Source organism: Nannobrachium achirus (assembly GCF_963921795.1).
Source record: "Nannobrachium achirus genome assembly, chromosome: 10".
NCBI lineage: Eukaryota > Metazoa > Chordata > Actinopteri > Myctophiformes > Myctophidae > Nannobrachium > Nannobrachium achirus.
The window spans coordinates 17552617-17624705 of record NC_137819.1 but is presented as its reverse complement, the minus strand read 5'-3'; the positions used below and the strand labels follow the sequence as shown (position 1 = coordinate 17624705).

General features: G+C 42.8%; 5 protein-coding genes and 1 pseudogene across 7 annotated transcripts in view; 5 read left to right on the top strand and 1 right to left on the bottom strand.

Annotated features, from left to right (window-relative positions):
- The window catches only part of phactr4a (phosphatase and actin regulator 4a), an 83376-nt gene extending 58957 nt beyond the window's left edge, over positions 1 to 24419 (top strand). For both annotated transcript variants that reach the window (XM_080735910.1, XM_080735909.1), the window contains 9 exons: positions 9958 to 10313; positions 10760 to 10998; positions 11951 to 12237; positions 14074 to 14236; positions 15082 to 15137; positions 17221 to 17282; positions 18798 to 18935; positions 21307 to 21383; positions 22215 to 24419. In XM_080735910.1, the coding sequence (XP_080592036.1) occupies positions 9958 to 10313; positions 10760 to 10998; positions 11951 to 12237; positions 14074 to 14236; positions 15082 to 15137; positions 17221 to 17282; positions 18798 to 18935; positions 21307 to 21383; positions 22215 to 22230 (1394 nt within the window). In that variant the 3' untranslated portion in view covers positions 22231 to 24419. The remainder of the gene's footprint in view (positions 1 to 9957; positions 10314 to 10759; positions 10999 to 11950; positions 12238 to 14073; positions 14237 to 15081; positions 15138 to 17220; positions 17283 to 18797; positions 18936 to 21306; positions 21384 to 22214) is intronic.
- Positions 24420 to 32240: 7821 nt separating this feature from the next.
- Positions 32241 to 33875, bottom strand: LOC308292875 (beta-1,4 N-acetylgalactosaminyltransferase 1-like; the record flags this gene model as incomplete). Its single annotated transcript, XM_080735298.1, has 1 exon — positions 32241 to 33875. The coding sequence occupies one exon, from the start codon at positions 33873 to 33875 to the stop codon at positions 32241 to 32243; it is 1635 nt and encodes a 544-aa protein (XP_080591424.1).
- A 9250-nt stretch (positions 33876 to 43125) lies between these two features.
- Positions 43126 to 44107, top strand: LOC308292874 (chemerin-like receptor 1; annotated as a pseudogene). The gene has a single exon. The product of its transcript is annotated as a chemerin-like receptor 1 (transcript).
- A 12960-nt stretch (positions 44108 to 57067) lies between these two features.
- LOC308292873 (chemerin-like receptor 1) lies at positions 57068 to 58168 on the top strand (the record flags this gene model as incomplete). The annotated part of the gene is made up of 1 exon (XM_080735297.1): positions 57068 to 58168. One exon carries the CDS (start codon positions 57068 to 57070, stop codon positions 58166 to 58168), a length of 1101 nt encoding a protein of 366 aa, XP_080591423.1.
- A 4588-nt stretch (positions 58169 to 62756) lies between these two features.
- LOC308292872 (chemerin-like receptor 1) lies at positions 62757 to 63764 on the top strand (the record flags this gene model as incomplete). Its single annotated transcript, XM_080735296.1, has 1 exon — positions 62757 to 63764. The coding sequence occupies one exon, from the start codon at positions 62757 to 62759 to the stop codon at positions 63762 to 63764; it is 1008 nt and encodes a 335-aa protein (XP_080591422.1).
- A 4759-nt stretch (positions 63765 to 68523) lies between these two features.
- LOC308292871 (chemerin-like receptor 1) lies at positions 68524 to 69633 on the top strand (the record flags this gene model as incomplete). The annotated part of the gene is made up of 1 exon (XM_080735295.1): positions 68524 to 69633. One exon carries the CDS (start codon positions 68524 to 68526, stop codon positions 69631 to 69633), a length of 1110 nt encoding a protein of 369 aa, XP_080591421.1.
- Between the last annotated feature and the right edge of the window lie 2456 nt (positions 69634 to 72089).

The window sequence follows — 72089 nt, the reverse complement described above, 5'->3', positions numbered from 1 at the left end:
CATTAACAGCCAATGAGTGACCAGTATTCCTGGTGATGTTATTGGCATCGCCAGTGGTAATGCCAGTGGTGTGCGCACCTCATGACGTCTCTACTTCAATCCCAAAGAGGACTAGCAGTTGTGCCAGGTAGTCTCAGCATTTAGAACAGCAGTTGTACTAGACAGTAGTCATAATGTTTTTTTTTTCTTTTTGGAAACGGTAGATAGCGGTAGATAGCCTACTTGTGCTCTAGGAGTAAGTTGGCACCTCGACAGAGTGCATTTCTAGTTACAGCTGTAGTCCCGTTGAGATATGAGACCTGACAAGCAGACTTGTTTGGGCTTGCAACTGTCCAAAACATAAACAAACATTTACATAAAATAGAAATGTAAAAAAAAAATAAAGAGCTGTCCATACTCCTTTCCGAACCGCCGAAAACTTTCTTTGGAAAAAGGGAGGCGACCTAACCACGAATTGACGTCATTCTGATCTTCGGGAATGGGCAGTCCCAGAGCTTTTACTTGGAACTCCGTGCACCTCCATGATGTCCTGACTCGCCCACCAGCTACAGTTCGGAAAGCCTTTTTCCCAAACCCAGGGGAGAATACCAGCATCCATATTCTGAGGGGAACTTTATAACCAAAAGTAGCTGATCTACAAGCTACCCGTTTGTACTGTACATCATCTATTTTAGGTGTACAGGGGAAAAAGTACAAAGCAAACGGTGTCCAGTTTGCTAAGTCTCGTGGGTGCTAGTGGTTAAGAGTGTCAAAAGTCATAAAGCAAGAGCAACAATGGCATTCAGTACGCTTTTCCATTTCGTTTCGCTTACCCCCACCTGGCTGCAAACAATGATTTCGGTTTAGATATCACTCAGACAACTTCTATCTCATCAATGTACCTTTCATGTTGTTTCATAAATCACAGCGCTCTTATCCTTTTAATTAGCTGTGTCACACAAAAGTAGCAATAATAGCCTGTCTACTGGCTCACATTTTGACCAGGCTGAAAGCGATTACCCCCTGTGGGGGTTCACTAGTTTATTGAACCGATAAAAAGCATTAACAAGAGCTTGTGACTAAATAATAAGATGCATTTGGAACACAGCTTCTTTTTGTTCTATTCCCTGAACAGTTAGGGTTTTGGACCGACAAGGTTTCCAGTTTCCCCGCCAGCGCAGACATGTTATTTAGTACAGCATTGTTTAATGATAAACAAGGCCTTCGCTTTAATGAAAGTCTGACATAATAATGCTCCGGGTTGTATATAAATAGAATTAGGCCTTCGGTCAGGACCGGCATATGTTGGGATTATGAATGAAGCTCCAGTAGAAATATGTACTTAACAGAAGGCAGACATGTGTTCAGCAGCATGGCTTGGTTTGTTGGAGGGGACGACAGCTGGCTGGCACACAGAAATGTCTGTTGCCAAACATTGTTAATATCCTAGACTAAATCTTTGATGAAAAATGTTCAACGACTACCTATCTTCATTGGCGAAAAGTAAAAACAAACTAAGCTATGCTGACTATTGATGTCAGTACCATAGGAGAGATAACGGCAAATGTAGAAGAATTGTTATTTTGATCCATGTTTGCCTAATTGTGTAGACTTCTTGTAAATTAATTAATTCAGTTTAACAACTCCAAATGGACCTATAAGGGTAGCCATACACACATACAGTATAAAATGGTAAATGGTGCATTTATATAGCGCTTTTATCCGAAGCGCTTTACAATGTGCATTACATTCACCCATTCACACACACATTCATACACCGGTGGCGGTGGAAACCATGCAAGGCACCAACCAGCTCACCGGAGGCAACTTGGGGTTCAGTGTCTTGCCCAAGGACACTTCGACATGTAGACAGGAGAAGCTGGGATTTGAACCGCTGACCCATGGAGCATTGACCAACCCACTCTACCTCCTGAGCTACAGCCGCCCATCAGGGTCCATAAGGGTCCATTTGGTTTAATTTGACACTTTCAAGAGTTAAAGATCTACGATATTAAGGGTCCATATGGTTTAGCCGGGGACTTTAACCTGGGGACCACCTGGAACCCACTCAAGGACCACTGGTGGTCCCCGGACCACTGGTTGAGAAGTGGTTATAATAAGCGAACATGGCAGCACTTGGCTGCTGGCACGGAGAAATGAAGCCAGGGAAATGTGTGCACACACCCGTATGCTAGTAAGCATAAGCAACGCTATAATTTCAGCCTACTTAAGAAACGTCTGTCAACAAGCCTTCCCCAACACACGGCACGGAGGATGACAATTACACCTCAGCCCCTCCGAGGAAGGAAAACAACATGCTTTATGGTGATAAATCTGCGCAATTATACCTTACACTCACCAAACTGTAGTTATTCACAAACATGCAAGCACAGTCAGCAACACCAAGTCAAGTTCCGAACCCAAATATTGTAATTTTAGTCACACACAGAAAAAGGAAGTATAAACACTGATTTTGAGGTTGTTTTGTTATAATTTGCTATGTTTTCAGCCTTCGTGAAATGGTAAATAGGTTTATGGTTGGCTGATACATTTGGTTCTGAATCAACTTGATTGTTAAAAGAATTGTGTGGAATAATTTTTCGTACCATCTCGTTCAGGAAATGAAAGAAAGAAGGAAAGAAAGAAGAAGAAAAAAGTAAAGGATAATGACTAATTACATCATATGTATACAAGCCATATATTCTGGATATTCATAATTGTTTATAGATTTGGCACCTTCGATTTATATACAGACAATGAGAAGCCTACATTTGTGTACAGCAACTATGTGCATATGTTACTTGAAGTATTTTATTTTACCCTCATTTTGGGCCAGCCTTCATTCTAAATCCTTTACAGTTCCCACTGTAAACCGTGCGTCAGCGGGTGGCTCATAGTCATTGCGTCTTGCAGCCTGTTTTTATATGCATTATTTAGTTTCAGTATCACTTCAGAACAAATTTAAACAAGAGCAATTAAAACATTTAAAACATTCTCTCTGAACTTGAATCATCAGTAGAGCTCAGCCGTGATACCTCTCTGAGAGATTTATCACAGTGCTGTTTTGAAGTCTATTATTTTATATAGTTTTGTATTGTTATTGTACCTGCAGCGGACACAGCACATATTGAATGATTGGCTCCTGAATGTAACAAAAACTAAATGAATCTCCATGAATTCAATGCTTCCTGGGGGGTGGAATATTCCTTAAAGAGAGCGATAGAGATACAGAAAGCGAGGGAGACAGCAGTGGTGTAAAGTAACTAAGTACTGTACTTAAGTACACTTTTGAGGTATTTGTACTTTACAGTCTGTACTTTAGTATTTCTAATGTACTTCTACTCCACTACATCTGGGATCCAGATATTGTACTTTTACTCCGCTAATTTGTTTTGAAAACTTTAGCTACCAGTTACCACTTTAGCCCTATTTTATACCTTGGCTATTTGAAAATAGCCTATCTACAAGCTCACAACGCGTCGCATCGCGACGCGTTGTGAGCTTGTAGATCAGCTATTTTCAAACATTTTGTACTTTTACCTTTAATACTTTAAGTACATTTTGATGCTAATACCTTTGTACTTTAACTCAAGTACATTTTGAATTCTGGACTTCTTCTTGTAATGGAGTATTTCTTACTGCAGTATTGATACCTTTTACTTAAGTAGAAAATGTGAGTACTTTTTCCACCACTGGGAGACGGACAGACAGACAGACAGACAGACAGACAGACAGACAGACAGAGAGAGGGCGCAAAACAAGAGATGGAAAGACAGACAGGCACAGAGAGAGAGAGAAGGCAGACATGCTCTGTCTTGTCTCAAACAGTGTTTTGTGCAGCCCTGGCACCCTCTCCTCACCCCAGTTCATGAGTCACTTCACAGTGTTTGAAATGGACCGTGATTGGCTGAAACAGTGGTGTGTGTGTGTGTGTGTGTGTGTGTGTGTGTGTGTGTGTGTGTGTGTGTGTGTGTGTGTGTGTGTGTGTGTGTGTGTGTGTGTGTGTGTGTGTGTGTGTGTGTGTGTGTGTGTGTGTGTGTGTGTGTGTGTGTGTGTGTGTGTGTGTGTGTGTGTGTGTGTGTGTGTGTGTGTGTGTCCTTTAACCCCCCCCTCCCTAGTGTCCTTGTTTACATCCTCGTGCGCTCTCAGTGAAACCAGACCCGACACACACACTCGCACACACACACACATAGTTCCTAGTCACCACGCACACATTTCCATAGCATTTGTCATCAGCCGTGCTTCCCATAGGTACAGGTCTGCAGTCCCATGTGAGCACGAAGGCCGCGATACGCTTTGTTGCGTGGGGTGTGGTGGCGAAAAATAGCTGATCTACAAGCACGTGGATCAGCTTATTCTCAGTGTGGCCACGCCGGCCTCGCAACTTGCTGTGAATCTCAGGGTTTGAGAGATCAGCTCGATGACTGCCTCGGAGATGCTGGCTAAATGCCGCAGGGAAGGACCTGTGTTTTTCTGCATTGTGTAATGGTCTCCTAGGACTACACACACACACACACACACACACACACACACACACACACACACACACACACACTCTCTGTGCCGGTACACTGCAATCTCATAGGCGTGGGACGATTCACATACCTCCCGATTCGATACAAGCTCGATAGCAACCTAGTGTGCCGATTCGATTTATATTGTGATTCTTAAGTACATTGCCATTCTGCAATTCAACAATTTGATGTATTGTGTGTTTTTCTTTTATATAAAACCAATTCTGAGCTTAAAAAAATATTAAAATTGCATTATTTGCGTGAATCCCTACAATCACAGCAGCAAGCTGTGGATCATACACCGTTGCCTCAGTCTCTTACTATCGAGCGAGACTGATGTGTCAGTGTTTTAACATGTATTGACTTTGCGGGGAAGTATTTTATTACGCTTAAGTGTTTTCCAATCGTCTTCAATTGGTTGTGTTTACAGCACAGCAGAATGTAAAGGCCAGGTTAAGGTTCTGCAGCCCAAGGGCTTTTATTTTTTTTAACCCATTTAGAACGGGTACACATTTTGTGTATCATTATTTTATGCTTTAACTATTGAAAAATAGCAGATATACAAGCTCACAGCGCGGCACCGAGTGCCGCGCTGCGAGCTCGTAGATCTGCTATTTTTGAAAAGTCGTGAACATTAGAATTTTTACCCGATTCTATAAGAGTCTTTTGAATCCTTCTAATTCTAGGCCTAAATGGGTTAAGTAGAACCTAGAGTTCTGAGGTTTAAAAGTTGCATCTATTGCTCTGCAACTTGCTTACTGCTTCAGGGGAACACACGTGGTTCTGGAAGTGGGGTCCAGGGACCCTCATAGTCTCTTGAGGGGGTTCCTTATTATGAGAGTGTGCAAATTGTTTCCTTTGCTGTCAATGTGTGTGTGTGTGAATGTAAATGCGCATTGTGAAGCAGTTTGGAGAAAGGGTGATACAGTTCGTGCACATACAGTAAATGCACCATTCACGTTTACCATTAGTACTGTCTTTTTTTTTTTTAACAACGCACACATTCTAGTCTGAGAGTAGCCTGGGATCCCTTCACTTTTCGGGGTTTGATCCGGTCGGGAGCCGAAACCACTCTACGTCATGTTGTAGTCCTAGAGACGGACAACACTTTGGCCGGAACTATCAAACCGGAAACAGTTTAACCCAAAATAATGTCCCTGCGCTCAAGGACATACATACTTTTAGGGCCCACCTACAGTAATAAACACCTTGATGCGGCGTAGTTTTGCTTTTGGAAAATGTGTTTGGTATATGCATCTTTTAGTCCAACTCGTAGTGACTAGCAAGACTACACTAAACTACTCGAGCATTTTAATAGGGATTGGGGAAACAAACGTGGGGGAACTAAAACAAAGCGACGCCACTTCTTCCGCTTATTTCCGCCTAGACCGGATCAAACGGCCCGTCGTAAACGAATACCAGGCTTTCCCCAGAGAAAGTCTGGTGATGCGAGGTTAAGTCTGAGAGTATCTTGTGAAAAAATAGCTATGCATTGTCTTTGGTTATTGATTTTGTTAATACCTCTGAAATGACAAATTAAACATTGGCCAAATTGTCAAATATTAGAGGCAGAAATTGTGAAAATAGCAGATCTACATGCATGTAGATCTGCTATTTTCACAATAGAAATGTGTTATACAAAATTCCTCAACTCTTAGTGCTCGTCAGGGTGCCAGGTCCCCAGTTAAAATATGATTATTTTGGGGGTCACAGCCTGAAAAGGTTGAGAACCACTGGCATACACTGCCTGTCTTTGGGCATTGTGCATAGGAGTAAGCGACTTGTTATTGAGCTGAATTATTGTTGTATAGTCCTGGGAATTGGGTTAAATACTCTGGAAAAGTTTTGGAAAAGTTTTGGAAATTAATTGGTAAAAATGTGTGGGAACCCTGGTCCTAGCTGGTACGTCCCAGCCACACCAGTATATCTCCCCTCTCCCCCAGTTACCACCCCACCCCCCCATCCCCTCCCCTCCCACCCTGACCACAGTGTGAACTCATCTCTGGCAGCTTCCACACTGAACAGGGCCCGTAGGGGCAGACAGCCCGGCCACTGGACCAGCTGGCGCCGCCAGGGCGAGCTGGGCCTCTACCTGTCCCTGCCCGTCTACCTGCGCCACAGGGCCACCACCACGCCGCCCTGCCCAGGAGGTACCACCCAGAGAGAGAGAGAGAGACGGCATGGTGCCTGCCACCGCTGTGCCACCCGCACCCAAACCTAACAACCTCAAAACAACAGTCATCAAGGGGCTTCCATTTGCATTGCATGTCATAGTAGGGTAGTGATTCTCAAACTGAAATTTGAAGGTCTCCCCTTAACTTTGATAGTGTACAAATGGAACCAAATGCATTTGGTTATCAAAGTTACAGACTTGTAAGGTTCAATTTAGGAACCTAGAGAGTCCCTGAAATCCACTTTGAGAACCACTGTCATAAGGAGTATGACAACAGAACGTGATGCAACCCCACTAACATCGCAAAACGTTTGCATGGGAATTAACATTCATTTTGACAGAACCCTGTCCATCTGGTTTGGTTTGTCGGTTGCTGTTGCTGTCGCCCTCTCCGGATGGCAGCGAAAGGCTGAATAGACAAATTATCATTTCAAAATGGCACGTAGCAGCTTTTGTGTAATTTTGTAAATGACTAATACTCCTATGTTGCATGACGGCTTAGAGCGAGCACAGCGATGCAGTGGCATGTCCTGTCACTTACAGTACGAGAACTAATGGAAGATTGTTCAGTTGCTCAATAATACAAGGTCTGCCACACTCTAATGTCTTTAGCTGTCGACATTGAGCGATAAGAGGTGTTTGCTTGTTGACAGTGTGTTGTGAATATTGTGTATGTTTGAAGCTTGTTTTCGTTTTTGTTCCAACCCTTAACCTCCATCTCATTCACACACTGAAAAACCACCGCTTCTCGGGGAAAACCTTGTCTCTCTCTATTTCAATTTATTGTGTTTTTTGTTTGTTGTACAAGATGGGCATAAGTAAAGCAGTTGTGCAAGCTGTTGTGAGCAAAAATTGCTTCTATCTTTTGCTCTTTTTGATAGCATTATCTTAAAGATCGACTTCACCGCTTTTCAACCTATCTTCATATAATTGGTCCTCACCAATGTTCATGAGAAAATAGCTAAAAAAGAAATGACTCCGTCTGTCTCTCATAGGAGGGCTGTGGGCAGTTCACAAACCTGCCAGTCTGCCACTGACATCATCGATGGGGAATCCAAGCTAAAAGAAACTGTTGGCTTTTAATTCCTGAAAGATTGCAATGTTATAATGGAAGCCATTGTTCTTGCGATAATACTAATTACTAATAATCTAAATATATATATTTTTGTAATCTTGTTTCAATTTTTTTATATACAAACAATGATGTCACTGGCAAACTCCCCAGAGCCCTCCTATGAGACAGAGTAGATTATTTTTTAATAAAAAAAATAAAATAAAAAAAATAAATATATATATATATATATATATATATATATATATATATATATATTAGTGCTGTTCGAGTTAACTAAATTAATCGCAATTAACTCACCGTTATGTTAATCGCGATTAATTATTTTAATCGCAATTAATCGCATATTTATATATTATAGCCATTTGGCCTTTGGACACTGTTTCTCAACATTATTATCTCAACTATTACTTGGGGAGGTCTCCAGATGATTAGCTTAATGTGCAATATTGTTGTCTCACTCAACAGCTAACAATCCAACATACATATACAGGGTATCTGCACTTTTATAAAGTGACAATTTAATTATTTTATTAATATCTCTAATTGTCTCAAAAGTAATTAACTAAAATGGTCAAACATTGGCTACAATATTGGCTATTTTGTCTACAAGGTCCATCCCTCTTGATATAAAATATAATTAAAGCATAAAGGTGGACACAACAGTAATCAGATTAAGTAAATTAAGCAGATCCTTATACCCATCAGCTGCAGTCTGTTTAATGCAATACCATTATGATTTATTTGCGTTTTTAATTGATTTTGAATAAAAGATTAACATACTTTCGCATAAAACCAGCATATTTGTTCCACTCCCAAGTTAATAGGGCCACGAAAGACTTGAAAGATATCCCTCTAAGTTACCTTGTGAACTGATAAAAGCTGTGTATGTGTGTGTGTATTTTATCATGAACATTCGTAAAACCAATTATTGCGACCATCAGGTCGCAGTTACTATCAAAACATCCACCGGCTGTCAGTCAGTCTGTCAGTATGTCCGTCACGTCACACTTTTCCCCTACTCATATCTCCGCCACTGTTGCCCCGATCCATAACAAACTTTGCACACTGCCTCCACCCCTCCTTTCTCACATGGCCCTCTTCTAGCGCCACCATGAGGTCCATTCTTGCAAAACACATTTTTGGACACTGCTCCTACACATTTTGTCCTAAAATCACGCAAAGCGGTACACAGTATCTCTAAAGTCATGTCATCAAAATGGATCTGTGCCATTTCCCATATTCCCTCCTGATTGCCGGCTTGACGGTTGCTTATCTCCCGATTAGGGAGTCTTACTGGTATGAAGATAAGGTTGAAAAGTGGTGAAGTCATCCTTTAAGTGAAAGTGGGTACATGTGGATTTTAAAAATAGTTATCCAATTGAAAGGTAGTAACAAGAGCTTGTGTGACTAAATAGTAACTACATCCACTGGGAACAAACCGGTTCCTCTTTACATTTCCTGAGAAGTAACAGTTCTGGACATACAAGGTTTCCACCTGACAGAGACAACCATGCATCTCATCTCAGCTTTGTTCAAACTAAAAAGCTACACCACAGTGTGACTCCTTAACTCATGTTTACTGACACACCTGCTGCTCCAGGCTCTGGGAGCTTACCTCATCATTTCATGTAATTGCTGCTTTCGGTGAATCAAGATTTCATCTTAATATAAGAGTTTGATTATTGCTTTGCGGTCGTCTTTTACAAGCAAAGGTTATTATAGTTTAGAATGTTTAGTTTAATTCATTTTTATTTTCTGTGTTTTGTTTTGACTTTTGTCATCAATTTAGTTTTGGTTAGTTTTTAAAGCGGGTTTGCCAGGTTAGTTATTTTTATTTTATTTTATGAAATGGCTTAGTTTTAGTTTAGTCTTTATTAGTTTTTGTGTTTTTGTTTTTATTGTAATATGGGGTAGTATAAGTGGCGAGATTCAACAAGGCCTGGAAAATTGCAAAAATAGCAGATCTATAAGTTCACAACGTGTCACATCGCAACGTGTTGTGAGCTTGTAGATCATCTATTTTGACAAAGGCCAAAACTAAGGACTCTCTCTCTTTTTTCTGGTGTTTTTTTCTTTCTTTTTATTTGTAAAACCTTTTAATTTCAGTTAACTAAAATGTGTGTGTATTTCTTTTTTCTCTCCCAATTCTACATGTGGTTATTGTATTGAGTTTCAATGAACTACAACAACTAACACCTAACCCCTGGTCTTCACAGCGGAGCTCTCCCAGCCCGGCAGCGGCAGCATCATCGTGGTGGCGGCGCCCACCAAGCGCTCTCCGCCCACGCCACCCAAGAGGATGACGCCCGTCACCAAGCGCCACCAAGCCCCCGTGGACCCGTCTGCCGCGGCGCGGCCCCCCAGCGCGGCCCCAGAGTCCCCCACAACGGCGTCATCGTCTGACCATGCACCGCCGCTGCCGTCGCTGGCCCAGACGCCGGAGAGGAAACCCGAACTCCTCCAGCCGCCCGCGGACCTCTCCTCGCCTTCGCCCCCGTCCCACATCCCGCCGTCGCCTCCCAGGGGGCTGTCGCTGCCTCAGCCCCTCCCATCCTCCTCTGACGCCGCGCAAGTGAGTTTGTGGCGATTATCTATCGGGATTTTTTGTGAATATATATTTTTCAAAGCAAACTTTTGTAACTCAAATCTCTGCTTGTTCTGGGGGTCCCTGGAACAACATTATTTTGAGATGAGGTGGGGGTCCACGGCCAAATACATGTAATTTTGGGCATCCTTGACTTGAAAAAGTTTGAGAACCACTGATTTAGAAGAAAGATTTAGAAGACATTTATACAATCGGGTCAATATATTCAAAGACGATAAAAAAAAAAAATTGCAGATCTACAAGCTCGCAGCACGGCACTCGGTAGCTTGTATATTGGATAGTTAAAGCATAAAATAACGGTTAAAGTGGTTAAAATCTAAAGTGACTTAGATTTGCGTTCAGGTCTAAATGGGTTAATCAGCCTCAGGGTCTCAAAAAAATAAACATTGTCCCGATTTCGTGTCCCCGCTCAGGCCTCTGTCCAGGTGGACCCCCCCACGCCGACCACGGAGCCCCCCGGCGCGCCCCCTAGTGCCATCCCGCTCCACATCCGCATCCAGAGGGCCCTGGCCAGCCCCGGCCCCGCCGTGCCCAACCCCGACGGCTCCCAGAGGGCCCACTCCATGCTGTTTGAGTCCCCAGTGGACGTCCTGGCCGAGGCGCCCGGGGGCTCCCGCTACTCCCTGCCCATCACCATAGAACCTCTCAGACTGTGAGTATAGTGTGACATGGATCAGCATCAGTAGTGGAAAATAAGTACTCAAATGTTTTACTTTACTCTTTTACTGCCACGATTAAAAATCAACTTTCTGCGGTGGACGCAGGGTTGTCTTACCTTTTAACGTTGTTGTGTGCATGTCGATAGTCCGCGATGGTTGCACGGATCGTGCACGCCGCTTGTCCACGCCGTTCGCGAACACAAAAAAATGCATATGAATCCGAGCTCCCGTTCTTGAGTTAGCCTCAGCAGTGTTTACAAAGTTCGCATACAGAAAGAAACAGAGTACAGAGAAACGGCTTGTTCCGGGCAATTGTTTCTGGTTCCAGGTTATCTCTTGGTTACTTAGTGACCCCAGAGCTGCTATCCGATTTTTGATTATTTTTATGAATTAAACCAAATTAAATTCTCTGGTTTCTCGGGGTGGAGCGGCTTGGAACAACAGCTTTTTCTCAGGATTGGGAGATGGGCGGGGCAGTAAAGAAGTTAAGTAAAAGTATCAATTCTTCAGTGTAGTTACAAGTCCGGAATTCAGAATTGACTTTCATAAAAGTACAAAAGGGGGCGCCCGCTGGCCTACTGGTCCAGGCGCATATACCACTTAGGCATTGCCACATAGGCATGGATGCCTGGCGGTGTTGCCGGTTCGATTCCCGATACGGACGACCTTTGCCGCATTACACTCCCCATCTCTCCCCCAATTTCCTGTCAGTCTACTGTCCTATCAATAAAGGCATACAAGCCCAAAAACAAATCTAAAAAAAATAAATAAATACAAAAGTATTGGTAGCAAAATGTACGTAAAGTACCAAATGTAGAAGTAGCCCACTCATTATGCAGAATGTTTTCAAATGTATACAAATATTTTGAAATTAGCTGATCTACAAGCTCACAATGTATGTATAGTTGTTTTACAACATGTTTTTCCTCTACCTCTGCTCTCCAGGCCAGAAGACGACGACTTTGACATGGAGGAGGAGTTACGGAAGCTCCACCCCCACCAGCCCAGGGCGGGAGCGGCCCCGGCGTACCGCGGCGGGGGTCCGCGGGAGCTGGAGCCGCGCAGCCGCAGGGGTCTGGTGGAGGACCCCCGCGTCAGCGTCATCCCAGAGGGCCGCGGGGGTCCCGGGGACAGTGAGGAAGAGGAGGAGGAGGAGGAGACGGACTCCGACGGACCCATCCTGTACAGAGACGATGATGATGATGAAGATGAGGAGGACGACGTACCCACCAGTAAGTACAAAAAATAATAAAGAAAGAAATCATTGCTATCCACCCGTTTCCGCAAGACATTACTGTAGCATTATCTGCGGGACACTTCCGGTTAACAGCAGACATACAAGCTCACGTCGCGTCGCAGATGCAACCGTTGTGAGCTTGTAGATCACACTCGGCTGTGACGCCGGAAATGCCGCTCGCCTTCTGCGCAATGCACGATGGGACGTTGGAAAGTTGTGGATAGATCAGGGTTTCCCCATGTGGGTGCAGTGATGCCAGTCCAGGGGTGCCGCAGATTCGCAGAATAATGTGATAACATTTGGAATTCATCAATATAACAATATCAATATCACTTCACTATGCTTAGTAAAACAGGCCTGGTTTGCCCTGTACTAGGATGAGTTATTTTTCCCATCTACAGCCAACTCTCTTCACCAAGAATAGCAGATCTTCAAGCTCACAACGCACTTGTAGATCGGTTATTTACAGGGGGGAGAATGTTATTTACAGGTGTGCCCTGAGTGAATACAGTTTGTAGAGTCTATACTGTAGTATGCCTAGTACAGAACCACCAGTGTTTCCCAAACACTTGGTCAGGACCCATTTGTGGGTCGTGGACACATTCATTTTTATTTACTACATTTAGTTTTACATTTTTATTATTTCAAAACTTTTATAAAAAAAAGCAAAAATTTTCATGAATTAAAAATGAAATTCTACGATATTTTTCAGTACTTTCATGAAGAAATCAAAGAAAAATCTAAGAAATTCCATAAATTAGAAAACAATGTTTAAAAAGGAGTGAAAATAGCATATAAAATGTATGTGTATGTATTGTGAAGGAAAGGTATAGATACCTAGAGGCTTATAGATAACTTCCCCTTTTTGTAAAATCATCCGACATGCAACAAAAAAGTATTTAAAAGAAATACCAATAATACATTCAAGAGGAACCAAAATCGGTTCTGTCACATTTACACAGCATGGTTCATTGTTTTACCTGGTATCCTATAGTTTCCTATAATGTTTAGATAGTACAGTACATAGAGTGTATGCGCATGCATAAAGTGAATTGCAAATGGAGTGGATAAGTGAGTTTAACGTCGTTTAATGCAATCAGATAAGACTTTTCTGTTTGGGTGTATGGGCTGTCAAGGCCAGAAAGTAGTTTTTTGCCACTCAGTAGGCGTTTCCCCATAACTTCCAGGTATGATGATGATGTCACCCGTATACCCTCCATTGTTTAGACCAGGGCAGGAATTTTACGGAGGCCATGAAGGCCATGGCTGCCGTAGCCCCTCAGTTTGGCCTTGTGCCCCTCAAACCAATGGCATGACCTGAGGCCACAGTGGCCTTAATGCCCCAGCTGACTCTAGCACTTTCTCCTCTGTCTCTTTCTTGTCAATATGTAGACAGTAAACACCGGTGTCTCTTTCTTGTCACGTAGACACCATTGTCTTTTGTTGAGATTCTGAAATCTTAACTCCCCATCTTTAAACCAATTTGATTGGTGCAGGGCTGAGCGTGGATCAGATTGTAAATACCATCATTTATCTATTTCACTGCAGATTAGGTTATCATCCCTAACCCTTAGATTTAACAAATTCTTACAATGGATTAAAATCTTGTTTCATTTGATGGCCTTCCTGCCCTGGCATTTGGCCTTTGTGCCCTCAAAAAATGGACAACACCAAAGGCCAAGTGCCCTGCCCCTGAAATGACGAAATTCCAGGCCTGGTTTAGACCGATGCTAGGTTACTGGTTTACCTGTGATCCTACAGTAGTTTACCGAGGCACAGGTTGGAGGTCTGGTTAAAGAGGGTCTGCTGAATGCCTGCATTGTGTTTACAGGTGGCCTGGCCAGCCGCATCAGGAGGAAAGACACGCTGGCGCTGAAGCTGGAGCGAGAGGAGCGCGAGCAGCGGGAACACGACATCCAGGAGGAGGGCACCAGCTGGCAGAGCAGAGAGCAGTGGCTGCAAGTCAGGAACAAGATCGGCACCGCACTGACACGGTACAAAACACTGTTGGTTTGGATGGGGGAACCTCGATATTCCTACGTCCCATTTGTCCGACTAAGGGTTAGGGTTAGGTTTAGTTTTACTGAGGTTAGGGTTCACCAGGTTAGCATTCACCAGGTTGGCATTCACCAGGTTAGCATTCACCAGGTTGGCATTCACCAGCGTCGGACTAATGGGACGTCGGACAAATGGGACGTTGTAATATTGTGCCTGATTTTGGTGACTAAAATTGCGACGCCAGCAAGGCCCACCAAAATGCATTTTTGTCTACAAAATCAACTGTAGATTTAGCTGACTAAAATCTTATATTTAGTCCACTAAAACTAGACTAAACTTAAAACATTCCAGGTGACAAAAATGTGACCAAAACTAAATGTGAATTTTATTCAAATTACTAAAACTACATCAAAATTTGCTGTCAAAACTGGTCTGGGGTTTCTCACTACTTGTAATCATTTACGTTTGTCTGACCTCAGACTGTTTTAAGCTGTAGCGCCCAAACTGTGGAACGAGCTCCCACCCCACACTGGGAGTGTCTCAAACCCTGCCTGTGTTTAAATCACGTTTGAGAACTCACTCCATGGTGATTGAGGTGTTGTCATATCCACCCGCAATACTAGGCGAATGTAATGTAATTTAGTTGTGTTAAGTTAACCATGATGAAGTTGGTTTTGGTGCTTAACTGTGTGTGTGTGTGTGTGTGTGTGTGTGTGTGTGTGTGTGTGTGTGTGTGTGTGTGTGTGTGTGTGTGTGTGTGTGTGTGTGTGTGTGTGTGTGTGTGTGTGTGTGTGTGTGTGTGTGTGTGTGTGCGCGTGCGTGCGTGTGTGCGCGTTTTAAGGAGGTTGAGTCAGAGACCTACGCCGCAAGAGTTGGAGCAGAGAAACATCCTTCCATGTAAGAGCTTTTATCAACCCTCCCTTGTCTTACTAAACCATTTGTCAATATCACTGGTGGGAACGTAGCTAGTAAGTACATCATTGCAGGTGCAAATGTTGACCAAAAAAGGTCAAGTAGAGTCTCATGTACTCGTCCTGCATCTTCAGTCTGTGATGCAACAAGATTTAAGATATTAAAATCCACGTAGTGTGAGCCAAGCTTTAGTGTGTCTACTGGAATAATGTAAAAAAAAAATGCAAGAAATAGCCAGTCTACAGACGTGTTGTGAGCTTGTAGACTGGCTATTTTTGCCGTTTAAAACATCAAAAAGATGTTCTGCCTATGATGACCCGTCCAAAATAGAGATGACAGGTTGAAAGTGTTTCACATGGACTCTATTATGCCCCCTTGTGGTCCGTTTCAGAAAAATATAGCTTTTATATGAACGACAATGTGTAAGCTGATGCCAAAGAGGGCTACAATGAAACACACATCCATAGACCTGGTTATGGTTTGATTAACACTTTTGAGTTAATTAATACATATAGGTATGCAGTCATTCTGTGAACCATTGAAAAGGAGCATCAATGCCGAAAAGAATAGGGCGTGTCAAAATAACTTAAGCACCCTTTCCAAAATAGTAACTACAACTGTAGAGCTGCTATTATTGGTATTTGTTTAAACAATTGAACGTGAAAGTGGTAAATTATAAATATCAAAAAGCGCTCGTGACTAAATAATAACTACATTGGAATCATTGGAACACATCTTTTTCCCCAACATTTCCTGAAAAATAATAGTTTTGGACATACAAGGTATGTTGCGAGAGAGCGATGATATATCACTATATGATGACGTTTTTCAGTACCGAGTTGGAGTCAAGCATCAAAGTAATAAAAGCGAAGAAGAAAATAAAATCCATTTTCACCATTTTATCACTGTGCTGTCCCATGTTGTCCTCAAAGCACTGGGTCAAAACGCCGGTGCGAAGCCATGCCTTGAGACAAAGCAAGGCATTGTGGGAGGGAGAGAGAGAGAGAACGCAGGCTGATTAAAAGCACTCATGTTTCTACGCCACCATGGTATGCAACAGGGGTGGACAAAGTATATACTCAAGTAAATACTCGAGTATGCAAAAGTACAACATTTAGAACATTTCTCAAGATTGTAAATGTCAGAAATGATCAAAAATAGTGAAAGATGTACAACCTCAGAACTTGTTTCTCTGTGAAGCATTGTAAGCCTGTTTGGGGCATAAGTGGTTATTTCATAATAGATTTTTGTAAGTTATAGGACAACTTTGTTTTTTTTACAACAAGGGTTCATATTTTAGATGAAGATGAGTGTTAAAATGTTTTCATATAGTGCTTTCGATTGTTTTAGCGATTTTAGTATTTTGGTTTCAGTGGGTGGGGGCATGTCTTTTTAGACACAATAAGCCGTCAATTGTTTTGATACTATTTACACCAGAACCCATAAGTCACATCTGCCCATGAAATATTGAACTGCATCTTGGGATTTTGCATATTGTGTCTAAAAATATATATTTAGCCACTTGCATGCATGCCCCCAACCTGGGGGCATGCATGCAAATCTAAATCCTTAAAATCACTAAAACAATAGAAAGAACTAAATGAAAACATTTTAACACTCTTCTTTTCTCTAATGACTATCTAAAATGTGAACCCTTGTTGTCCTTTAAGGTCTCAAGTGTCCCTTCTTGGGAATGTGGTGCAGTCAAAATCATTAGAAATGTAGCAGAGTCAAAGTGAAAGCTTGCAAATTAAGTCAAGAAAATACTAACAAAATATATTGTACTGCAAGTCAGTGGTTCTCAAAGTGGATTCCAGGGACTCTGAGTTCCTTTAGGGAGGTCTAAATTGACCCATACAAGTCTAACTCTGACAATAACGGGTCCATTTGGTTCCATTTGTACACTGTCAGAGTTAAGGGAAGACCTTGAAATGTGAAAGTTTGAGAAACACTGCTGTAAGTGAATGTACTTGGTTGCTGTTCCTCCACTGGAATGCGAGCATCAGAAACCTGACCAAGCCGTGCAGTGTTTTTCCCCTCTCATGGAATGTCTTCTCTTCTCCTCCAGCCAAGAACGAAGACGACCGACGAATGGAGAGATGCGAGATCAAACGCAGACTCACCAGAAAGGTCAGGATTACACACACACACACACACACACACACACACACACACACACACACACACACACACACACACACACACACACACACACACACCACACACACACACACACACACCCACGCACAAACACATGCATGCATGCTTGCTCACACACGTGTTTGTATTACTATACTTGTGAGGACAGTTTATGAAGGCTATTTTTACCTTTTTGTTTGCCTTTTTTAACCTTATATCACGGCTACGAAACGGCGTGACGCGATGTGAGCTTGGAGACAACATCTACTTTTGATGCTTCTCTGTGACGTTGTAGTATGATCAAGTAGGGTGTTAAAGTTATACCATGTAACTTTTTTTATAAAACAAATCTTAAAATTGTCCTAACTGTTAAATCGCTAAAGTTTTAGAACACCCACTCCGTTATTTTCAGCTTCAAAAGCCTTCTCTTTATATGTTTTCTATGAGCCGTGAGGGGGGGAGAATTTCGCGGCAAAATTGCGTCATCATCACTACCGGCCAATCACAGCGAGGGTTATACACTGCCGGCCAATCACAGCGCATCTTGAAGTGGGGTCGCTAGGGCGGCCATATTTGTAGTCTCCCGTGTGTCTCTATACTCGAGTGAACGGTGAAGCATGGGTGAAGGAGTCGTTTCTCCGGAATGCCTGAACGCACAGGAACCAGGGACCCCTCAAAAGATAGATCTCGGCGAGGTGGAGGCAGACGCGGGGGTTGTGAGGCCCGGTCCACGGCGAAAGACGCGGACGCGACCGAGGTTTGCTATAGAGCTACTGACCACTGGTTGAGCAACTTACACAGTATAGCTTTAATTTACGGAAAAGAAAAAACAAAACACAAAAGGTTAGAATATGGAGATAAAATGTTTCTACCCGACAGCCAGTGCTGTGTTCTACCGTGACACGGGGTAGGCTATACATACAGTCATATGATGTGAAGAAAATGTTGTGGAAAAGTGTATGCCCTCGTGAAACTTTCAAAGTAGCTTACCTGATATGCACTGGCCACAGGAATGGCCGCGGACCGTAGTTCCGAAGCGATCCACACACATTAACTTAACAACAGACCTGACACCTCCCAGACTCACTAAATTAGTATTCAAACTGCGCGTCATATCGCTCTGTATGAAACATTCGTCTAGACTAGAGGTTCTGTCTATGAGGCGTTTATTTTTGCTGGTAGCAGTTATTGGATTTGTTTTCCCCCCCTTCTTTTTCAAGTGCGTTTCTTTTTTTTTTCTTTTTTTTTTCTGGCCCATAACTGTCTGTTTGCTGCCGAAATGTGGGGGATCCAAAACTAAAGATCCAAAAAGAAAAAGTCTGGTTATTTGTTGGACTTTACATAGTATGGGCTACACACACACACACACACACACACACACACCGCTGACCACTGGTTGAAAACCCATGAATTATAGTATGACCTCAAATAGATTCTAGAACAGACCACTGCGGACAGCGGCGTCATGTTGAAGTTCTAACATTGTGTCACTCCTGTCATCATCAGTTGTCTCAGAGGCCGACGGTGGCTGAGCTCCAGGCCCGGAAGATCCTGCGCTTCCACGAGTACGTAGAGTCCACCCACGCTCACGACTACGACCGCCGCGCCGACAAGCCCTGGACCAAGCTCACACCCGCCGACAAGGTGAGACCAAGCACCACTACATACTGTACAGCACGCACGCACACGCACGCACGCACGCACACACACACACACACACACACACACACACACACACACACACACACACACACACACACACGCACAGGGACGTGGTGAATGGTAAATGGTGCATTTATATAGTGCCTTTATCCAAGGCGCTTTACATGGATTGTGGATTACATTCACCCATTCACACATCGATGGTGGAGGAAACCATGCAAGGCACCAACCTGCTCACCGGGAGCAACTAGGGGTTCAGAGTCTTGCTCAAGGACACTTCGACACTAACTCTGGGGGAGCCCGGGATTGAACTGGGAACCCTCCATGTTCTAATGACGGTTTCTCTACCCCTGAGCTCTGCCGGCGTGCAGAGAATGTTGGAGAGGCAGGGTTCTGACATTTCTGAAAGGGCCTTTTGTTGAAAATATCGAAAATAGCTGACCTCCAAGCTCTGCGACGCATTGTGAGCTTGGAGGTCGGCTATTTCCGGTGCTTGATGCCACACTGAACTAAGCATAATCAAGTCAATTCTGGAGATGTGGCGTTACGGCATCGATTTCTACACAGAGAAGGCAACTCTTTCAACATAAGATGATGCATTCAGGTTCAGGAGAGTTTGGACATGGCAATTTCTCTTGAATGCTGCCTTCAGGTATGGCATGGAAAGAGGGCATTTGCATTTCTTTAACCATACTAAAAACTGCATTCGTGGTCTGGAGAGGGCACTTTTTACAGACGCATAAAAGGGAAGAGGCTCAAGCTCCCTTTGATGTCTTTGTGTGCACGTGCCTGCGCGCACACACACACACACACACACACACACACACACACACACACACTCCCACGCAAGGGTAGTGATTCTCAACCTGATTATCGGGGACCTCTGGTGGGCCACGAGGGTATTCCAAGTGGGTCCCCAAATCATTGCCAAACAATATGATTTTACTCAGCCAAATACATTAATTAATTTGGAGGGGGTCCTTGACATGAAAAGGTTTGAGTAGCGCTGCGGTCCACCGTGAGAGGATTTGCATTCCAAGCACCAGGAAAAATCCCAGGAATGTAAAAATGAAGGAAGGCGGCATAAAAGGCTTCTTTCTGTTGAGTTCTACAGCGTTGTATTACCTGCTCCACTGAAGCCTGTTGGACTATGATGTTGAAACACCCCAAAAACTATGGAAACCTTGTATGTCCACTAGAAACATTCCTTATTTATTATTGTGAAAATTGACGATCTGCAAGCTCACAAGGTTATGAGCTTGTAGAGCGTCTATTGTCACTATGTTCACTCTTGTATGATGAAGTAGGACAATAATTAACGAAAGAACATTAAAAAAAAGGTTGAAATATGGATATGCAAGGTTTCCGCCCGACAGCGACAATATTATAGGCTCTGGTATGCTGGATTTCCCGATAAGAGGTTTTGAAGGAACTGCTTCTGTGAGAGCTCTTGTTTCTGCATGTTTGTTTAAGAGAGAAGGTGTATTTAGGTTGCAAAGCGTGGTTGTCGGGCCGAAACCGAAGCTATTGCTTTTGAGGAAAAGGCTTGTTTTGGTAATGACAGGGACATCACACATCTAAGGGCCTCCGGAAACAAGTCCCCAGGATGTTTTTGTCTTATCCCTTTAGCCTTAAAGGAGTAGTTCACCCCCAAAATGACTTTTTTTCTATTGATTAGTCACGCCATGGAGACTAGAGTTCAATAATATTTTTAGTTTTTTGCCGCATTCCTAAGACAAAAAAGGGATAACAATAAATTTACCCCCATTCGTTCCGGATGGGGACCCGTTTCGAAACGGGTCCCCATCCGGAATCAATGGGGGTAAATTTACTCGAATCAAATTTTTGTCTTAGGAATGTGACAAAAACCCAAAAATATTATTGAACTCTACTCTCCATGGCGTGACTAATCAATAGAAAAAAAGTCATTTTGGGGGTGAACTACTCCTTTAAGAAATAAACACAACCTCACATTGTGTCAATCACGTTTACGGTACACGCTGCCTACGAAAATCTCAAGTCACGTGTAAAGTCACGTCAGTTTTCATTATGAATTAATAATGACTAAACATTTAGTTCATAATTAGTTACTTGATTGATTCGCGCGGAATTCATGGGTTTCATTTGTAGTCCTACCCCGGGCCATGTAGAGCACCAACACAGACTGGCATAGTACAGGTGTTTTGATTGGCATAGAACTATGCTAATCAGACAAATTGAAACACCGATGAAGGTCCTGGATATGGCTGTGTACTAGGACTACAAACGAAAGCCATGAATTCACTCATACCAATGAAACAAGCCAACGTCTTTAGTTTTCGTAACGTTTTTCTTTATGGATGTCCTCCGCCAGGCTGCCATCCGCAAGGAGCTGAACGAGTTCAAGAGTTCTGAGATGGAGGTTCACGAGGAGAGCAGGATCTACACCAGGTCAGTGTCTCATGGCTCTTTTTACAAACAACAAAGTGAGCCATGTTCCGGATGGGGAAATCTATTTCTACGTTTCCTTATTTTGACAAAGGGTTAGGTTTTAGGGTTAGGTTTTAGGCCGTGTCGTACAAATGGAACGTTGAACAAATGTTATGTGGAAATATCGAAAGTACCAAAAGTAAAAGAACAAAATGTTTGAAAATGGCAGATCTATTTTCAAACTACCTCGGTATAAAATGGGGCCAAAGTGGAATGATGTATGCTTTATAATATAATCATTTATATCTGCAAAGTAACTAGTAACTAAAGTTTTCAAATAATTGTAGTGGAGTAAAAGTACAATGACCCCAACCCTGAGAAGCACTTGGAATTGTAGGAGTTGAGGCATTACATTTAGTTTGACTCGGTTCCACAGATAATTATTGTAAAATTAGCCGATCTACAACTCAAAACGCCTCGATTTTGCCTCTTTCTTAATTTGGCCAACATTCTAGCATTTTTATAGTAGTTTGTTGATAACCTTTGACACAGTAATGGTCTTATTACATATTGTATTTGTCCATTTTAGAGGCATTCAAAATGTAATTGTCACTTTAGGAATGTTGCCGATGTCGGTTTGCTTACTGTCGAGTAGATCATCTGGCTCTGTGTCTAGCGCCTCGCCTTTCAGGCCTTGTCAGCCGTGCTTTATTGTTTGTTTGTTTTTAGTAGCTAAAGTATCAGCCCTTGCAAGGCCTTGCTGTGTCTCGCGGTGTGTGGGTGACGCAAAGCCTGTCTGCCAAGGCCAGACTCATCCTTTAACCTTTTTTTCCATTTGTCTTTTCCTACCAGATTCCACAGACCGTAGGCGCGTGGACATAGAACTCACATAAAGCAGCACTTAAAACACTGGAGACTCGACGGTTAACGACGAAACGGAGCGCCGAGGAGGGGAGTCCTCTCTTCAATATGACAGAGAGAGCGAACCAGGGACTGACTTTAAGACTAGCTGGAGAATTCCTTGTCCCTACTACTGCATCACGGCCTGCAAGCCTGACTTAACTCCAGCTAAGGGGGTGAAAAAAGAAATACTTCTGAAAACACTGAATGTGGAATCACTGCAACGGACCCAACATGTCGGCTACAACAACCACTGTTGGTTCTTGTATAAGAAATGAAAAAACAAACAAAAAGAACACACCCCTCCGGCTTGCAGTACTGTACTATATGAGTTCCAGACTTTAGGCCAAAAAAAAAAGAGAAACGTTGGGAGGGTTTTTTCTGTTGGTTGTAAACACTGTATTTTTGACCTTTTGGCCATACTTTGGAGGCATGTCCTGTCCTGTGCCAACAACACTGTGAGGTTTGGAAGGCATTGGTTCGCACGGCCGCCGTCGCGGGCCTCTGAGAATGTCCCGTTTTCGTCGCGAGAGACGGAATGGACAGACGCCCCCGGGGCAATAACCGACGTGACGGGAGGTCCACGGCTCAAGACGCCGTTCTCCACCGCTTTACGTCTTTGTTCTCGTTCTTCTGTCTTCCGCCAAGGACACACACACACAAAACACATCGTTCAGACGAGGCCTTTCCCTGCCTTTTCTTCTTATTTTAGCAGGATATACCATATATAAATATATTTTTGTACACTCGAGAATCGCAACATGCACGAGAAATGGGTTGAGGTAATTCTTCGTTTTAGCATTCGGTGGTACTTGAACCACATTAAGCCTTTTTAGAAAGCTTTCGGGAATGGCGAGAGCGGACAAAAGCTGCCGATCTACAAGCTCGCGACGTATCGTGATCACGACAACGGCGTGAGCTTGTTTCGAGGCATGTTTTCGCCGGTCCGTCGTTCGACGGAGCATACAGGGCTCGTCGCGTGTATGATATTGCACAGGACAAGAGACCATATTACTGTTATTTCACATTGTTTATATGTGATCACGTTGGTACAGAGTATTTCACACTGTTTGTATGAGATTATAAATATCGTTTTATAAATATCGGTACAGCATCTGAACGTGGATCAGTGGGCGATCCCTGGTGCCAGCCTTAATTCTGACGAGAGCTAATATTTTCATATACAACGAAAATGTGAAATTGGTTTTGTAGCACAACATTTACAGTTGCTGTGATATTTCCTTGTTAAAACAAAATGTTCTTATAGTTAAGAAAAAGAGTTAAAGCTTTATATTCTGTCGTCTCCGAGTCATTGCGGTCATTGAGTGCTTGTTCAGATCTCCCAGTCTCTCCAGCTCTTTAGTAACAGAAACAGAAAACACGCGTTCGGGTTGGTCGTCGACCTGGAAATGTATTTTCTTTTTGTATGGAAGAGATGGAGAGACTGGGAGATCCCTGTTACGGAACAGGCACTCTTTGACAGCAATGATCATTAGAGACCGATAGACTGATAGAGCTGTTTAACTCATATTTTGACTAAACGATATCACTCACAGCACCTTTAATTAAAAGTTGTAGCCTGTTCGGGATCAAGTGTTGATTTGCACCCCGTCGCCCCACTTTCGTGTGCATTTTTACTGTATTTTGTCATTATTTAAATGATTATTTTTTTCTTCTTGCGGCACAAATTTTGGTTTATTAATCTTTAAAACGAGGCACCTTACTTTCATCTAAGTTGGGAGTACAGTAACGTAAGAATTTCCGGTAGCTTTGAAATTCATCTAATAACTACAAAGTCTACGATTTATGTTGTCATTAAAATATTGCGTCAGGAAGAATTGTATGTTTTTATTTTTCATAATTTTACGGTACTTTGTAAAGCGCGAGCCACCCACCCCGGACTGGCTGCCACTGTATAGATGAATCAACTTTATATTGTACATCCTCTTAACACGGAGACAAAAAAAAGAAAGAAATGTTTTAATTGTAATTTAAGTTCACCGTGGTATTTTCTAGTTTTACCAATGTTACAGGAAAATAGCTGCAGAAAAGAAATTACTTCACTTTGAAGATGTATAGATGTTCTTTTTTTGTTTTCATTTTTAATATAATACAAAATATCTTAAAGGCTGACTTGCAAACACTGTACAAAATGAGCTGTTCACTTTTCAAATTAAACAATTCAAATTAAACATAACATTTTTATTATTTATTTATCTTGGGAATGTATGTTGCTGTTATTTAAGAGAAACATGCAATAATTGCGACCGTCAGGTCGCAGTTAACTATGAAAAGCACCACCGGCTGTCAGTCAGTCTGTCTGTCTGTCTGTCCGTCACGACACACTTTTGCCCTAGTCATATCTCTGCCACCGTTGCCCCATCCATGCCAAACTTTGCACACACACTCCTTGGATGGCAAATCACAACCTCCACCCCTCATTTCTCACATGGCCCTCTTCTAGCACCACCATCAGGACACTGCTCCTACAGATTTTGGCCTAAAATCATGCAAAAGCGGTAGGCCTACACAGTATTTCTAAAGTCATGTCATCAACATGGATCTGTCCCATTTCCTATATTCCCTCCTGATTAGCTACGATTGCCTTCTAATTGCCTGACGGTCGCTTATCTCCCGATTAGGGAGTCTTACTGGTCACCGAGTTATTAGTTGCTTTATTCTGATCCAGGTCAGTCATTAAAGGAGTAGTTGTTTTTTTGTTGTTTATTTGGCTTAGGAATGTGACAAAATCATAAAAATCAAGGCTTCATGGGGTGTGTAATTGATAGTTTTTTCTGGGGGTGGGTGAACCAATTTAACCTGGGACCTTTTATTTAATTATTATTGTTATTATTATTATTATTATTATTATTATTAGCCATATTTTTTTAATTAATTCAACTCTTAGCTTAAGGTCAGTCGTTCTCAAATTGTATGATGCCTGTATAAATAAAATGCTAAATTGTGCTTGGAAGTGGAACCCCCTCAAGGACCCATGGGGTCCCTGGACCATACTTTGAGAACCCCAGCTTTAGCTCATTGTCCTTGTTCCTCTTCCTGTAGGTCTTTCCATTGGATCATTATGATGTATATTAAGATGTCCAGAAGGGGGCAGCAGTTCCACTAAAATGTGTAGATTGATTCATGATGCCACTTTCAACACCTAAATCCAATTAACTGCTTCCTAGCCAACATTAGAAAATTGAATGTCAGTTACTTTTGTTGAGAGCGATGTGAAAAATATGCTTTGTGATGAATCCAATTAAGTCTCTCCAAGCCAATAATACAAACAATTGAATGTATCTTTTTTCAGAGAGAAATATGAGAGAATTACTGTAGGCTTTGTTCTTTTCAAGTGGAATAATCCATTGTAGATTAATTTGATGTGAACCAGTAGCCTCTGTTTTCCATCTCCTTTATGTAGCCGGGGAACTGCTGATTAAAATCTCTCGTTTCACAGAGCTATCTACAACTCCACCCTTTCAATTAGATGAAACCAATTAGCCATGGCACATTGACTAACATGCTATATAGTTCAGATGTCTAGTCCTCTACACCAATGGTCTTCAACAGGGGGTCTGGGACCCCTAGGGGGTACCCAGAGTTACTACAGGGGGTTCTCCAAATCTTTATATGATAGAAACCTTTTTTTATATTAACCACTTGAACCCTAGTGTCCATATTCTGAGAACTTTAGCCAAAAATAGATCTGTAGATCGGCTATTTAGATCTAAATAGATCTGTAGATCGGCTATTTTGAGTTTGGTGTAGAAGGGGGAAAAAGAGCAGACTAAGTACATAGTGTAAGGTCAAGTTTATTAAGTATTGACGGTTCAAGTGTTAAAAAACACAAATTGACATGAATCCAAAATTGTGCTGCTTCTTCTTCTTCTTTCGTGTATCATCGTCTTTGATGATTGGTTGACGACATTTAATTTCACAAGATTCCTTGTTACTTAGTTTCGTTTGACAGCAAAATTGTGCTGTCAAACGAAACTAGGTCTATATGGAATCTATGAAAACGTTGTGGGGGTCTTCATCGCTTCATCTCTCTCTCCACTAAGGGGTCCTTGGCCTGAAACGTCTCTCACAGTAAACTGCGGCCTGCTGTCGCAATGTTGAAAATGAGTGGCATTCCCCTTTCAGCTTTTTTTGCGACCTTCGGTCGTAACCCTTCCGCCACAGCTTGTTCAGAATGCCCTGCGTGGAACCAGACCAGCGGTAGACATAATGATGGAGCAGCTCCTTCAATCCTGCAGCAATTGAGTGCTGAGTGCCTGTAATCAGAGGGAATCTCAGTGCTGGACCTACTGGATCCATAAAGTCTGATTTGATTAATTAAATCTCGCAGGTGGATAAATAGCTGCTGGATGGACCAACAGACATTTGCTCACACACACACACACACACACACACACACACACACAAACACACACACACTCTTATACATATCATTGCTGTGAGGCAGAAAACGTCTTACAGTGTCTAAATATTCAAACACTCCGTACTTGTTCGTAGATTAACACCCTATACTTGATCACACTGCAGTGTCACTCAAAAGCAGCAGATCCGCAAGCCTCGAACTAAGCTCAGTTTTGGACATTGTGAGGTTTCCACCCGGCAGAGACGATATATCATTTTAGATTAGAATGCACTCATTGATATCGTCGTTGTCGGGCAGAAACCTTGTACCTCCAAGTTTCAAACGTGTGTGTTTTTTCGTAAAGTAAAGCCCTGCTTCCAGGGATGGAAGCCTCCCTCCCGGCGCGCGCTACCCAGCTCGGATTTTAAGCCATGATGATCAGGGAGCGTTTCGATATTGCGACATAGCATCTGTTAGACGGTTCATTCATTCAACATGGGTGAATGTTAACCTGGTGAAATGCTAACCTGCCGAGTCGTGCCGACCTGGGTGAATGTTAATTAACCTCTATGCCTAAACCTAACCCAAACCCTGACCCTAACCTCAGTAAAGCCCTTTGCACACAGGACAGTTGCGTTTTTTTCGTTTGCTGCATGAATAAAACGCATTGGATTTGGTGTGCAATGCTGTGCGGAATCGGCGCTTTGGATCCCAAAAGGAGTCATAAAAGGAGTGATGAGTTTTTTACCGCATGCGACAAGACGCACAAATCGAACTGGGTTCGATCGAGAAAAAAACGCACGGCCGCAGCCACTCGTCGCACGGCTAATTCGGATCTGGTGTTTATGAGGTCGTAGAGAATCATTGTTTTCTTTTAAAAAAATTAAATTGTCCGTTTTATCCGTGAGGATAAACGCGCCTGTGTGCAAAGGGCTTAACCGTGACGCGGTTGAGAACTTGAGTAGCTAACCTGCAGAGTGCCGACGCTCATAGTCGAAAAAATTACTCATCGAAAGAGCGAGATTTCCCCTGATGATCATCTGTGGGTCAAGAAAGCACCCGTAGACAACAGAGGAGGGGCCCACACTTTTGATATATTTGATATATGATTAACTTATACATTTAATTTTAGTAAATTGTCGATGACCATGCAACCCAGTTCCCCCCAAGGGCCCCTGAGAGCCAAGGGCCCCTGGCCCCGGCCCCACCGGCCCTATATGGCTAATCCAGCCCCTCCTGCTTCATCATACAAGACTGTCGCACAAGACTAGTGAAAATAGCCGATCTACAAGCACACTACGCCTCGCGGTGTGAGGCGTTGTGTGCTTGTAGATCGGCTCTTTTCACTACTTTGAATCATTTTTAAAAAGATAAATGCAGAACAGAATGGTTTGGGACATACAAGGTTTCCACCCGACAACTACAATTTACTGTATCCTACGGGCTCATTTATCAAGCCGAATAAATAAATAAATAATGCTAATAGATACTAATGGATAAGAACTCTAGAGGGGGAGAGGGCTAGTTATGAGACCATAAAAATAATGGAACGGTTGTTATTCCTCGCCCACAGCAATGGTTCTCATTTTCTCAACCTTTTCAGGCCGTGACCCCCCAAAAGAATCATTATGTGAACTGGCAAGCACTTGGAATGTTTTTTTTTTCCCCCACGATTTTGTAACCCATTTTCACCCAGTGCCAACTGCCTATGTAATCCTGGGCTCTGCTCTCCCTCTGCCGCGCCTGGGGAGACAACGGACTGACCTCATGCTTCCTTCTATGCATGAGGAGTCCAAGTTGCTTCTTTTCACCTGACAGTGGGGATATCCCTGGTTTGGACGTAGCGCGTGGAAGGAACATGTTATTCCAACCAGTTCCTTTCCCCTCCATCAGGCGCCCCGGCTGGCCAGGGGGAGGCATTATTGAGACCAGGATTACTGCATGTTTTCTTTTGTGAGGGTATCAACCCTAGGAGACACGGGGCGAACATGCAAACTACACACAGAAAGGCCAACCCCACCTAGGGTTGCACTTGGAATGTTGAGGCATTACATTTTAATGGTTCCACAGATATTGTGAAAATAGCAGGTACTTGCTATGGGTGTGTGTGGTACTTATTGAGCGCTGCTCCTGGAAGTAGCTAAAGCTGATCCTAGCGGGAGCCCCTGCGGCAGCCGTTGCTCATCTGAAGGGCCCTTATGTCTGTCTGCATCCATTTCATGCCCATATATGGAGATCTCTGTATTTGTTTGTCTGTGTCCCTTTATGCCCATTATGGAGATCTCTGTATCTGTCTGTGCCTCCGACTGTGTTGCAGACACAGTGCTGGTTCCCCCTTTAATGCAAACCCCATTATATCTGTTGTCATAGGACCCGTTTTGACCATCTGTTTGCCTGTGTCCATTTATGCCCATATATGGAGATATATGTATCTGTCTTTTTACGTCCATTTTATGCCCATATATGGAGATCTTTGACCATCTGTTTGCCTGTGTCCATTTATGCTCATATAAGGAGATATCCGTATCTGTCTGTCTGCATCCATTTTATGCCCATAAATGGAGATCTATGCAGACACAGTGCCGGTTCCGGAAAACCCTGATGTCAGACATCAGAATCCGAACCTTTCGTGCTGGTTCCAGAAAATCGCGTATCGGATCGGGTCGAGGCCGGGCACTGCACTACCTGCTGCGGCGGGGAACGCGCGTGCCGAATTTGAAATAGGGAATGAATGCCCCACCCTTTATTGCAAACCCCATTATACCTGTTGTCATAAGAGCCGTTTTGACCACATGTTTGCCTGTGTCGTTTTATGCCCATATAGGAACATCAGAATACGTAACCATGGCATTTTTTGTTGACTCATGTGGCGTACGTGATGTCAGAGCCTTTTATGAAGTGATGTCACAATGAGTCAGCGCCGATTTCCTCCGGAACAGCCTGATGTCAACAATCAACCCCGCATAAGGAGATTCCGAACGTTTCGCGCCGGTTCGGGAAAACCGCGCGTCGGGTCGGGTCGAGACCCGGCACTGCACTCCGTGCCGCGGCGGGGAACGCGCGTGCCGAATCTGAAGCCGGTGGGACAAACGGTTCTCGAGATACGCGGATTACAGACACGCAGAGACTTCTCGCATTTATAGATAGATGACTATGATGTGGCCTAATGCATGGTAAACTGAGGGGTCCTTGAAATAAAAGTGCAGTGCTGATGATGATAGTGTTGGTCCACTGTGTTTTATCAAGTTCAGAGTCAACACAGCCATCTATCTACCCAGGGATTTTAGAGCACTTGGTGCTTCCATAAAGATGATTTCCTTTAGCCAGAAGCACTTGGCACCTGCCCACAGAGCCAAAACTACCAGTAACTGGTGTACTGACCATGGTATTACTGGGCTGAATACCAACTGGCCTGACCTGAACCCCACAGAGAATCTGTGTTGTGTTGTCACAGGAGTTTGGCCAGGGGTAGGCTAGGTGGTGGACATTAATTGTGCTTGTCTGTATTATCCTTACAGTAGTGTGTAATCCTGTTTTTGTTATTTTGTGTCAAATGTTTGTAGCCTGTTTCACACGTGGCTGCAGTGTCGCAAGACAAATTTCAGTGTGAACTGACAATAAATACTATAATTATATAATATCATATCAAGTACTGGGTACATAAAGTAACATAACCCTTTAGGAAGCTTGGCATTTCTGTATTATAAATCCTATATTGAATATTCTAATATTTTGAGATATGGATTTTAGATTTTCATGACCTGTATGCGATAAAAAAAAATACAAGACAGAATTCAGACCTTTTTATTAAACCCATGGATTACAAATGAGTATAATGTGCTTGGACCGCCTCAGAAGTGCTCTTGGGCCACCTACTGTACATGTTCATGTTCGGTGAAGACCCCATCCTCCTCCTACCCCCGCAGTTCCTATTGCCTGTCTCAACCTGGGGAAGAACGACGCGAGAACGACCCTTTAGGAGGAGCCGAGAGGGGTGCCTGCTGGCCTACTGGTCCGGGCGCATACCACTTAAGCATTTCCACATAGGCATGGATGACTGGTGGTTTTGCCGGTTTGATTCCCGATCCAGACAACCTTTGCCGCATGTCCCTCCCTGTCTCTCCCCACATTTCCTGTCAGTCTACTGTCCTATCAATAAAGGCAAAAGGCCCAAAAAAAAAAAGATATAATCTTAGAAGGAGCCGAGAGAATTTGGTGGGGAAATAATCTAGCAGTGGAGTGGGGCCCACTACGTCAGAAAGGAGGCTTCATTGCATCTGTATACACTGTACACAATCTCTCGTGGGGGAGCACAGAGTTGTACGGTAAGGGACTTATCTTTAATCCAATTTATCAAAAAGCATTTTCAAGGCTAGTAGGGGTTTAGCAAGTAACTTCTCTTCTCCTTGGAAAGGAATCCCAAGATGAAAGCTCCCAGATCCTTTTTGAGTGGTGCTCCAGGAAGGAGCTAGGCTCCAACATATGGCTATGTCCAGTCCCTTAAAAACGTTTGGTCCCTGAAGCGTGGCCTATGCTATGGCCTACATCATGGCACTGATAGTTAAAAAAAAAGTCCAGGCCCTAAATCATCTCCTACATCTGGCTATATATATACAGCCAGATATACACCCAGGGTGACATTGGTCAAGCTTTGCATGGCGTTTAATGAAATTAACTCATAGCACCACTCACGTCACAATAGGTGTTTTAACCTTAAAAAAAGAATGGCTTAGCTCACACATTTATATACAGTGACAGAAATTTAACAACACAGGATCCAAATAAAGGCATGGCTCCTATGCGGATCTCTGACATCATATTGATGATGATGTCAGTCTTGCCCAAATATGGAGAGATGTGGGCGGGACGCTCTGCAGCTATTTCTCTGCACTTTGCATGATTGGATTTGTGGCGAGGAGAGACATTCTAAAGATCAGCTAGAAAAGATGCAATTGGAAATTGCAAGTGTGGTTGCTGACGTGACTATATTCTGCAGTAAGCTAACTAGATAGATACCTTTATTATCCCAAGGGGGAAATTCAGTTGTCCAGTTGTAGCACAGCAGTATACAGTTATTTACAAAGTTGTCATGTGAAGCTCGACCAATTGATTCCCTATTGATTCCCACTCCCATTGATTCTCTACTGATTCCACTCCCATGGAATCAGTAGAAATGGAATCAGTGGAAATTGACAAACAGACAATTTCCAATGGCAGCGGAAAAGTTACCCTAGTAGTAAATAAAGTTTCCCCAGGACTGTTGGGCAACACATTATAAATCTATAGATGATCAAAAAAAAACAAAAAGAAAAAACATCAATATACCACTGCAGGCCTCCAATAATATTGAGCCATTTGTATTACCGCAGTCGCGATAACTACAGCATTACATTTATACTTCATCATCATATCCTAAAACACCATCATGACCATACGGACGACATGGTCCTCTAAACATCCATGTTGGCAAACATCTTGAATTTTGTCACAATAATATGTCACTTCATATGCCTAAGCAAGAAACGTATGAACCCCTTCTAAAGCTCAACTTGAAACTCCTTCTCCAGAGGGTGGATTGTTCATTCTGTAAACAAAGGTCACATCATTCAAAAGACTTAAGACTGAGACGACATGCACTGGAATCTGTTCTTGATGTAGAACCCTGCCTCGTCGGCCTTGCCTCTGTCGGCGCCGGCGCCGGAGTAGCGGAACCTCTCGTATGCCTCCTCGTCGCTCGTCATCTTGCTCCAGGGCAGGCGGATCTTGGAGGCGTGGCCCACCACCACGTCGTCGCAGGAGCCCACGTGCAGGGAGCCGAGCGCGTCCACAAAGAACTCCAGGTGGCCGGAGCGCGCCAAGCGGGGGTCGAAGCCGGGCTCCCGCACCTTGTCCGTCCTCGCCATGAAGAAGTTGATGGTCGCGTCGGTCACCACGCAGCCGGGGAAGCCGTCGACGGCGTGGTGGTGACCCCGCCGGATGCGGAGGCAGTCGCCCTCCGCGCCGCCCTCCTCCGTGGAGATGACGTGGCGGTACGTGGCGGCGTAGCCCGACGCCTCCCGCACGGCGCCCGCCACCAGGTCAAGCGTGGTCCTCTCCAGCACGTCCACCATCTTCTCCAGCTTGGTCTCTGCCGTGAAGATGAAGTCGTCGTCCACCCAGAGCACGTACTTGGTGGTCACCTGCGACACGGCCAGGTTCCGCCCCGCGAACCAGCCCTTGCCGAAGGGCATGGTGTAGTGCTCGATGTGGGGCCCTGTGACGGGCTGCGGGCGTTCGTTGTCGTCCGCCACCACGATGGTGACGGTGGGGTAGTAACGCCGCACGCTGGCGATGAGGTCGCGCAGCTTGTCGTAGCGCAGGAAGGTCTTGGTGGCGATGGTGACCAGGGAGCTGATGTCGTACTCTCCTCCGCTACTACCGGCTGCAGCGTTGTACAGCTTGGGGACGACGGCGTGTCCGACCTTGATGGTAAAAACGGCCCGGTGTCCGCCGGTGGCGAACGTGACAGTGTCGGCCGTCCTGGGGTGGAACTGGGTGTTCGTGTAGGTGACAAACTGCAGCTGCCTGTTCAGACTGGAGAGAGCGGCACTCGACATCTCCATCGACTTCTCTCCGGCCCCCGTGATGGTGACTCCGTCCACCGTGGCGGCCACGTCGAATACGCCCAGGGCTGCCGTCAGTTTCACCACGTGTCCGGATCCCGGGCTTTCTTTGAGAGCCAAGCCGGGAATGACGATCGTTTGGAGGGGGCGCACCTCCACCCCCTGGGTGGGGTACTGGAGGGGGCTGTTGGCCTCGGCGACGACGAGCAAGTCCGACGAAGTGTAAGCCCTCCTCTTGAAATGCTCGTACTCCCGCGCTTGGCAACTTTTCACCCCCTCCGGGTCCTTGTGGTTGCCTAGGTAGGCACGCTGCAGGTTGTGGGCCCACACGCGAGGGAAGAGCAGGTCGGAGAACGGCAGAAGGCCGGGCCCCTCGTCTTCCCCTCGACACTCGCACGTCTCCTGTGCCAACTGGCTCGCCACGCTGTCCTTGATGTGGTAGGAGATGTTAGCGTAGCTGGTGACTGACTCGTTGTAGGTCTTCTCCGCGAGCGTCTTCAGGAGTTGCTCCATGGCAGCCCTCCGTTCTTTCCCGATGTCCACTGTGGACTGGTCTCCGCTGCCCCACCAGTGCAGCAGGATAAACAACAGCACTCCGCTGACCACACTGAAGACAAGGGCCCTCTTCACGGTTCTACGCAATCGCATGTTTGAACAACAGATGCAATGCAGTGTATCAATAGGATGGGTTGAAACAGGTAATTATTCTTACATATACTGTCAATACATAAAGATCATCAGTCTCAGAGTGTCACTGTATAGTCACAAGCCCTCAGCTTTAATAATCTTTACCTCTATGGATGATGTGATATTGATGACATCATTCATATCCAAATTTGGGCAAGGTTTAAATCCTGAACTGAGCCCCATTGACCATCCATTAACCCTAACCCTATTTATATGAAATTATGTGAAGACATTGATCATTGGTCCAGCGGTTTGCAAGATTATCTTTGTTAGATGATCAGTTTAGGCTGCTACCGTCATTTGTTTGCCAGATTAGATGGGCAGAGAAAGTGTGCAATATGAACCATACTGTATGTGCCCTTGTGTCCCTATTCAAATTAAACGTTCTGCGAAAATATGCGATCTACAAGCTCATAACAAACTAGAAATACTGTTCCTACGAAACGTGTGTGGGCTTGCATGTAACACCATGTATGGGCACAAAGATCTACCCTTTGACTGCACCTCATTGGCTAAGGGCCCTGCCTTTGTACTTTGTCAGCGAGCCCACATTAATACATTGTTCTTTTCTTTCTTTACTATTATTATTACCTATTACCTTTGCTGCTACATTGTCTGAAGGAAGCCGAACAAAAATATGTTTTACTCTTACCTGTGCACAAACTAACAATAAAAATCATGAACCCTACAACGCATTGCATATGAGCTCCCTCCTCCTTTTCCTCCATGTAAAAAAGGAGGAGGAAAAAGGGAGGGGGCCGAGCATAGACCCCTGAGGGACCCCGGTCAACGAAGTATATAGGGATTAAGTGGTTAATCCTCTTTGCCCCCAGCGGGGCACGAAGCTTCCTGATCTGCCTCCACTGGGAGGCATGCTCTCCTCCTCACTCATCTCTTTAAGCTCAGCAGACACACTTCACGCTTCATCACTGGCTTGTTTTGAGCCGACCCTCGACTCCTTCTCCCAGCAGGAGTCCATCTTTCAGCAGTGGGAAAAGTATGTACTCAATTTCCTAGAACACTATAACGCTGGGTGAATTTCAGCCCAGCAATTCTAATTATGTGACGTAATGTTGCTGATGTCTGAGGTGGGTGTTCAGGTGATTTTCACTCATTGTCAGGGAATATTAGTAAAACCTGTGAATGAATTTGTTACCAAACGATTTCTTCACCAATGTGTTCGTAAAGGTGTCTAGTAACATATCTAACAAAGATTGAAATTCAACATCCATAGGAGAATCTTTGACAGCCAGAGTAATTCTGGGTACTATACACTAACTATAAGGGAAAAAATTACTCCCAAAAAATATGCTTTAAGTGGGATGTGAGGGGTCTAACTAGGTGTTTTTAATTATTCTGAATCCATTGTAAGCATTTGTTTTGCAAGAAAAACATTCCTTGGGCCAACAATGGACCCCATACAACTGTGAAAAGTGATGATCACTAAACCATTGTTTAGTTTTTGTCCCAATGGATGTTTTTTTTATTTTTTATGTTAAAGTAACACAGTAACGTAGGAGGAGTGAGATTTGAAGATGGAACCTCTGCACTGAGAGTCAAATCTTTAGACCACAACACCATTTCTCATTGCAGATATTGTCTGGTGCTTTTGAGTAATTATTTTGTATTTTAATCTTGAAAATGTTAAAGTATTTCAGTGATTTTGGAGGACTGACTGAGATTTGAACGCGAAACCTCAGCAACCTCACCTGATGGGCTGATCTTTAGACCACTAGAGCAGACCATCTCTCACCGGAGGAATTAACTTTCCTCCTAGTAGGACTCGGATTAGAACATGGACCTGAGATTCCAATCACCAGGCCGCTAAACCATATACCACTACATCTATTTTCCGGTGCTTTAGAGTAGTTCTTTTGCATTTTAATCTTGAAAATGTTAAAGTATTTGGAGTATTTGGAGGACTGAGATTTGAATATGGGACCTCTGCACTGAAAGTCTGATCTTTATACCGCTACACCATCTTATACACAGGCCCTTGTGTATCGGTCAGGACTCTCCTGAATCTTAACCCCATCTCCTGCGGTGCTCCTGAACAGGGACGGATTAACCCCCGCAAGGGCCCCTGGACGATAATTTTTTAGGGGCCCCCCACCCTCAACCATAACTCCCTCCCGACGCGCACTACCCAGCTCAGATTTTAAGACATGATGATCATCTGTGGGCCGAGAAAGCACCTGTAGACAACAAACATGTTCACCTAGAAACTCCATTCATACTTTTATAATTCACTTAACTGTGCACACACATGCTTGAAAGTTTTACTTTGAAATGTTTTGTAGTTTTGGAGATATTTAACTTTTAAAACTCCAACATACTTTAACCGAGCAACTTGATTCACAATTCAAAAAGTGCGCGTTGCAAGTCGAAGTTCTAAGAACAGCCCCTGTGACATTTTTGTATTCATTATATTATTTATTATTGCTGTGTTCAGGCCCGACTCAATCGGGATAGAATCCTGTAACGTGTGGAGCGCCCGACTTTTCAAAACGGCTAGTGTGAGCCTGTTTAGATTATCTGGTCAGAGAATCTGAAACAATTATCCTGTAGTGTTTAATGCTACCCGATTCAATCACGCCCGATTATTGGCTAGTGTAAGGCCAGCCTTACTGCATGTGGACATGCATGCTTGAGATTTTTACTTTGAAATAATTTGTAGTTTTTGAAATATTTAACTTCAAGCACCCAATGCATTGTCAATGACAATGGACATTTAAGGAGAGAAAAATCATGTGTGGCCAATCGTCAGTGTCAATTAGTGTCGATACAGAGGTAGGCTACAGGTAGGCTGCACTAAAGTGGTTCTCCTCCTACCTGTCGGACCGGACCTACCAGGTCTCATGGAAAGGTTTGCTTTCATCCCCCCGAACCCTCCAAACGGGAGTCCCCCAGGGATCCGTACTTGGCCCTCTGCTGTTCTCCCTGTACACCAAATCCCTTGGTGCTGTAATCTCTGCTCACAATCTATCATATCACTGCTACGCTGATGACACTCAACTGTTTTTGTCCTTCCCCCCTTCTGCCACCCAGGTGGAAGAGCGCATTGCTGCATGTCTGGCCGACATCTCACAGTGGATGTCAGCCCACCACCTCAAGCTGAACCCGGACAAGACGGAGCTACTCTTCTTCCCAGCTAAGTCTTGCCCCATGCAAGATCTCACTATTTCCATAGATAATGCATTGGTGACTTCAGTTCCGACTGCTAGAAACATTGGTGTGGTCCTGGACACCCAGCTATCATTTAAGGCACATATTGCATCAGTCACCCGTCCTGTAGGTTCACACTCTATAACATCCGTAAAATCAGACCGTTCCTCACCCAGGAGGCAGCGCAGCTCCTCATTCAGACATCTGTCATATCAAAACTCGCCTATTGTAACTCTCTCCTCACTGGTCTCCCGGCATGTGCACTTAAACCTCTCCAACTGATCCAAAATGCCGCGGCACGACTGGTCTTCAACCAGCCTAAGTTCTCACATGTCTCTCCCCTTCTCCGCAGCCTCCACTGGCTCCCGGTTGCGGCCCGCATGGAATACAAAACACTGAGGCTGACCTTCAAAGCAGCCAAAGGCATGGCTCCTCCATACCTCCAAAAGCTGATCAACCCCTACACCCCCACTCGTTCACTTAGATCAGCCAACACAGGGATGCTGACCGAACCCTCGCTAAAAACTCCAGGGCAAAAATCCACTCGTCCGAGACAGTTTGCCCTCTTGGCTCCCAAGTTGTGGAATAAACTCCCTGTCGCGGACTCACTCGCTACCTTTCGCCGTGGACTGAAGACTCACCTTTTCAGACTCCACCTAAACCCTTAGCACTACAGTAAAATCAATGACCATACATGAAGCTAGTTAACATTTGTTTGTTAGGTTTCTTTAGAACTTGATTATATTGTGTTTTTCTCTAGATAGATATCCATCTACATTGTTATATTGCTGTTAATGTACTGACCTATTATCTTGTTTATTATTGCGATGTTGTATCTGCTTATTGTAAGTCGCTTTGGATTAAAAGCGTCTGCTAAATGCCTAAACTGTAAACTGTAAACTGTTTTGGATAGTGTGCTTATATGACCTGCTAAAGCTGTTGCAGTAGAGGTGATCAGGACTTGCACACCAGAGGATCCAGGTACAGTCAGTCAGTCAGTCAGTAAGTACTGACTTCTCCAGCTCACCCAAACTCATCTTGTTGGGGTACTGCTTGCTAGGGCTGTCACAATTATTACATAATTGTCTAATCGCAATCATTTGACATAATCGCAATTATTTTGTGACAATCGTCATAATCGTTTACATGTTGAAAAATGTTCATATATGTTCAAACATTTAAAAAATAGTGTTAATATCAGATCTACCAACTCACAACGCGGCACGATGCGACGCGTTGTGAGCTTGTAGATCGTCTATTTCGACTATCAATGTTCTTTTTAAAGTGTAAAGTTGTAAAATATGTCCTTAATTTCTTTGTATATTTAGGTTATGTGTCATAACTGCCATGTGCCACTTCAAAGCCTGCAGGACAAACACAATTAAATCGTTAATCGCAATTATTTGAGTGACAATTGATCGCCATGTAAAATGTCATAATTGTGACAGCCCTACTGCTTGCAGGCAGCAGTCTGTCTAAAGCTTTCAGTTCAGAGGAACTGTGAGCACAGACAATACTTTCACTGAGGACTTCAAATCAACTCCAACAAGCAATCAGGACAAAAACAAATGTAGTTTGTGAAGCTAACTACAAAAAATTATGTTCCTTTGGACTGGATGTTTCCTTCATGTTAGAATCATTTTTTGAAATGAAAGCAGAGTGATTCACTACTTCTTTCTTATATGATGCTGCTTTAATGTTAGGTACATCAGTCAGTTTGATGTTATTGCTTTGTTACTATTGTTTGGTTGAAATGTCACTGATAGGCATGTCACAATTATGATATAATCACCATCATAATCGTCTCCATGTTGCAAAGAATATAGCTATGTATATATCTGATCTATGGGGCGTGACGGTGCAGCGGTTAGTGCATTATGCCCTTCGTGCGGAAGGTGAGTGGTTCAAACCCTGCCTAAGCCGACGTCAACATGGGGGAGAAGACGGCAGCCAGCCCCATGGCCTCCCCTAAGTAACAAGGAATCTTGTGAAATTAAATGTCGTCAACCAATCATCAAAGACGATGATACACGAAAGAAGAAGATTTAAAAGTAAGTCTCAAGCATGCATGTCCACAGTCAATGACAATGGCCTTATACAGGAGAGATAAATCAAGCCACCAGTGTCAGATGCTGGTGCAGGGATTTGATCCCACAACCTTCAGATGATGAGTCAAGAGCTTTTCCAACAGAACTAGCATATCTCTGAATGTGGGAGCACCCACTGCATTCATAAAGACATTTTGAGTCACCCATGTATATGTTTACACAGAAAATTCCAAAGTAGTGCATCATTTAACTATGGGAAGACTGGGGTTTGACCGTGCATGGCACCTCTGAGCCAAATAACTAATCATTAGACCACTATACCACCTCTCGGGCTCTCTTGGCCCATTTCTCTTATTTAATATATATATATATATATATATATATATATATATATATATATATATGTATATATATATATATATATATATATATATACATATATATATATATATATATATATATATATACACACTGCTAAAATAAATAAAGGGAACGCATAATCATTGCAATGTAACTCCAAGTCAATCACACTTTTGGGAAATCAACCTGGCCAGTTAGGAAGCAACACTGATTATGAATCAGTTTCATCTGCTGTTGTGCAAATGGAAAAGACAACAGGTGAAAATGAGGCAATTTGCAAGACAACCCCTAAAAAAGGAATGGTTTTGCAGGTGGTGGCCACAGACCATTTGCCTGTCCTCATCCTTTCTGGCAGATTTTTGGTTAGTTTTGGATTTTGCCAGTGCCCTGACCACTAGAGGTAGCATGAGGCGGTATCTGCAACCCACAGAAGTTGCTCAGGTAGTGCTGCTCATCCAGGATGGCACATCAATGCGCACTGTGGCAAGAAGGTTTGCTGTGTCTCCCAGCACAGTGTCCAGAGCATGGAGGCGATACCAGGAGACAGGCCAGTACACCAGGAGACGTGGAGGGGGCCGTAGGAGGACAACAACCCAGACGCAGGACCGCTATCTGGTCCTTTGTGCAAGGAGGAACAGGAGGAGCACTGCCAGAGCCCTACAAAACGACCTTCAGCAGGCCACTAATGTGAATGTTTCTGCTCAAACTGTGAGAAACAGACTCCATGATGGTGGTATGAGGGCCCGACGTCCACAAGTGGGGCCTGTGCTCACAGCCCAACACCGTGCAGCCCGATTGACATTTGCCAGAGTACACATGGACTGGGCTGTTCCCTTTATTTTTTTGAGCAGTGTATATATATGCTGTGCCCTGAGTTTCTGACAGGTAGTAAAGTGGTCTCAGGCTGGATTAACCATTGGGCCGGTGGGGCCGTTGCCAGGGGCCCTTGGCTCTCAGGGGCCCTTGATGGAACTGGGCCGCGTGGTCATTGACAATTTACTATTAAATGTATATGTTAATTAAATATCAAATGTGTGGGCCCCTCCTTTGTTGTCTACGGGTGCTTTCTTGGCCCACAGATGATCATCATAACCTGACTTGCGCCAGATGGTGGCAGTAGTGCGTACCGCCCTACTTTACCATCTGAGATCTCTCTGGGAGAGTTGATCACACTCGTAAAGCCCCGGGCCGGACCAATCAGCGGCAGCTACGGGCGGGCTCTGAGCGGCTCTGAACCAATAGAGTCTGATTGCAGACCACGTGGAAACCCAGGAGGCGGATGAGTGGTTGGAGTTGGCACTCCCAGACTGTGAAAGAGAGACGGCCCCATCCAATCACCTGCTAAAGAATTCGAAAAAATGGCCCGCCCCTTACATCGAGTCTGCCCGAACGATCCCAGATTATGGTAATCAGAGCGGTATGCAGCCAGGCATACGCACTGCTGCCATTATCTGGCGCAGTCAGGTTATGATCATCATGCATGGCTTAAAATCCGAGCTGGGTAGTGCGCGTCGGGAGGGAGTTAAGGTTGAGGGTGGGGGGCCCCTAAAGAATTATCGGCCAGGGGCCCTTGAGGGGGTTATTATAATCTGTCCCTGTGTGTGTGTGTGTGTGTGTGTGTGTGTGCGTGTGTGTGTGCGTGTGTGTGTGCGTGCGTGCGTGCGTGCGTGCGTGCGTGTGTGAGAGTTACATACACACGCAGTCAAGCATTGGAGACGGTGTGCCACCATTCAAAAATAAAAGGCATTATGAGTGTCAGCAGACAGGTAAATAGTGAAGTGTTTGGGTCGTTTCTGTGCACAGAGGAAACCACAACACTCACACATGTGTGCATCCTCCCTCACAATGCACTCATAAGGTGCTATAATTTGCTCTGAGCTCCTCAGTGTTCACGGACCACAGTTTGAACAAAGACACTGCTCTGACTGACCTCTCTTCAACACTTTGAAACAGGTATCTTTTATTTTACTTTCTTTATTGTATATTGACTATCTAGAATGCAGAGCTTTTTAAAACGTATTTTAAATATATAATACATTTATGTCACTTACAAAATGTTGAAGTTGTGAGAGAGAGAGAGATAGAGAGAGCGATGTCACTGCGCAAACGGTGCGCAAACTCGCAGCATGAGACAGAAAATAAATGTAAACTGAATGATTAAAAAGTTACCACAGGCAGTGCTGATCATCCTTTTCAGGTAGAACTATGTTGCTAACATGCTGCGCTATTTGAAGAGGTTCACTTCAAAACTAGTGGAAAAGAGACAATCTACAAGATGTGGCTGAGAGTTAAATCTTACCATGCCTGTATTCTTTCCTCTTTAAATATTGCTGTGCCACATGAAGAGCAACGTTATGGATTGTGATATTGAAGAAAATGTAAAATGGAACACAATGTCACCACACAAACACAGACATACGGCCTATTTTCAGTGAGCAGTTGTTTGAATAATAGGACCCATCGCAATTAAATGAATCGTTTGTTTAACTTTAAGCATCTCTATTAACCTCTTCCAAATGCAAGACGTTATGTTTGTCTTCAACACAGCCAGCCGTGTATGCTGGCATTCATTTCACAGAGTTCCCAAGCTGTGTTGGCTTATTTTCTCCAATAATGGTCTTTTATTTAACTCTCAACAACAACAGATCAGTTTGTCTCAAATAAATAACTCTATCACGGCTACAGTTCAGTGTTGGGATGTCTCGCAGGGCCGGAGTCATATACACCCAACCAGGCCACATTTGCTGTATAAAATACACCAAACTTGATGCACATGTACAGCTGAGATGCTTTGCTCAGCCTCATTCTCTTTTGCTTTTGCACTCTCTTTCTTCATTCATTATTATTCAGTAAGTCATCATTACTTATTATTTTGTCTTTAGATGTGCTTTAGATGTGTTGTTTTGTTTTGTGTTCTGCTTTATTGTATAGGCCTACAGTATATATCACTGCATTGTCTGTAAGGATGCCGAACAAAAATACGGTTTACTCTTACTGTATGTACCTGTACAAAAGACGTAACAATAAAGTACAACCTTGAACCTTAAACCTTGCTCGCGGGCATGCACAAAGCTTGTTATTCCATATAGATTGACAGTCACACAACAACTCTATTAAACACAACCACCATGACGACACGCTGCCTCACACAGTCCTCCATTCCAGTACTTTTCTGTTCTGTAATCTTTACCCTCACCATGATGTGTCCTTTTGTCCTTTATTATTTTTATTTTGTCACCTTCTTCTCTCTCTGCTCCACTCTATCAGTCTCTCCTTCGCCCCGCCTCTCCTCACATTTGCGTGGTCTGTTTGCGTGCTGCCTTGTCCTTGTGTGCGCTGGTGTAGGGGCGGGCCAGAAAGCCAAACTAACCAATCACATATTAATTCTTCTTTTTAAATAAATAAATAAATTGATTGCTGTCATTTTTGACCAATCCCTACCCCTTTGATCACAGAGAATGTTGCTTTTTTCTGTTTACAGGGTTAGTGTAAACAGGGGTAGGGGGGCGTATACTCTGTCAGCCCATTTCAGCTAGACTATGGAGTCATGCTATATTTCTGTATGATAATAATACATGGTGTGTTAGAGCAAAACAAGCCTTTGTTTTGTCATTTTAGGTTTTAGGACAAGTGAGATTATGGCCATTGCATACTTGGTAATTCTCAGCCTGGTCTTTGTGCTCAGCGTGCTGGGTAACGGTGTTGTCATCTGGGTGACAGGCTTTAAAATGAAGAAAACCGTCAACACCGTTTGGTATCTCAATCTCGCTGTGGCCGACTTCCTCGTTACAGCGTTCCTGCCTCTGAGAATCACAAGAAAAGCTCTGGACGGCCACTGGCCTCTAGGTCAATTCATGTGCAAAATGACCGGTATCGTTTTCTTCATGAACATGTGTGCCAGCGTCTACACCCTGGTGGTCATCAGTGTTGACAGATGTGTACAGTATGTGTGGTGTGGCCAGCGTGGGCCCAGAACCACCGCAGTGTAAGAAAGGCGTCTTGGGTGAGTCTGGGTATCTGGGTAGTGGCCTTAGTTTTCAGCCCCCCTACCTTCATCTTTAGGGACACACAGCCCTACGATAAGGTCCGATGCTACTACAACTTTGCACCCACCGGTAATAACAGTACAGCTGAAGTTAAACAGTTGGGGGACATTCGTTCTGGGGTCATGTTCAGGATGACTTACTGTATGTCCTCGTGGGATTCGTGGTCCCTTTCACCGTCATCGTCTCCTGCTATTCTGTCATCATCTGCCGGCTCAGGAATAATCGTTCGCTGGCCAGCCAATCTGGTCGCTCCTTCAAAATCATGGCAGCTGTTATCAACACATTTTTTCTGTGCTGGGCGCCCTTTCACATCATGCAACTGATTGACATTGTGAAATCCCTGGTGACAGAAGAGAGCGAAACACTGGATCATTTGACCACCATCGGGATCCCCATAACCTTCAGCCTGGCACTTCTCAACAGCTGCCTGAACTCGCTGCTGTACGTGTTCATGGGTCAGGATTTCAAGGATGTGTTTCACAGGTCTGTCCTGAAAGTGTTGGAGAAAGCCTTCGCTGAAGACCTGCCTCAGACCAACACTCCCACAAACCCAGCGAGTCTAGAGACAAACTAGGCTGAGACACAGGTTTAGGGTTGCCTTTGGATATTCAGTACTTTAATTCATGTATAGAACAGTAAACCTCTTTCTTCTCAGTACATTCTCCAAGATTGAAATGATGATGACAAATATCTAAAATAATATGTTGTTGAATATATGTCCTTTTATTTCTTCTCCCTTTATGAATAATAACAAAATGATGGAGCTTAATATGCAAAGTACAATATTTCCCCCACTTCTTTACACCTGTAAACCAGTGATGTGACAATAAAGTTGATTCTTGATTCAGGTTTCAGAGTTTGTAATTATACACAAAGTCATAAAACACATTTTAATTTAGTGTGTGTTTCTTTGTTTTTGGCCATTGGATTAGCTTTTAGCAGAAATTTGCCCCTAAGGTCAGAAGTTATAGGCTTATAGCCTATAAGTAGCCTATACTTTAAGTAGATGCATGTTCGTGCCACTCCTGTATGAGATCTAGAGAAAGATATTCAGCTCTCCATGTTACCGCTGTTACTTTAGGTTTTGACTTACTTTCCATCCACACACCTTGCATTACATCATTACACGCACGCACACACGCACGCACGCACGCACGCACGCACGCACGCACACACACACACACACACACACACACACACACACACACACACACACACACACACACACACACACACACACACAAGCTGATTTAATCGACCCACACCTCATTGTATCCTTGGCTTTATCCTGTGCTGTTGCGTTAAGATATCTTCAGTACGCTTTAGTTGCCTTTTTGTTAGACGTTATTGTAAAAATATGATTTGTTATAGCCTACTTTTACATCGATCTCCCTTGCCCATGAGCCGTCCATGACAACACCCAAATAAGTTTAGCACAAAAGCACTTTCTGACCTTCAGTCGTTGTATCACTGAGGATGAAAACACAATAAAGACAGAAGGATTATTTCCATCGTGGTTCCTCTTCAACAAAAAACAAACAAACATTAAACATCTGCAGTGCCTCCTGAGCAGTGGCTCAGGAGGTAGAGTGGCCGCTTGTTTGATCCTGGGTGTCGAAGTGTCCTTGAGCAAGACACTGAACCCCTCACTGCTGAGCAGGTTGGTGCCTTGCATGATCCTCCGCCATCGGTGTATGAATGTGTGTGTGAATGGGTGAATTACCATTTATCACAACAACCGACAACACAGCAACAATACGTCAGACAGATATATCAAAGCATTTAACCTACTGGTATATTTTAAATGAAGTGCTATGTACATACGCACACTATAGTATAATAGAGTTAACACTAACAGTTTATCATAAGCCATAAGGTATAAAGTGTGTGTACCAAACATCTATTAACGTCTATTAAAGTGCATATTATGGTATTTTGTAAACATATTTAGTAACCATGTTGTTAACTAGCAGCAGCAGGGCTTTCTAATCTGACATTAGAAATAACTTGAATTTAAAAAGTCTTACATGTATTGAACAGGAAGCAATGGCAGCTTGATGTCTAAGCTGCTATTTTTAATCTCTTTGCACAAAGGAAACGGGCTGCTTGTGAAACCACACATCGATCATCAGAGTAGTTTCAGAGGTTGATGTCATCTCATCTCATACAACTCTGAGTTTGCATATCGTCGCTGTCGGGTGGAAACCTTGTATGTCCGAAACTGTACATTTTCCGAAAGGAAGATGGAAGATGTTCCCATCCAGTAGTTTTATTATTCAGTCAAAAGTTGTTGTTGAAATTTTTTAATCAGCTTAGATCAGGGGTGGGACAAATTTCCACACTCACTCCAGAGGGCCACAGTGCATAATAGTGTTGGCTTTTAACCTTTTTTGTAAACAATGCCCTATTTCGTCATTCTGTGTCACACAAAAGTCGCAAAAACAGATGATCTACAAGCTCAAAACAAGACGGGTTTGCGCTTGTAGATCTGCTATTTTTTTTTCTTTTAATTTCAAATGCATTTGTCATTATACTTATGAACTTAAATACAAATACATAGGACATAAAAAAAGATACCATTTTAATACTAGTGCTACCAGTCTATACCAATATAGACTGATTCAGGTTTGCATGTTAGGAATTGTAAGAGCTGTATCCGATATTCTGTGGGATTATGTGAAGGTGGGGGCCGCATTTGGCCCCCGGTTGCCCATGTATGGCTGCCTTAGATGATGCGATGCGATGCGATGCGATACGATGCGTGCGTGCGTGCAGACAAAGAGCCCTAAATGTGCAGAGGTTCGACCTTTGAGGTTCCTTGAAGGTGGTGAAAATGGATCCTTACAGGTCTGTAACTCTGAGAGTGTACAAATGGAACCAAATGGACCATTACAGTTCTGTAACTCTGAGATTGTACAAATGGAACAAAATGGACCATTACAGGTCTGTAACTCTGAAAGTGTACAAATGCCATTTGCCATGGACAAGGACAAGTCTCACCACAGACGCATTTATCCGTGCACGTATATTTTGATGACCGAACATGAGCTTTGCTTGGAGCCCCAGAATTGTTAAATCTACCAATGCCTCTAATGCTTAAAAATGCACTCAGCGGTAGTCCTGTGGTTTATTCAAGTGAACAAATGCAACTTCCCCATTTCATCATGGTTGTTATTTTAACCTATCTGAAAAGATGCACTATGGTTGGCTGTCATGCATATGACACCCATAAGGTGCTATACAGTAAGTTGCTCTGAGCGCCTCAGTGCTCACTACACGGACCACAGTTTGAACAAAGACACTCCTCACTCGTCTCTTCAACACTTTGTAATGGGTAGCTTTTATTTTACTTTACATGTTATTGTATAGACACGATTGCTATCTAGAATGTAGAGCTTTTTAAAACATAACATAAATAAATATATCACTAGCAAAATGTTGATGTGTGAAATTTCATCAGCTGTATGTAGTAATATTGATTCAGTAACAGAGGGAGCAATGAGCGTCTCTTAGCAGGTGATCATTTGTGCTTTAGAACATGTCTCCTTTTAGGAGCCTTAGCAGATGATTTTGTCCAAAATTGTCAAACATCTCTACACTTTGATTGACTGATTGATTGATTGATTGATTGATTACTTTATTAGAAGTTTGCATAGGAATAGTACAGGACAGTACAGTTTAGAGCTCGTCACGGTAAACCTCCTTGTGCGTGCCTCTGCCTTTCATGTGCCGAGGTCCATTCACTCACTGCAGCCACGTGCTGTCCCACTGATTGACAGCCACTGTCAGAAGTCAGAACAGAATCTGCAAACTTGTTTGTGCTGGATAAATGTAGGTTTATTATTGTCCAATTTGCTGGTTGCCATGGAATCTATATTAACATCAAAGACAAAAGCCGTATTAAGGGAGAAAGGATCGCTTTAAGCCATTCTGTGAAGTCCAGAGGTATGTTTTCTAATCAACCTGGCAGCTTGCAGTATGGTATGCATGTGTAGCCCCAGCCAATAAACCGACCCGCAAACGCCCTGCCAATCGAGCTCAGCTCTATTGGCACAGTGGTTTGGGTGTCGGACTGGCGAGTGGGAGAGTGGTGTTCGATTCCCGCTCCTGCGCATCACTACAATCTGGCGTTGTCGGCAGGATGAGGAGCGTGATATCCTTGCTTGAGGGACATGAGGGACGTCGTGTGCGGTGGTCCGCGGCGTGAAGTGTGAAGCGCGAGGACGCGCTTCAAAAGACCGAGGGGGTGATTGTAGCCCCAGCCAATAAACCGACCCGCAAACGCCCTGCCAATCGAGCTCAGCTCTATTGGCACAGTGGTTTGGGTGTCGGACTGGCGAGTGGGAGAGTGGTGTTCGATTCCCGCTCCTGCGCATCACTACACATGCATTGCACAGCATACATCTCAATCCTAAACCAGCCTCAAACATCACACAAGTTAAACAGCACTTTATTACGTTTCTCTCCTCATCAGTGCACACACAGTCACACCAGGCCTGGTGGTACTGTAGGACTCAACGGCTTAAGTGAAGGTTGCAACCATATGCAAATGTGTGTTTCAAGCAAGTCACCTTTGTTTTCGAGTATTTGCAACTTGGTAAAACCGGTTTTCACGGATGCGCAGGGGAGGGAAAGGTGGTCCGCGTGAGGGTGCAAGAGGGGGCCGGGCCTGTGACTGTTACACAGTAGTAAGGGTCTTCTCGGTTACCACTTGTGTATTACACATAGACAGACCCAGAGTTCCGAGGCAATGCGACCGATTCCGACCCGCCCGAGTGATTATGATAAAACACAAGGAACGGAACCGTATGGGTCCTTAATTTTGGAATCCTTGGGCCTGTGAAGAGCTCTAGTAAAGTTCAGATACAAGGTCTGCTAAAACGATTAAAGACCACAAGAATGCGCAATGGCTTGTTTGCATTGGGGTCTTTTGTACTCAATTCATGAAAACATTAAATGACAGACAAATGAACACAGTACTATGCAAAAAAAACATCATGACACAATCAGAAAAAACAGATAATAATTGATATTTACAGTAAAAGGGTCAGGATCAGGCTTTTTTTTTTTTACCAGTTTTGAGTTGCAGCCACCTGTAAGTGACTTTTCAGAGCGGTTTTAAAGGAGAGTAGGGATTTAAACTCCATTAAGGCAGTCTGTAGAGCATTCCATATTTCAGCCGCATAGCAGGAGAAAAAATAGAAAAAAATATATATATATGCACGCACGCACGCACGCGCTCGCACACACCTATACTGGTAGATGTGGTTTAGCAGGACCCTTTAGCTCAAACCTGCGGTTTACAACATTAGCAGGACACCACTTTCCACTTGCTTTACTAATATGTGGAGCATGTCAAAAAATCTATTTTGAGCCATAGAACACATATTTCACTTCAAAAGTTGAATAAACTCAACACAACTCAAGTTTTAACAATCTGACAAAATCCTACATTAGGAGGACATTAGATAATTAGGTTCTAAGCTCCGCCCATGTGAATTAACAGGACTAACTACATTAACAGGACAGCTGCAATTAAACACATGAAAATATGTCACTGCAGGGTATTTAAGGGTCAAATGTGATTAAATGTGACATAGCTAAACACAAACAAGGCATTCTATTGATGTTTTTAAATCTCTTCCTAAGACACATTTGTTTTTTCGCTGGCTTTTAATGTTCCTTAATTTTCCTGCGCAAATCGCTACACAGTATGTCTACACTCATGTCATCAACATGGATCTGTCCCATATAGCGCCCCCATCAGGCCGATTTTTTCAAACACATTTTTTGACACTGCTCCTACAAATTTTGCCCTAAAATCACGAAAATCGGTACACCCCACATTCTCTGAGCCAACCAAAACTATACATTGTCCACACAACTAGGAACCAATGCCAGTTACATCCGTCTTTGTGTATACATGTGACCTGACGGTCGCTTATCTCCCGATTAGGGAGTCTTACTGGTAGGCCTGTTTGTCATTTATGCACCATGTACAGCACTTCGGTCAATGTCTCTTGCCTACAGTGGTGTGTTACTGTTTCAACACCTGACTTGCCCTCAGGATCAACCATACAAGTGGAATATAAGCCAGTAAACATGCAGGACTGGAATGACATCGATACAAAGCTCACTAACTAAGTGTTGTTGGTGCCACTGAGATGGTAAACTACAATTCAATGCAATATGAGTGTGAGTGTGTGACTTAGCAGGCCTGAGAACAGGCTGAGAGATGTGATTTCAACATCTTCAATGTTGAGCTACTGTTAATAAAGTTCTGCAGTGAACAAACTAGCATTTTCATCCATCTTGGTCGAAGGGGGACATTGAAAATGTCATGACTGAGGGGTCAATAGACTTAAGCTTTGTGAAGTTAACTTTACAGCTCGTCTGTTATTCTTGACTTCTTTAGAGATTTTCATAAGAGATTTACTGGAAGGGTTATAAGACCAAAAACTATAGCTGAAAAACACACCAATCATGAACAAGGTTCAACATTTATTTTTTGTAGGACACAGGAATGTAGCCCTGCCCCGCTGTAATCAGACAAAATTCGGGGAAGACCGCCAAAGCACCTCAGACCGTAGGGATGGGACAATATACGATATTATCGTTTATCGTGATAAAAAACACTCACAATAATCATATTGTGGAGATTTAATTTATCGTGATATCATCCTCTGTCATACACTGGGATCAATTCACCTTTTATTTGCCGAGCTGCATATCCAGTACTATTTAAACCCTCTATAATTGGTAAAAGGTACATAATATATGTACTTGATACAGTAGTTTTTCACTCTCTACCAAATCTCTTTGCCAAAAAATAGACGATCTACAAGCTCACAATGCTTCGTGCTGCGAGCTTGTAGATCTGCATGATTACTGCATGATTGATCTGTCGCAAAGCCCTCTCCCTAACTGTGAGGATTGGACGACAGCGTAGCAAAACACTTCCACCCAAAGTTGGCTCCCATAACCCGCTAAAAAGCCCGTACCTTGGCCCCCCATCGACCGGGAGAGACGGGGCCAGCACCCAGGGGGTACCCAGGGGCCCAGCCACTGCCAGGGCTCCCCACGGACCCCCTGGGAAAAAAATATGGGAAAATAGTCAAAAGTAGCCGATCATAAATGTGACCCGATTAGGGAGTCTTACTGGTATATAGGCAAATTAATATCAAAAACATTTATATTACATTATTACGGCCATGGTGAAACGTTGCTGCTGGGGGACCTGCTACAGTGATTATAGCTACCCAGAACATTTGAAGGGAGCATTTTTCAAATCATTTTCCGAAACCAAAATCTGCCTTAGACTGCAGCCTGTCGATTGTAGGTATAAATTATCGATACATTTGTTGTTTTTGGGTCAGTTTTAAGTGCACTGCAATTAAGCAATGACATTGTTTTTTCCAGCGGGTAAATGCACAGGAAGAAAAATTAAGTGAATCTTTAAAATATAGCAGATCCACAAGTCTAGGTATGCAGGTCGCCGGTTCGATCCGGACGACCTTTGCCACATGTCATTCCCCATCTCTCTCCCCATTTCCTGTCTGTCTACTATCCTAACAAATAAAGGCATAAAAAGCCCAAAAAACTAATCTTAAAAAAAAAGAAAGTCAGGTCTGAGATTTATCACCCAGCCCTACTTTAATGTTGAGTTACATGTTGTATGACATCATTTTTGTAGCTGCAAGGAATAATTATGGCAATTATAATTTGATAATTGATTTGCAGTATCTCATAAGCTACAGTGCGTTACTGCATCCCCATTATTCAGTTGCCTGCAAATGTATAAATAGGCTACTTTTTCCAGAATTATGTTTAATACCAGCGTTAGTCCAGAAACCCCCACATTTACATAAATCAAAACATCTATTTTCAATAAAGTAGTAAATGAGGATCTCCCTCAATTGATCTTTTCGAGAAATTAAATAAAGGTTGAATGAATGCAAATCTTTTGTATTGCTAAATGCTCATGATGTCCCCGAACATGCCATGACAAGGCAAATGTTTTCTTTGGATATTAATGTTATCACCACCGGCACCACCAAGATGGTTACTTTGTCAACTATCATTATTCTGATATTGCTACCATGCTGTTATGTAAAAATGTTCATATTCTGTTCACACAGTGGTTCTCAAAGTGAATTCCAGGTTGGAATCCACTTTGAGAACCACTGTTCAGGCCCAGGGACTCTGACACTGTTGTTTTTGACAACAAATTTTGATTTAGTTTTGAATAAAATGTCATTTAATTTTAGTCATAATTTAGTGACCTGAAGAGTTTTAGTTTTAGTCTAATTTTAGTCGACTAAATATCATACATTTTTAGGCGACTAAATCTACAGTTCATTTAGTCAACTAAAATGTATTTTGGCAGGCCTTGATGGCATCGTTATGAGTGATTTTACACTTGGTTGTGTGCTGAAAATAGCAGATCTACAAGCTCACAACGCGTTGCGCGACACGTTGTGAGCTTGTAGATCTGCTATTTTCAGCACGCAACACTTGAGAACAACCAAACATAAAATGACTCTCTACTCCACTAGTCCCTCCCTAACGTTTTAGTCTAGTTTTGATTTTGTTGACGAAATTGTCAATATAATTAGTCTTAGTTTTAGTCATCACAGCTTAGTTTTTATTTAGTTTTTGTCAGTGAAAGAAATGCAATCGACAAATACTTTTCGTCATAGTTTTAGTCAACAACATCTACACTGCTCTGACAGTACAAATGGAACCAAATGAACACTAAGTCTCATGATGCAAGGTTAAATTAACATTATCTGTCTGTCTGTCTGTCTGTCTGTCTGTCTGTCTGTCTGTCTGTCTGTCTGTCTGTCTGTCTGTCTGTCTGTCTGTCTGTCTATCTGCCTGCCTGCCTGCCTGTCTGCCGGCCGATTGTTAACCAATTTGAGTTAAGCTCTCCTCCACTCTTTTCAAAGATTTCACCTTGTGCAGGGAAACCCTTTCACTCATTCTTTCCACTGTAGCCCACTTGCTGATTACTAGCTTGCAATGCAATCAGCCACTGATCAAATTCACCTGTGCTGCCTGCCCATCCCCCATCCCCCATCTCCCTCACTGCACTCACTCAAAACTGTGTGAGTGAGAAGCTGCCCCTCCCCCCACAGTCAGTTGGTTTGTTTGTATGCAGTCTGTACAAGGCAAGGCTTTAAATACTGTGAATATGTGTGAAAGTAAATCCTACGTGTTACTTTATGCTTAGGGTAGTCTTACTAGTGACTATATACAAATGGAACCAAATGGAACTCATAATCTGTGTAATCTATGCACATGGCTTATTTTTTTGTTCTGGTTAGTTAAAGCAGTGGTTATCAACCTCTGGGTCAGGGAATTATTTTGGGGAGGGGGTCCCCAGATGATTATCTAAATGACTGTGCACCATTGCTTTCTCTCTGAACAGTAAACATACAGCATAAGGTTTAAGTGTAAGGGTATCTTCAGATTTCTAAAGTACCCTTCCGTAATCAATGGGGGCAATTTACCCCTTTTTGTGCAGATATATGACCGATTTGTTGCATGTCTGAGTCATCATGACATCACTGAGATGCCATAGACTCCTACCTACCCACTGTCTGACGTGACCTACCACTGCCGGATGCACCCACGCACACGCGCACACACGCACCTCATCCCGGATTGTATAACAGATTTCTTAAGCCCGGTTCACAATGCAACATGCTAGCCCAGATGATCCTTTTGCCGTCCTATAACCTAAAAGCCTAACATGGGTTGTGACAGCACTGAGAGTAGAGACGTGCTACAGCCAATCAGAGAACAGGACAGGTGGCTTGTTTGATTTAATTCACACATTATTTTCTTTTATATAATTAAAAGACTGTTTGTCTGTCTGGATCAATCCAGTGATATAACTTTAATAATTCTCGTGGGCGAATCCAGGTTTGACAGAACACTCTCAATGGAGCTATTGTAGTCCAGCCTGAGGATGCAGTAGCCTAGACTCCGAACCTCTTCAGGCGATAAAAGCAATATAGTTGCAAATTCTTTATCCTCACGTGCGTTGTGTCCCACTTGAGCTCCTCTTTATTGTGTACTTCAAGGAACTTGTGTACTTCAAGGAACTTTAAATCCCTGCTCCCTCAAGCAAGGAGATGAGGATTAGATTTGAGTCTGGAGGAATCAAGCAGGTTAGACTGATTGTAGTCCGAGCATTTCAGGCAAAAAAGTGCGCGATTCCATCAAAATACTGCACAAACTGGCCGGACTATAGTAACATTGTGTCACATATGAGGAAATGGCATATTCGGGACAACCTTGGTAGTAGGCTAATAAGGCTATGCTTTATTCAAGCCAAACGAGACACTCTATTTGGTGCTTTATGATCCCACAGGAAATGCTACAATTTGTCAATCAGTGTCATCACCGATAAACAAACTTTTACTGCACTGTTTTTACAGTACAGTAAAAGTACAGACAGTACAGTACAGACAGTACAGTTCAGTGATAAAAGGTCAAGGTCACAAGCTTATTTAGAATAATTTGACCTTAGAATTGTAGTAAGCTACTTTGGTGTCATATACTGTATCTGAAGGCTAGTGAAGTCACTGATCTACAAGATGTACACACAATTCGTAACACAAGAATTTTGCCTATACTGTGTAATACTGTGTAGAGGAATAATTCTAGAATCAGTATCGGGATTTAAAGGGATATTCCATTTAAAAAACCTTGCATGGGTCTGCCTCCCCAGGCTCAGGGCCTCTCCCCACACACACCCATTGTAACTTCAAACTCCATTATATTTTTTTCTGGTGACTCATACTACCCTCCTAATACATGAGCAGGCCATGTTTTTTTTCGATACAATTTTTCATTTATTTGTAATAATTTTAATTTTTCAAATTTTCCCAAAGAATTATTAAAAATAAATGAAAAGGGTTATTGAGAAAACACGGCCTGCTCACGTATTAGGAGGGTAGTATGAGTCACCAGAAAAAAATAGTGTGTGTTTTTAATGAAGTTTGAAGTTACAATGGGTGTGTATGTGGAGAGGCCCTGAGCCTGGGGGGAAAGATAACATTTACATCAAATATATAAATATTAAAAACTGTTCAGGGTGTTCATAAAAGCCTGATTAGATGATAAAGTGACCAAAATGATCTGTAGGCTTGAACTTAATTAGCATCTTTACCCAAGGGTAAAAATGGTGCCTGGGTGCCTGCCTACTCCTGTATGTCGGAGTTAACTTAAACTCATATGTACTGTACATGATGTCATGGTCATGATGTGGTCATGTGATACTGTATATAGGAGCTACGCTGATCAGCATACATGACTGTGCAGAGCTGCGACCAGTGGTGCTTTGGGGTTTTCTTTTCAGGGCGGACGGTCATTTATTGACGTCACATGCACGAGCACCTTTAGATGTGTGCGTGCTAACTAAAAGTTTGCTTTGAACAAATCTCATCTATCACAGTAATGGAGCCAGGTAGCCTGAGACACGCACAATGCACATACAGTCACCGCTGGAAACCTACAGTAGGTGTTAAAGTAGCCTATCCATATGAATAGGGGGGTATGTGCAAGCCCACCACTCACTGCCTGCCTGGTAAACCTGTTATGCGAATAGCCATTTGATTACCATGGTCATCACTTGTATAGCTACACATTTTTAAAGTGACAGTTTAAGTACTTTCTAATACCTCTAGAGTGACAGTTTAAATTAAACATTGGCCAAATTGACAAATATTATGCAGAAATTGTGAAAATAGCCAATCTACATCCTCGTGAGCATGTAGATCTGCTATTATTATTAATTTAGGGGGTTGTGTCCTGAAAAGGTTGAGAACCACTGCATTAATCCATTTAGGCCTGGGGCCGATTCTAAAAATGCCTTTTAAATCCGGCCAAGATTTTCATTAAGAAAACAAATGCAATTCATTAATAAAAAATAGAAACATGTAAGAACCACAAAATGTACAGTCAATTGGATGAGTGGTTTGTAAAATATGCATAGCCTCCTTGGAGTGAGCTAAAATGTTGGCAAACTTGGAAAATGGACATTAATATAAACGTGATTTTTTGGGACGTTTTGATTAATTATTACACAAAATAACAATACAACAATTGCAATATCTGGTTAAATTTGTATAATTAAGAAACATTGTCTGTATGTTATGCAAATCATGTTGCAGGCCCATGGTGTGGCAAACCACCAACATGGTAGACCCCTGAACAGTGTTTATGCCAAGTTTAGTGTGGATTGGAGCAACGGTGTGCCTGTGGCAGCCAGGGGCCCCTGGGAGCCACATTGGGCCCCTTGTGTTGCTATTATAATGGCCGACCCCTGAACGGTGTTTGTTCAATCAAGTTTAGTGTGGATCGGAGCAATGGTATGCCTGTGGCAGCCAGGGGCCCCTGGGGGCCACATTGGGCCCCTTGTGTTGCTATTATAATGGCCGACCCCTGAACGGTGTTTGTGCAATCAAGTTTAGTGCGGATCGGAGCAACGGTGTGCCTGTGTCAGCCAGGGGCACCCGGGGGCCACATTGGGCCCCTTGTGTTGCTATTATAATGGTAGACCCCTGAACGGTGTTTGTGCCAAGTTTAGTGTGGATCGGAGCAACGGTATGCCTGTGGCAGCCAGGGGCCCCTGGGGGCCACGTGGGGCCTGTGGTGTTGCTATTATAATGGCAGACCCCCAGAACGGTGTTTGTACAATCAAGTTTAGTGTGGATCAGAGCAACGGTGTGCCTGTGGCAGCCAGGGGCCCCTGGGGGCCACATGGGGCCCTTGGTGTTGCTATTATAATGGCAGACCCCTGAACGGTGTGTGTGCCAAGTTTAGTGTGGATCGGAGCAACGGTGTGCTTATGGCAGCCAGGGGCCCCTGGGGGCCACATGGGGCCTGTGGTGTTGCTATTATAATGGCAGACCCCTGAAGAGTGTTTATGACTAACGTTATTCACCCAAAATGCTATGTCATTGAAATGTTCATAAAAACATGTATGTGCATTAACAGGACTCTGACACCCAGCCAATCAGGTGCTTCAAAACATACACTGTGTGTGAATATTCATGAGCTTGTGTATGAACATGCAGTAGCATTACACAACCTATGGGGGCGCTGTTCAGACACAAAAAAGTCGGGTGTATGTGTATTAACAGGACATAAAAAAAAAAGGTGGATTTGGGCTCTCTAGACCAATAGAAACACTTCTGCTATTTCAGAATTGTCCATGAATTAGCAGGACACCAGTCCTGTCCTGCTAATCCAAAATGTCCTGTTAGTGTGGTGTGTATTCAGGCCAATTGTCCCGTTAAACCACATTTACCAACACACACACACACACACACACACACACACACACACACACACACACACACACACACACACACACACACACACACACATACTAATGAAATATATTAACAATACAAATATCATATGGGGATTCCTGGCACCAAATATTTTCAGTATAATAATACATGGCGTGTTAAAACAGAGCATTAACCTTTGTTTTGTTATTTTAGGTTTTAGGACGATAATGGAGATTATGACCACAACTCCTGTTTATAGCAATGAAGAGATGGATCTGTCTGATGGAAGCGGCTCTTTCTGGGAAGAGTATGAATACGATGTCAACGAATCCCTCAAGATCGTGTCCCTTGTCATTTTCAGCCTGGTCTTTGTGCTCGGCGTGTTGGGGAACGGTGTTGTCATCTGGGTGACAGGCTTTAAAATGAAGAAAACCATCAACACTGTTTGGTATCTCAACCTCGCTGTGGCCGACTTCCTCGTTACAGCGTTCCTGCCTCTGGGAATCACATACACAGCTCTGGACGGCCACTGGCCTTTTGGTAAATTCATGTGCAAAATGGACGATACTGTTTTCCACATGAACATGTATGCCAGCATCTACATCCTGGTGGTCATCAGTGTTGACAGATGTGTATGTGTGGTGTGGCCAGTGTGGGCCCAGAACCACCGCAGTGTCATAAAGGCGTCTTGGGTGAGTCTGTGTGTCTGGGTTCTGGCCTTGGCTCTTAGCTCCCCCTACATCATCTTTAAGGACACAAAGTCCTACGACAATGATAAGATCCTGTGCTACTACAACTATGCACTCACCAATGACGACAGTAAACCTGCAGTGTATCAGTTGTGGACCTTTCGACTTGGGGTCATGATCATCACTCGCTTCCTCATGGGATTCGTGGTCCCTTTCACCATCATCGTCTCCTGCTATTCTGTCATCATCTACCGGCTCAGGAAGAATCGCTCGCTGGCCAGCCAATCAGGTCGCCCCTTCAAAATCATTGCAGCTGTTATCACCACATTTTTCCTGTGCTGGGCGCCCTTTCACATCATGTGTCTGATTGACTTTGTGAATTTGCTGGGGACAGAGTTCAGTGAAACACTGTATGATGTGCTCTACTGGATGCCTATAACCTTCGGCCTGGCACTTCTCAACAGCTGCCTGAACCCGCTGTTGTACGTGTTCATGGGTCAGAATTTCAAGGATGTGCTTCGCAGTTCTGTCCCCAAAGTGATGGAGAAAGCCTTCACTGAAGAGCTGCCTCAGACCAACACTTCCACAAACCCAGGGAGCAAAAGTCTAGAGACTGCCTTGGCTGAGACACAGGCTTAGGGTTGTCTTTGGATGTACTTTAATATGTAAAAAATGTCTCTTCTTCTCAATACGTCCTCCAAGATTGATACAATGTTGAAACATATCTGTAATATGTTTGAAAGGAGTAGTTCACCCCCAAAATGGCTTTTTTCCTATTGATTACTCACACCATGGAGACTTGAGTTAAATAATATTTTTAGTTTTTTGTCACATTCCTAAGACAGAAATTTGATTACAATACATTTACCCCCATTGATTACAGATGGGGACCCAAATGCATTCCCCACCCGGAATTAATGGGGGTACATTTACAATAATATATTTTTTGTATTATGAATGCGATAAATACAAAAAAACAAATATTATTGAACACAAGTCTCCATGGCGTGAGTAATCAATAGAAAAAAAAACCTACCCCTTTAAGTAAAATTTTAAAAGGGAGGTTCTCTTTGACGTGCATCTTTTTATGTCTGCTCCCTTTTTTGTATAACAACAAAATGATGGAGCTTATGCAAAATATAATATTTTTATTCTACCCAGTTCTTTACATCTGTAAACCAGAGATATGTGACAATGAAGTTGATTCTTGATTCAGGTTTCAAATTTAAAATATTGTTTGTGTGTTTTTGCCATTGGATTAGCATTAGCAGTGCCAGTGCAACAATTGCGCAAGTGTCCAACACTTGCACACAATTTTTGGGGCAAAACTTCATGTTTATGATAAGGAAACCAACAAACCATGCTCTTAAAACCTAGACCTGTGTAGGAGGCCTATAACAAAATGTGTTCTCTTTCCTCCTCCGTTGCAGCATGTGAGTCATTTATCTCATCGAATGAAGGCTTAAAGCAGTAGTTCACCCCCAAAATGACTATATATCTACACCATGGAGACTTGAGTTCAATAATATTTTTTGGTAATTTTCGCATTCCTACGACAAAAATACGATTACCAGTAAGACTCCCTAATCGGGAGATAAGCGACCGTTGGTCGCTTATCTCCTGTCACACTGCTGACATCAGTATGACATCACACCGTACACAAATGACCCTTATATAAGACCGGCATTATCTACCGACAGATTAGTAACAAGATGTCAAAATCATTGAAGGTTTACCCTACTAACCAACTGTTTACCATAGCAACCATGTTTTTTACCTTAGCAACCAACTGTTTACCCTAGCAACCAACTGTTTACCACAGCAACCATGTTTTTTTTACCCTAGCAACCAACTGTTTACCCTAGCAACCAATTGTTTACCATAGCAACCATGTTTTCTTACCCTAGCAACCAACTGTTTACCCTAGCAACCAACTGTTTACCATAGCAACCATGTTTTTTACAGGGCCTGGGATTGATGACATCAGAAATCTCCATATATGGGCATGAAAGGGATTTAATTTGTTTCTGGAAATATGTCTGTGGGGTGCCACATTTGGAATAAAACACTTACATCACACATCTGGATATCCATACAGCCCATCTAGTTTGCCTGTGTCCATTTATGCCCATATATCTGATGACATGGGGACAATGATCTCCATATATGGGCATAAAACTTATGTTAATTAGTAAAGCCTGGGGATCTCCATATATGGGCATGAGGGGTACCCTAAAAGGGCATCATCTGGGAATAGCAAATATAGTTATCCTAGAAAGTGAAAATCTTACATCAAAGGCCATAACTACCTACCTACCACCATACTGCAATCCTCATTAAACTACCTACCAGTAAGATGCCTAAGGGAGAAAAGCAAAGGGCGAGGTTGCACCATTTCTTGGTCTTCTGGCCAGTGATGTACTGTATATCGGACCATTTAACCATATATGGAGACATCTGGTACCCATAGATATTCACAGATATGGGCTTAATATTGATGACATAAGGGATCTCCATATATGGGCGTAAAAGGGATTTGGTTCCCCTGGCATCACAGGGATCTCCATATATGGGCATAAAATGGATTTGGTTACCCTGGCAACACGGGGATCTCCATATCTCCATATAGGTGGGCATAAAAGGGAGTTGGTTCCCCTGGCATCACAGGGATCTCCATATATGGGCATAAAAGGGATTTGGTTCCCCTGACATTACAGTGATGTCAGTGGCTGGTTCTACAGAGGGGATCTCCATTTATGGGCATAAAAGGGAATGTATGTATGATGATGTCAGATATCATAGACGTCATAGGACTTTCACATAACGAATAACTGAGTAAGCATGTAAACCCGTAAAATCTATATTTGGGCATGGCTGATTTATGACCTCATCATGATGACACGAGCAAACACAGCTGAATTGTATAAATGATCAGTGCAGAAACCAACAGAAGTATTTGACCAAGACTCTTGATCTTCAAGAACCCTGAGAACCTGTATTGTTTGGTATTTTACCATTTTTGGTGTTTGAAATGTTGAACTGGACTTTACATCGTGAAATCTGTCGGTAAATAATGCCGGTCTTATATAAGGGTCATTTGTGTACGGTGTGATGTCATACTGATGTCAGCAGTGTGATGTCATACTGATGTCAGCAGCTATGTCTCTATATATGGAGTTATATGTTGTTCGTGTCCAAATATGGGGCTTGTGAGGTCAGACTTAGTGAGATTCGTCGGTTATCTCCATATATGGAGGGATGTAGGGTAAAAAACATGGTTGCTATGGTAAACAGTTGGTTGCTAAGGTAAAAAAAACATGGTTGCTATGGTAAACAGTTGGTTGCTAAAAAATGGTTGCTATGGTAAACAGTTGGTTGCTAGGGTAAAAAAACATGGTTGCTATGGTAAACAGTTGGTTGCTAGGGTAAACAGTTGGTTGCTAGGGTAAAACCATGGTTGCTAAGGTGGTTGCTAACGTACACTAACAGACCAGCAACAACAGACTGTTGCCACAGCAACGTACACAAAGGTTTGTGTACACATGTGGTGTGATGTCATACTGATGCGGAGATATGAGCAGGGCAAAGGTGTGACGTGTGACGTGTGACCGACCGACCGTCCGACCGACCGACCACGGCCGGTGGAGGTTTTGATACTAAACTGCGACCTACGGCCGCAATAATATATTTACCCGCATTGATTCCGGATGGGGACCCGAATGCATTTGGGTCCCCATCCGGAATCAATGGGGGTACATTTATTGTAATGAAATTATTGTCTTAGGAGTGCGACTGAAACAAAAAAATAAATATATATTATTGAACTCAAGACTCCATGGCATGAGTAATCAATAGAAAAATAGTCATTTTGGGGGTGAACTACTCCTTTAAGTTGCCTACACAGAGCTGTACAGTATGGACTCTGCACTGCATGCAGTGATGCGTTGACATCAATTGAGCAGTCTTCCGTCATCAATATTATTGTCTTAACGTATATTTAAAATACAATAAATAAATAATAATCAGGGTCTGCACAAATGTTAACATGGTCTAATCAGCACTGAAATGTTTGCATATGTGCGCTGTATATTTTCGGTATATTATGAGGACATTAAAATATTTAGTATTAAATGTTGAGCTTGCAGATACCTACAAATTAATTGGAATTCATTATAATCTTGGCCTGAGCTAAATTATCCTTTGTTAGCTCCGTTACTCTCTGGTAGGCTAGCTAGTTTAGCTACTGACACTCTTTTAACAATCTAAAATGATGTATTAGGTCATTCATCCTACAGTAGCTAAGGTTATTGGTTACGACAACAAATAATTGTGCAGTCTGTGGTGAGAGGCGGGGGAAGGGGGGTGGGTTCATTTTGAGCTTAGCTTGGAGCCCAGAATAGCTAAATCTACCAGTGCCTCTACAAATACACACAGCGGTTTATGTGGTTTATTCATTTTGTGAACAAGTGACACATTTTCCAACTAAACTCGCTTTTAATAATAAACGAATGCAACTTCCCCATTGTACATGGTTGTTATTTTTACATTTCTGAAGGGTTGGTGTCATGCATATGATATGACACCCATAAGGTGCTATAAGTTGCTCTGAGCTCCTCAGTGTTCACGGACCACAGGTTGAACAAAGACACTCCTCTGACTGACCTCTCGCCAACACTTTGAAACAGGTATCTTTTATTTTACTTTACTTGTTATTGTATAGACCAGTGGTTCCCAAACTTTTTTGGCTCAGGGCACCCCTATACATATTTTCTTCATCCTAGGCACCCCTACATTATATTCATAATCTTTACTCCCTGCATCACCTTGTAATTTTCATAGCACATTTTAGCGATTATGTGAGGAAAACGTTGAGATAATAGCCATTTTGGTTAGAATTAACTGAAAATAACTTTGTACTTCAAATTTAAAATGAGTGTCCAAATAAATTCTAAATATTATCAAATTATCTCACGGCACCCGTGGACTGCTGTCATGGCACCCCAGGGTGCACCGGCACCCACTTTGAAAACCCCTGGTATAGACATGATTGCTATCTAGAATATGGTTATTTAAACATATTTTTAACATATAAAAAATGTTGACGTGCGAAATTGCATCAACTGTATTTAGTAAAGGTCTGGCATCAAATATTTTCAGTATAATAATACATGGTGTGTTAAAACAGAGCATTAACCTTTGTTTTGTTATTTTAGGTTTTAGGACGATAATGGAGATCAACGAATCCCTCAAGATCGCGTACCTGGTAATTTTGAGCCTCGTCTTTGTGCTCGGTGTGTTGGGGAACGGTGTTGTCATCTGGGTGACGGGCTTCAAAATGAAGAAAACCGCAAACACCGTTTGGTACCTCAACCTCGCCGTTGCCGACTTCCTTGTTACAGCGTTCCTGCCCCTGAGCATCACAGAAAGAGCTATGGACAGACACTGGCCTTTTGGCAAATTCATGTGCAAAATGGAAGGTACCATTTTCTACATGAACATGTATGCCAGCATCTACATCCTGGTGATCATCAGTGTTGACAGATGTGTATGTGTGGTGTGGCCAGTGTGGGCCCAGAACCACCGCAGTGTCAGAAAAGCGTCTTGGGTGAGTCTGGGTGTCTGGGTTCTGGCCTTGGCTCTCAGCTCCCCTTACTTCATCTTTAAGGACACAAAGCCCTGCGTCTACGACAATGATAAGGTCGAGTGCTACTTCAACTATGCACTCACTGATGACTACAGTAAACCTACAGCGATGCAGTTGCGGGACGTTATATCTGGGGTCATGATCATCTTTCACTTCCTCATGGGATTCGTGGTCCCTTTCACCGTCATCGTCTTCTGCTATTCTGTCATCATCTACCGGCTCAGGAAGAATCGCTCGCTGGCCAGCCAATCAGGTCGCTCCTTCAAAATCATTGCAGCTGTTATCACAGCTTTTTCCCTGTGCTGGGTGCCCTTTCACATCATGTATCTGATTGACTTTGTGAATTGGCAGGGGACAGAGTTCAGTGGAACACTGTATGATGTGCTCTACAACTGGATGCCCATAACCTTCGGCCTGGCACTTCTCAACAGCTGCCTGAACCCTCTGTTGTACGTGTTCATGGGTCATGATTTCAAGGATGTATTTTGCAGGTCTGTCCTGAAAGTGTTGGAGAAAGCCTTTGCTGAAGACCTGCCTCAGACCAACCAACACTCCCACAAACCAGGCGAGTCTAGAGACAAACTAGGCTGAGACACAGGTTTAGGGTTGCCTTTGGATATTCAGTACTTTAATTCATGTATAGAACTGTAAACCTCTTTCCTCTCAGTACATTCTCTAAGATTGAAATGATGACAAATATCTCAAATAATATGTTGAAGTAACAGTTTTATAAAACCAATTGTTTGGAGATTCTCTTTGACCTGCATCTTTAATGTTTGAGTTTTTATTTTTCTCCCTGCTCTCCCTCCTTTTATTTCTTCTCCCTTTACGAAAAATAACAAAATGATGGAGCTTAATATGCAAAATACAATAGTTCACCCACTTCGTTACACCTGTAAACCAGTGATGTGACAATAAAGTTGATTCTTGATTCAGGTTTCAGAGTTTTTAATTATACACACAGTCATAAAACACATTTTAATTTAGTATTTGTTTCTTTGTTTTTGGCCTTTGGATTAGCTTTTAGCAGAAATGTGCCCCTATATGGGCAGAAGTTATGGCTTATAGGCTATAAGTAGATGCATGTTCGTGCCACTCCTGTGTGAGATCTAGAGAAAGACATTCAGCTCTCCATGTTACCGCTGTTACTTTAGGTTTTGACTTACTTTCCATCCACACACCTTGCATTACATCATGTTCCATTCATGCGCACACCGGTACACACACGCACACACACACACACACACACACACACACACACACACACACACACACACACACACACACACGCACAGCTGATTTAATCAATCGACACCTCATTGTATCCTTGGCTTTATCCTAGCTGTGATGTTGCGTTAAGACATCTTCAGTACACTTTAGTTGCCTTTGTTATTGTATAAATATGATTTGTTATACTTTTACATCGATCTCCCTTGCCCATGAGCCGGCCATGACAGCATCCAAATAAGTTTAGCACAAAAGCACTTTCTGACATACAGTAATTGTATCAGGATGAAAACACAAGACTGAAGGATTCTTTCCATCGCGGTTTCTCTTTAACAAAAAAAACAAAAACAAAGCAGTGGCTCAGGAGGTAGAGAGCGGTCGCTTGTTCGATCCTGGGTGTCGAAGTGTCCTTGAGCAAGACACTGAACCCATAGTTGCTGCCGATGAGCAGGTCGGTGCCTTGCATGGTTTCCTCATATGTATGAATCTGTGTGTGAATGGCTGAATTACCATTTATCACAACAACCGACAACACAGCAACAATACGTCAGACAGATATATCAAAGCATTGAACCTATATTTTAAATAAAGTGCTATGTACTGTACATACTGTACACTATAGTATACAATAGAGTTAACAGTTTATCATACCGTATAAAGTGTGTGTACCGGCATTAAAGTGGATATTATGGTATTTAGTAAACATTTAGTAACCATTTGGGTAACTAACTGCAGCAGGGCAAAGGGAATGTATATAATCTGACATTAAAAATAACTTAAAACGGTTGACACCCAGCATTAAACAGGAAGTAATGGCAGCTTGAAGTGTAAGCTGCTATTTTTTTTTATCTCTTTGCACAAAAGAAACAGGCTGCTTGTGAAACCACACATAGATCATCCATCAGAGTAGTTTCAGAGAGTGATCTCATATCATACAACTTTGAGTTTGCATATCGTCACTTTTGGCTGGCAGTGGTGTAAAGTAACTAAGTACATTTACTTAAATACTGTACTTAAGTACAGTTTTGAGGTATTTGTACTTTACTTGAGTATTTCCAGTTTTCAGTTATTTTACTACTACTCCACTACATCTCGGATCCAAATATTGTACTTTTACTCCACTACATTTATTTGAAAACTTTAGTTCCTATAGTTACTTTGCAGATATAAATGATTATATTATAAAACATACATTAATGCACTTTAGCCCTATTCTATACCTTGGATATTTGAAAATAGCTGATCTACAAGCTCACAACGCATCGCATCGCGTTGTACATACATACATTGCAGTATTGATACTTTTACTCAAGTAAAACATTTTAGTACTTTTTTTCCTCCACTGTCGGCTGGAAACCGAAACATTTTCCAAAAGGAAGATGGAAGAAGGAACCTGGTGTTCCAATGGATATTATTTAGTCTCAAGTTGTTGCTGACACTTTTAATTGGCTTAGATCAGGGGTGGGCAACTTTGATGATGGAGAGGGCCAGTATATTTCCACACTCACTCCAGAGGGCCACATTGCAATATACTGTTGGCTTTTAACCTTTTTCGTAAACAATGCCCTATTTTGTCATTCTGTGTCACACAAAAGTATAGCAAAAATAGATGATCTACAAGCTCAAAACGGAACGGGTTTGAGATCTGCCTTTTTTTTATTGGAATCCTGAATGATTTGTTTTTAAATGTCTTATTATACTTGTGTTAACTTTATGAACTAAAATACAAATACAATAGAGGTAAAAAAGATACAATTGTAATACTAGTCGTTAAGCTACCAGTCCATACCAATATAGACTGAAGTAATTGGAGCGGGTCATGTTTGCATTTTAGGAATTGTAAGAGATGTATCCGATATTCTGTGGGATTATGTGAAGGCATTTGGCCCCCAGTTGCCCATGTATGGCTGCCTTAGATGATGATGGGGTACGTGTGTGCGTGTGCGTGCGCGTGAGGAGTCATCACCATGCATGCTGGCTTGTGGTGGACATTTTTTTTTCCTAAATTATCTTTTTGCCATGGACATAATAATGACAACAAAGTTACTAGAAACAGACAAAGAGCCCTAAATGTGCAGAGCCCTAAATGTGAAAAGAGCCCTAAATGGGCAGAGGTTCGACCTTTGAGGTTTCTTGAAGGTGGTCCAAATGGACCATATTACAGTTCTGTAACTCTAAAGGTCTTTGCACACAGCTGAGTTTTTCGGGCCGAATATCGGAGTGAATTTCGGAGCGCGTGAATAAAAAAAATCAACCTCACGTTATGTCAATCACGTTTGCACACTGCCTCCCGTTTCATATTTATTTTCGGACCAGGGTGGATTTTTTTCCAATTTTCACAACTGTCGCACTGAGTCCCTTGCTCTCTCACTCTTTCCTCGCTCTCTCCCTGGCCTCCGGATTTCGGATTTCCAAAACGCAACAAAAGACTGCAGTGCAGTGTGCAACCAGCTTTAGATTGTACAAATGGAACCAAATAGACCATTATGGGTCTGTAACTCTGAGAGTGTCCAAATGCCATTTGCCACGGACAAGGACACGTCTCACCACAGACACATTTATCTGTGTACTGACATATTGATGACCGAACATGAGCTTTGCTTGGAGCCCCAGAATTGTTAAGTGCCTCTAATGCTTACAAATGCACTCAGCGGTAGTCCTGTGGTTTATTCAAGTGACTAAGCTCATAAACAAATGCAACTTCCCCATTTTACATGGTTGTTATTTTAACCTCTCTGCAAAGATGCACTATGGTTGGCTGTCATGCATATGACACTCATAAGGTGCTATACAGATACAGTAAGTTGCTCTGAGCGCCTCAGTGCTCACTACACAGACCACAGTTTGAACAAAGACACTCCTCACTCGTCTCTTCAACACTTTGAAACAGGTAGTTTTTCTTTTACTTTACTTGTTATTGTATAGACATGATTGCTATCTAGAATGTAGAGCTTTTTAAAACTTATCTTACGATAAATAAAATATATCACCAGCTAAATGTTGATGAAATTTCATCAGCTGTATTAAGTAATAGTAGGCTTGTCTATGATAGCTTTTATTATTATTATTTTTGATTCAGTAGGGGGAGCAATGAGCGTCTCTTAGCAGGTGATCATTTGTGAGAACATGTCTCCTGTTAGGAACCTTAGCAGATGATTTTGTCCAAAATTTACAAAAATCGGTACACTTTGATTGATTGATTGATTGATTGATTGATTGATTGATTGATTACTTTATTAGAAGTTTGCATAAGAATAGTACAGGATAGTAGTTTAGAGCTCTTCACGGTAAAGCTCCTTGTGCGTGCCTCTGCCTTTCATATGCCATGGTCCATCCATTCACTCACTGCAGCTGCACACTGTCCTACTGATTGACAGCCACTGTCAGAAATCAGAACAGAATCTGCAACTTTTTTTGTTGGATAAATGTAGGTTTATTATTGTCCAATGTGTGTGTGTGTTTCAAATATGTTCAAGCACTTTCAAAATTGTCAAGCATTTTTAAAACAAACAGTAAACAGTGCTTCCTTATTTTTTAACAGAAACACACACACACACACACACACACACACACACACACACACACACACACACACACACACACACACACACACACATATTTGAAATGTTTATTTATGACCACATAAGCAGAAGTACACAAATGTACAAAGGTCATAAACAATATCAGTGCAGTTAGATAATTAGGAAAACAGCCAGTTACAAAGTGCATGTAGGGCAGAACGTTGTTACATACAATACAAGTCAAACATAGCAGACAACAATCATGGATAAAGGAAACAACGCCTCCTCCAAATCGAGCGGCTTTGTATAATAGTTGATACAGAGCAGTACCTTGCTAACTGTTTGGCCCTCCTTTTGGGCACACACACACACACACACACACACACACACACACACACACACACACACACACACACACACGCACACACACACACACACACACACACACACACACACACACACACACACACACACACACACACACACACACACAAATCTCTTATGGGGATCCCTGGCACCAAATATTTTCAGTATAATAATAATAATACATGGCGTGTTAAAACATTAACCTTTGTTTTGTTATTTTAGCTTTTAGGACGATAATGGAGATTATGACCACACCTGCTGTTTATATCAATGAAGAGATGGATCTGTCTGGTGGAAGCGGCTCTTTCTGGGAAGAGTATGAATATTATGACTACAATGATGAACAACGTGAAGTCAACAAATCCCTTAAGATCACGTACCTGGTCATTTACAGCCTGGTCTCTGTGCTCGGCGTTTTGGGGAACGGTGTTGTCATCTGGGTGACAGGCTTCAAAATGAAGAAAACCATCAACACTGTTTGGTACCTTAACCTCGCTGTGGCCGACTTCCTCGTTACAGCGCTCCTGCCCCTGACCATCACATCCACAGCTCTGGACGAACACTGGCCTTTTGGTCAATTCATGTGCAAAATGGACGGTAACGTTTTCTACATGAACATGTATGCCAGCATCTACATCCTGGTGGTCATCAGTGTTGACAGATGTGTATGTGTAGTGTGGCCAGTGTGGGCCAAGAACCACCACAGTGTCAGAAATGCGTCTTGGGTGAGTCTGGGTGTCTGGGTACTGGTCTTGGCTCTCAGTTCTCCTCACTTCATCTTTATGGACACAAAGTCCTACGACAATGATACGGTCCAGTGCTACTACAACTATGCACTCACTGATGACTACAGTAAACCTGCAGCGTATCAGTTGTGGACCTTTCGACTTGGGGCAATGATCATCACTTGCTTCCTCATGGGATTTGTGATCCCTTTCACCATCATCGTCTCCTGCTATTCTGTCATCATCTACCGGCTCAGGAAGAAACGCACGCTGGCTAGCCAATCAGGTCGCCCCTTCAAAGTCATAGCAGCTGTTATCACCACATTTTTCCTGTGCTGGGTGCCCTATCACATCATGCGTCTGATTGGCTTTGTAAATTTGCTGGGGACAGAGTTCAGTGAAACACTGAATGATGTGCTCTACAACTGGATGCCCATAACCTTCGGCCTGGCACTTCTCAACAGCTGCCTGAACCCGCTGCTGTACGTGTTCATGGGTCAGGATTTCAAGGATGTGTTTCGCAGGTCTGTCCTGAAAGTGTTGGAGAAAGCCTTCACTGAAGAGCTGCCTCAGACCAACACTCCCACAAACGCAGGGAGCAGAGGTCTAGAGACTGCCTGAGACACAGGTTTAGGGTTGTCTTTGGACTTTAACATGTAAAAAATGTCTATTCTTCTCAATACGTCCTCCAAGATTGATACAATGATGAAACATATCTGTAATATGTGTTAAATGAGTAGTTCACCCCCAAAATGACTTTTTTTTATCCTATTGATTACTCACACCATGGATAATATAATATGTTTAGTTTTTTGTCCCAAAGACAAGAATTTGATTACAATACATTTACACCCATTGATTACGGATGGGGACCCAAATGCATTCCCCATCCGGAATCAATAGGTTAAATATATATTTTTTGTATTATGAATGCGACAAATACAAAAAAATATTATTGAACTCAAGTGTCCATGGTGTGAGTAATCAATAGAAAAAAAGTAATTTGGGGGTGAACTACTCCTTTAAGTAACATTTAAAAAGGAGGTTCTCTTTGATGTGCATCTCTTTATTTCTTCTCCTTTTTCTGTTTAACAACAAAATGATGGAGCTTAAATATAATATTTCACCCACTGCTTTACATCTGTAAAACAGAGATATGTGACAATGAAGTTGATTCTTGATGCAGGTTTCAGATTTAAAATGTATGTATGTTTGTTTGTGTGTTTTGGCCATTGGATTAGCATTTAGCAGTGCCAGTGCACATAACAGGTGCACATAACAGATGCACAAGGGTCCAACACTTACATACAAGATTTGGGGCGAAACTTAATTCATGTTTATGATAAGGAAACCAACAAACCATGCTCTTACAACCTAGACCTGTGTAGGAGGCCTATAACAAAGTGTGTTCTCTTTCCTCCTCCGTTGCAGCATGTGAGTCATTTATGATCTCATCTAATGATGGCTTAAAGGAGTAGTTCACCCCCAAAATGACTTTTTTTCTATTGAACTACTCCTTTAAAACCCATTTAGGCCTAACCTATAGAATAGGGCTAAATCAGAAATTAGCCTACAAAACAAATATGTTGCTACATACTGTACATGTACTGTAAGGCCCTCCCAAACAGCAAAATGTGTTCCAGGCCTGAATGGGTTAAGTTGCCTACAAAACTGTACAGTATGGATTCTGCACTACATGCAATGACGTCAATTGAGCGGTCTTCCGTCATCAATATTGTTGTCTTAACGTATATTTAAAATACAATAAATAAATAATAATCAGGGTCTTGCTGCACTGCACAAATGTTAACGTGGTCTAATCAGCACTGAAATGTTTGCAAATGTAGGCTGTACATTTTCCGTATGAGGACATCAAAATATGAAGTATTAAATGCTGAGCTTGCAGATACCTACAAATTAATTGGAATTATTATAATCTTGGCCTGAGCTAAATTATCCTTGCAAGTTGTTAGCTGCGTTACTCTCCTGGTAGGCATGTACCGGTAGCTAGTTTAGCTACTGACACTCTTTTAACAATCTAATGAAAAAAAAAAAAACATCACAAGGATGCAACTGGGACGTATCATCAGTGATGTAGCCTGGGGTCGACGGGTGTTTCGGGTCTCGCAACATCATACACCCTCGCCGGTGACCCAGCCGGGGTTGATCAAGTCCCGACTTACGTCCCAGTAGCTATCCACGATCAGTCCTATTAGGGAAAGACAGGGTCACTCAATGTGCTGCACCGGAACTACTCTGCCAGGATTGGGGGTACTATTCTGGCGCGTGGAAGAACTAGGCTCTATGGGTTGACTCCTGGCCGGGCTCCTCCTACGTCTCACCAGGTCCTCTCCTGCTCTCACCAGGTTCATCATCTAAAATGATATATTAGGTAATTCATCCTACAGTAGCTATGGTTATTGGTTACGACAACAAATATTTGTACAGTCTGTGGTGAGAGGCGGGGGAAGGGGGGTGGGTTCATTTTGAGCTTAGCTTGGAGCCCAGAATAGCTAAATCTACCAGTGCCTCTAGTGCTTACAAATACACATAGCGGTTTATGTGGTTTATTCATTTTGTGAACAAGTGACGCATTTTCCAACTAAACTCGCTTTTAATAATAAACGAATGCAACTTCCCCATTGTACATGGTTGTTATTTTTACATTTCTGCAAAGGGTTGGTGTCATGCATATGACACCCATATAAGGTGCTATAAGTTGCTCTGAGCTCCTCAGTGTTCACGGACCACAGGTTGAACAAAGACACTCCTCTGACTGACCTCTCGCCAACACTTTGAAACAGGTATCTTTCATTTTACTTTACTTGTTATTGTATAGACCAGTGGTTTCCAAACTTTTTTGGCTCAGGGTACCCCTATAGCCTACATATTTTCTTCATCCGAGGCACCCCTACATTATATTCATAATCTTTACTCCCATCACCTTATAATTTTCATATAACACATTTTAGCGATTATGTTGTGAGGAAAACGTTGAGATAATAGCCAATTTGGTTAGAATTGACTGAAAAAAACGTTGTATTTAAAATGATACTAAGTGTCCAAATAAATTCTAA